Source organism: Rhinolophus ferrumequinum, chromosome 9, assembly GCF_004115265.2.
Source record: "Rhinolophus ferrumequinum isolate MPI-CBG mRhiFer1 chromosome 9, mRhiFer1_v1.p, whole genome shotgun sequence".
Classification (NCBI taxonomy): domain Eukaryota; kingdom Metazoa; phylum Chordata; class Mammalia; order Chiroptera; family Rhinolophidae; genus Rhinolophus; species Rhinolophus ferrumequinum.
This window is the reverse complement of record NC_046292.1, coordinates 42,305,885-42,377,973: the sequence shown is the minus strand read 5'-3', so window position 1 is coordinate 42,377,973 and position 72,089 is coordinate 42,305,885. Positions and strand designations below refer to the sequence as shown.

At 36.2% G+C, this 72,089-nt stretch overlaps 1 protein-coding gene across 3 annotated transcripts; it reads left to right on the top strand.

Moving 5' to 3' along the window:
* The first annotated feature begins 13,582 nt into the window (after positions 1 to 13,582).
* Positions 13,583 to 66,311, top strand: OMA1 (OMA1 zinc metallopeptidase). 3 transcript variants are annotated; one of them, XM_033115881.1, is made up of 9 exons: positions 13,583 to 13,645; positions 21,297 to 21,815; positions 24,284 to 24,512; positions 27,139 to 27,312; positions 27,412 to 27,519; positions 30,160 to 30,288; positions 33,411 to 33,485; positions 49,228 to 49,377; positions 65,859 to 66,311. In XM_033115881.1, exons 2-9 carry the CDS (start codon positions 21,316 to 21,318, stop codon positions 66,069 to 66,071), a joined length of 1,578 nt encoding a protein of 525 aa, XP_032971772.1. In that variant the 5' UTR covers positions 13,583 to 13,645; positions 21,297 to 21,315; the 3' UTR covers positions 66,072 to 66,311. The 3 variants fall into 3 exon arrangements, with proteins under 3 accessions (XP_032971772.1, XP_032971773.1, XP_032971774.1); XM_033115882.1 differs by having other exon boundaries at positions 13,610 to 13,686; XM_033115883.1 differs by lacking the exon at positions 13,583 to 13,645 and adding an exon at positions 14,704 to 14,723.
* Positions 66,312 to 72,089: the final 5,778 nt, after the last annotated feature.

The window sequence follows — 72,089 nt, the reverse complement described above, 5'->3', positions numbered from 1 at the left end:
GCTCTCTCCAGTGCAATGTGATTGCACTTCCACTCCACTTTCTTTCTCTAGTCCCCTAATAGCTATTAGGGGTACAAGAGCAACCTTGGAAGCTACCTATTTACAAAAGTGGAGCCACAGCCCTCCTGGTTTGTATAAAACAACTGCCAAGTAGGACACTTATCTTTAACTGTGATGTGAGAAAGAAATGTCTTTGTTTTCAAATTACATTATTATGGTGTCTCTATAATAGTCTTTTATTTTAGCATACTCTTTCACCCTAACTGGTATGAGTGGCTAAATTATTATTCCTGTAACAGATTAAAAAATGAAGACACAGAAAGTTAAATTACTTGCCTGTGGTCACGCATCTAATAAGTAACACATTTGGGATTAGAACCCAAACAAACTGGCCCTCAAATCCATGTTCTCAATCAATGTGCTGTACTGTCTCTAATAATTTGTAAATTTGCAAGCCAGAGCATATTAGTTTTTACTAATTTATTATATTAATGCACATTTATTATCTTACAGTTCCCTAGGTCAGAATTCCCACAGAAGTCTCACTGGGCTAAAATCAAGGTGCCTGCAGGGCTGCATTCTTTTCTGGGAGTGCTAGGGGAAATTGGCTCATTCAGTTGTTGGCAGAATTAAGTTCCTTTTCAGTTGTGGATCCAAGATCTCCACTTCCTTACGGGCTGTAAACTGAGGGCTTCCCCCAGGTTGTAGGGGTGGCTCACATCCCTCAAGCTCGTAGCTCCTTTCCTTCACCTTCAAAGCCAGCTTTGGCAAGTTGAGTCCTCACCTTGCATCTCTGTGACCGTTTTTTCATTGTCCCATCTCTTTCTGGCAACAGCTAGGAAAGGTTTCCCACTTGTAAGGACTCATATAATTAAATGAGACCCACATGATTGAGGATAAGATTATCCTGTCTCAAAGTCTCTCACCTTAATCACATCTGTAAAATCCCATTTGCCATGTAATGTAACATATTCACAAATTATGGGGATTAGGATGTGGGCACCTTTGGTGGGGAAGGGCATTATGGTGTCTGCCTCACAGAGAATGGCAGAATGGCGCCTCAATCCTTGCTCTTAACCAATATACTATCCTGCACCTGTAGAATTGTATGCCAGCATGAATTTTGTATTTAGTTTCCAAAGAGCTCTTTCTCCCGTGGCTCTCTCCTTTATCCCCCTCACACCCCATTTTTATAGGTTTCTTTTTATTTTTTAATTTATTTTATTTTTAAATTATTTTTTAAGGAGGGTGCAGCTCACAGTGGCCCATGCGGGGATCGAGCCGTCAACCTTCGTGTTATTAGCACCACGCTCTAACCAACTGAGCTAACCGGTCACCCCCTCCTTTATCTCTTTTTGAACAAAGGCTTTCCAAGGAGGAAAATAGACTCTTGGGAGAATTATTCTTGTATCCCACACAGGGTTGTACAGGGTGTCTGGCAACTAATAAGCTCCAAGAAAAGTGTGTTGAATTGAACTGATGATACCAATGGCTGTCATTTATTCCACATGTAGGATGTGGCAAAACAAACATAGTCCTACAAGCTTTATCCTGATTACCTCATTCATTTCACAACGGCATGAACATGAAGTATGTTCTGCTATTCCTGCTTTACTGATGAGGAAACCAAAGCCTAAATAAATGACTAGCCAGAAATCACATAGCTGGTCAGGAGTACAGTTAAAATTCAAATCTAGGACTGCCCTCCTCAGAGTCTGAGGTTTTTACACTCCACGACCCTGCAGGGCAAGGAGCCAGATTCCATGCCAAATCCTGATGGTGCCAGTGGGAAGGCTTATTCTCAGGGACCTACATGGAATCCCTCAAAGGACCATTTGAGAACTTAGCAGATGTCTTTTACAATCAATAGTGAATCCTGGTGGATGTCTTCTAGTTGTCATGTCCCTCCTGGAGCCATTCTCTGTCATTTCTAATCCAGAGGTTTCCTTATTGCTTTTTGTGACGAACTCTAGGAAGGAATTATTGGGAGTTTGGGGGTGAGTACTGAAAGGGGAAGGAACGAGCACCATGCCTCATAAGACTCCAGCCCTTCACTCCAGCCAGCAAGAGGAGAATGAGCTGGTCGAGGAAACCAAGAAGGGTCAAAACCAGGGATGGAGATGAAAGGACAAGCCTGGAACCAGGAGATAAGGCTAAGGCAGAGTCAGGGGCACTGATCAGATTAGGAAGGAGGATGTCAGTGGGAGCAAAGCCCCAGACCAAAGCGATCTGAGTCTCTGCCACTGAAGGTTAGTGTTCACCTGCTGCCTGCTGTTTGGGGTCTGGGCAAAAGGAGAAAGTTGGAGCCGACAGTTCAAATCCATGAGAGTGCTGTGGGAACGTAAATCCCTGAGACTGTCTAGGTGCAAATTCTGGCAAAGCTGCTTGTCAGTGTGTGATCTTGGATCAAGTTACTTAACCTCCCTGTGCCTCAGTTTCCTCATTTGTAAAATGGGGACAATATATGTACCTCTTCATAGGGTTGTTGAGAGAAATAAACACGCTGGTCAATGCAAAGCATTTAGATGAATACCGGGCACACAGTGAGCCAGGCACTAAAGTTAGCTGTTTGTAATAATAGTTATATTAAACTTGAAGATACAATGTCCAATGTAAGCTCCATGAAGGGAAGGGCTGTTTCTTTTTATTTGCTTCTGCATTCCCGAAGTCTAGCACAGTGCATGGAACATAGCAGGTGCTCAATAATTAATGCTGATTAAATGGTTAGCTAGATGAGGTGGGTGTAGATGTCCCCCAGGAGGGCTAGCTCTGCCTGTAGTTTAAATAGGGCTTAATATGTATCTTCGACATCTGGGAGTAAGTGTTCAAGGAGGTAGACTTCATACATTTCCACCCATATCTCAGTTCTCAAATTATTCAGAAGCAAAAGGAAGAAAAATTAAGCTACCTTTAACTCCAGAAAAGTTTCTTAAGAAAAAGCAATATGGAACACATGGAAAGGCGTGTTCATACATAGAAACACTTTACGAGTAGCACTAATATAAAACAATAAGCAAAGAAAAACAGTCAGTGCAATATAATATGCAAAAAGTTAATAGCTTTACTATATAAAGACCTGAGACAAATTGATTAGAAAAGCAATTATCTAATCAAGGCCTAAGCTAGGTACCTTTGGGCAAATTAGAAAGGGTACCCACTCTGGGCAGATAAATTAGAAAAAGACACCACATCCAGTTGGACCCAGCCTTAAAAGTCAATGCTTGGCAAGTACACAGGTAGGTAAGCAGCTTTGTAAGGAGAAAACTATGCACAGGTAAATGATTGGAGTCAGGCTTGATTTGGGCCACCGCCCCCCCTGGGCGTGGTGCATCACATATACCTAACAACCTTATGAGACAGCTCAGACTTCAGTATAAGATGGACAAAGCTCATGAATGGGCAACTCCAGAAGAGGAACTGGAAATGATAACAAACATCTTTAAAATATATATCTAACAATGGCAGTCATCAAGTCAGTTCAAAGCAAAATGGGATAAAATTTTCCTCTGTGAAAGCAATAAAATTGGTACCACTCAGGGCTGGTGAGGGAGGTGTTAATTAGTATTGTTATTAGTTATTAGTATTGTAATTAGTATTAGTAATAGTGCAAAGCCACTATTTCCAAATAAGTTCACATTTACTGGAAAACAAGTTGACAATATCTTCCAAGAACCTTACAAGTGTTTATTTTCTTTGACTTCTGAATTCCACGTTAAGGAATTTTCTTTTTTTTTTTATGTTAAGGAAATCGACAGTGATGCAGACAGAAGGTCAAATATAAGACGTGTTCGTTGCATCAATTTTATAATAGCAAAAAGCTGAGAATAATCTAAATATCCAACAACAGGTTCACAACTACTTGAGAAGCGGAACGACGTTTCAGAATTCAGAATGATCAGGTTTTAGAAGGATCATGCGGTGCGTTGTTCTTTTTGCCCTCTCAGTAGGGTCTGTCTGTGGCAATGTCAACACATCCAGATTTCTGTCATGAAACTTATTGTCACACTAATTGGTATGAATAGGCCATAAATAGCACTAGGCCACATTAGGTTAGCCTTGTAGTCAAATGCATTGGCAAAACAGTTTTCCGAACATTTTATATTTGTGGATAAGGGATTGTGGATCTGTAAAAATTATGGTATAATACTTGAGGACTTTTTAATAGGGAAAAATGCTCATAATATGCTGTTAAGTGAAGTGAGAGAAGTAACAAAATTACATAACGACCCACTCCGTTATAAAAATGGGAACAAATTTGTTATTTTAGAAGTAAACTGCTGTTTTAAATCCAAACTGACTATAACTGCTTGCGTTCCCCCTTTTTTTTTGCTTCTTTCTTTTTTTTAAATCTTCAGGTGGAATGGAATAATTTTTATCAGTGTAGGAACCAGTCCTTACTGCACTCAGTTTCTTATGCACAGCCTGCTAGGGCAGAAGAAAGGGAACCCCTTCAGGGTCACCCCGTTTGGTGCAGCAGAGAATGAGCCATGGATATGCAAAGTGGAGACCTCTCTGGTGAGGAGCTAAGGAACCTAAATTGCTTTGCATAAAGAAGTGGGAGGAAAAATATGACACTTTGGCATAAAGATTATTTTGAGTTGAAGGCAATTTTGAAAAAGCAGACACAGGAAGAACTCTTTGCCCTCTCCCTATCTACCTAAAAGCAGGGCATAAATTCTTCTTGTGAATGTACACCCCTCCAAATAGCACCCCTGCTCCGCTGCCCATATAAGAAAGAGGAGAACAACTGGAAATGGAAATGGTACCTAGATGAGTCTATATAAATAAACCTTACTAAAATAACCCTTATCTTATCTTCCATTAGTTTCCCCATACATTTACCTTCCCACAATTTACTCCCCCTAGAAGCCCAACCCCCCTTTCCTTTGCTCACTTCTCCACAATGTATCCCCCTTTGTTAAAATGGTATATAAGCTTCCAAGTCTAAGCACTTCTTTGTGTTTTCACTTCTTTTTGTATATCCCCTGGACACATAAAATTTAAAACATCATTCTGTATGCCTTTTTATCTTGTTTAGAAAAAAACAACAACAAAAAAAGAAGGAGTGGGAGGAAATTTTTTTAAGTTAGGTGGAAGCTGGTGGGGGAGGTGCGGTGGGGGGAGCCGGAAGGAAGGCTCATTAGCCAGGGCGTTGGACCCTGTATTAGTTTCCCGGGGCTACTATAGCAAAGTACCACGTGACTAGTGGCTTAAAATAACAAAAAACTAATTTCTCACAGTTCTGGAGGCTAGAAGTCCAAAATCAAGGTTTCTGCAAGGCCATGTTCCCTTTGAAAGCTCTAGGGAAGAATCCTTCCTTGCATCTTCTTACTTCTGGTAGTTGCAGGCAATCCTTGGCGTTTCGTGGCTTATGGCAGCATCACTCCAATCCATGCCTACTTCACATGGCTGTCTTCCCTCTGTGTATGTCTAAGTCCAAATTTCCATCTTATAAAGACACCATTCATTGTATTAGGAATCATTCTTAACTTGATTACACCTGCAAAGCCACTATTTCCAGTAAGGTCACATTTACAGGTTCCAAGTGGAAATGAGTTTTTTGGGGGAATACTTATTATTCAATGGGAAAGACCCCTAGTGTGTGACTTCACTAAGAAAAGGGAATTGTAATATTCCTTTTATTTTAAAGGCTGTATCTGCTGAATGAATGAATGAATGAAGAATATGAAAATGTGAAATAAATTTCCTCCTTGACTTTACCTTCAAATTTTCAGGATAAGTTGGCTATGCAAGTGTGTTGTATGGGTAGTGTTGTTTGTGTGCAAATCAAAAGGAACACCCATGAGAAGTGAAGTCGAGAAGCCCATTGGAGGGACCCTGAGAAGGTAAGGGCCCTAAATGCTGGGGTGCCCCTGGGGACAAGAAACAGGATCAGAGCTGACATTTGGTTATATATACACACAGAAATAAAAGACAAAGATCCACTGAAGGGATTGCTGGGGCTTTCTATAGTCTCCAACTATGCTTTTATGAGTTTTCCAAATTTCCCAAAATGACGATAATTTGCTTTCACAACAGGAAAAAAACAAAAGTTATTTAAAAGACGGACAGTTCAAGGTGATGTATTATTTATATTTTAAGATCTTCAGGAAATGCTTGAAGAACTAGCAAATTGGGTTCTCCCTTTCTTTAGTCTAATCAGACCCTAAACACCATCAAAGCAATAATTTTCTTCCTCCATGAGTATAATTATCCTCTTCAAATGATTTCATTTGATCAGCCTGGGAGTTTAAAAAGTATATTATAATTTCACTAAGAAATTCCTAAGTTAAAGCAATTTCTAGTTTTTATACTAAAAACTAATCAGGGCATATTACAATTGTCTAGTAGTTACACAAAAACACTTAAACTTCGTCATAATTTATTTTACTATGCTTTTGATAAACAAAGATACAGAACTGTGCAGGAATAGACATTAGCCACCTACTATGTTTTATCACTATGCTAGAAAAGGGATGGTAGCAATAAGCAGAATTTGTTCCTGCCCTCAAAGATCTCATATTTCAGCAAAGTGGTGGTGGTGGGACAGGGGAATAAATTAAACAGGTACTTATAATAAGTGTCACGATAAGGGAATGCAGGTCTACGAGAACATTCAGCACAGAGAACCGATGTGATCTGGGGTGGAAGTGGGGATCAGTTCAGGGAAGATCTGCTTGAGAAAGTTATCTTTGCACTGAGACCTTAGGATAAACAGGAAAGTGTCAGGTGTAAGAGGAGGAAGAGGAAATGGATCGAGGAGGAAAGCAGACATGCAATATTTGAGCGTATCAGTAAGGACTATTTCAGCAGCAACTCAACTCTACCTAGTTGAAGCAAGAGAAACTTGTTGACTGATGTAACTGGAAAATGAAAGGGAGGTGTTAGCTTCAGGCATGGCTGGAGCCAAGGATTTCAAATAATGCCAAGTTTCTCTTTCTCTCTTTATATGTTTATTGTGCTCTTGCCTTGGCCTCATTTTCTAGGCTTTCTCCTCATGAGCAAGACAGCCGCCAGCAGCTCCCGTCTCATATTCTCCCAATTTAAGAGCCACACAGAGGAATTTCATCTCCTTCAAATCCCCAAATATGGTATTGGTCTGTTGATTCCCTAGTTGAAGAGTGTCTCCCCACCCCAAATTCTTATCCACCTGAGATGGAACCTCAGAACGTGACTTTTGGGAACAGAGTCTTTGTAGGTGTTGATTCAGCTAAGGATCTTGAGAGGAGATCATCCTGGACTTAGGGTGGTGCCTTAAATCCAATGACTGATGTCTTTATAAGAAGAGAGGACGCACAGAAACACAGAGAAGATGGCCCTATGAAGACAGTGGCAGAGATGGGATGATGCATCTGTCAGCCAAGGGGCCCCATTTGTACGGGAGAGTGTTAGTGATCTGGTCCTGGGATTTGGAACCAGGCCAGCCTGGGTCTCAGGGTCAACACCTACAATCTCTCAGGAAGAATGACCTAAGCACAAAGTGGGCAACTTACCAGGCCTGGTGCAGATGTATGCAAGACTTGCCAGCGTGGGTGATTTCTGTCTTGTGTTTTAAAGAATGAATCAGCCAGGTGACAGTAGAAAAGGCATTTGTAGCAGATGCTACTCATGCTCACTCATAGCTCCCTGCATGCTGGTGTCTGGCCCACATTTCTGCACATGCTGGTCAAACTTGCAACTGCCAGCATTTGAAACTCTTTGCTTTTTCTGGGCCCGCAGAAGCACATGCAGGAGGCTGGAAGTGCCAGAGAATTAATCACCCCCAGGACAACCCTCAACCAATGACTAGCTGGAGCTGGTGGGTAAATGGCCCAGCAACTTCATCCCTCAGGTGGGAAAACTCTGAGGCGTGTGTTTCATAAGCTCCCCACATTTATCAAAGGGACTCCATTCCATTTGCCCCTATTTGTAACTTGTTTGTTAATGCATCATTTATTGGCTTCCTTCCCTTCCCTGACTCCCTTGTCTACTCTCCAACCAGTATTTCTTGGGATCGCCTCCCAAATAAATTACTTGCATTTGAATCCTTCCTTAGGGGATCCTTCTGAGGGAACCCCAAATTTGATAACATTCCACACAGAAAGAACAGCATGCGCAAGAGCATGAGAATAAATATAAGCACAAAACTCTCACAAAAAATTTAAGGGAGTGTCCAAATTATTTGAGGACCTGATGCCTGCCCTATTGGTCCAATGGGTGAAGAATTATCTGGGGCTTAGAAATAAATTGGTACTATCTTGTAATGACCCTTGTTTTATTTTGAGAATTGTTGGAGTTCAGGCAATAGCAGGGGATTACTAAATTTCCCCGGAGCCCTCGAACCTACCCACTGCCTGGCACAGAGTGTATGCTCCATAAGTATTTTTGAGTTAATGAACTTATTGATTGTATTGAAATTGTGTATTAAAAATGTCCAGTGTTTACTATATAATGCTTGTTCAATAAATGTTTATTGAACAGAACTGAAGGGCACTGTGGAAAGCCAAACAAAAGCCTTTATTTGAACAGCCATTCTGCCACCTGGTGGGGATATTGTGGAGGGGGACTTTGCAAGTGGTGGTTTTGTACTCTTGAATTTGGGGGACTTTGATTTTAGTTAGGGTTCAAGGTTGTAAGGTGAGTTATTTATAATAGCAAAACAATAGAAATAGCTAAAATGTCCATAAATAGGGGAACGATAAATTAAATGATGTAATATCCTTTCCATAGAACACCATGTAGTGATTAAAATGAATTAAGTTGATCAACGAGTATATCCACTGATAAAGAAATTTCTCCAAGACCTATTGTTCAAGTGATAAACGTGAAGTCACAGAAAATACATCCAGTGTGATGTTGTCATGCACCCCATATCTTTGGTTGTTTGAGAGGCAGACTCAGCAACGTATTGGGGTAGGATGAGATGATTTTTAAGTCCCTTCCAGTTCTTAGATTCTATAATCCTAAGAAATCAAAGTTTATATTTCCTTTAAAAAATATACTGCTATGAACCATATAAGAAAACTGTAAAACTTTATGGAGAGACATACAAGAAGACCTGGATAAATGGAGACACATGTCAGTGTCCTGGATTGATAGATTCAACATTGCAAAGATATAAAATTCCTCAGAATTAATCCGTTTAAAAACAACAGCAATAAAACAAATCAAAAGCCCAGTGTATTTTTAGTGGGGAGGACTTAAAAAATAATTCTAAAGTTCATCTTAAAGGTCAAATGTGTAAGAAGAGCCAGAAAATATTTGAAAATAAAATCTATATTGTAAAGTTAGAGTAATTCGAATCATGTACTAGTGCCAGAATAGACAGACAAAGGAACAAAAGAGAGTCCAGAAACAGATGTGGGCATTTATGAGAATTTAGTATATAACAAAAGTGACATTTCGAGTCAGTCAGGAAAGGGTGGGTTATTCAATAAATTGTTGGGACAGCAGTTACCTTGGTAGTGCTCCCCATGAGAAAAGCATATGCATGTGTCTTTTGTAAAAGTTCTCCTGGCCTAATCATTCACAAAATAGTTTAGTTTGTATTTTTCTGAACTACCTTACAATGAAATAAGTTCTTGATAGATTAAAGGTTTAAGTAAGAACACAATCATTAAATACTAGAAAAAAATTGGTAAATATATAATCTTGGGATTGAGACAGAATGTAAATACGACCTTAAAGGCAGAAATCGCAACGAAAGTTGTATAGATTTGTCTATATCAAAGTTTTAAAAATTATGTATATGTGTATACATAAATTAACAAAGTTGAAAGACAAACATCAAGCTACATAAATGACAGGCAATTATTAAAAATGTAAAACATTTTTACAAGTCAATAGAATAAAAATTAATATTTTATAGAAAAATCGGTTAAGGGCATGAACAGGCAATTTGCTAGGGAGAAGTCCAAATAATATATAAGCATAAAAAAGTGTTTATGTCATTACTAATAAAGTGAATGCATGTTTAAGTGACAGAAACATTTCATCCTATCAAAGTTTTAAATATTTATAGTAATTTAAATCTTTCATCTCAAGAGGGTTACATAGCAAAATGTCAACAGTGAAAATCTTTGGGTAGTGGAGTTAAAGGTACTTTTCTCTTTTTTGTGTTGCTTTTCTGTAGTATTAATATTTTACTTGTGTAATAAATAAATAATAGTTTGCAGTGACTCTTAGAAAAGTGCTCAACTGGAATCTCTGGAGAAATCATTTCTGAGGAGTGAGCAAGAATGCATCCAAGCTGTGGCCATCCCTGTGGGCCAGCCTGGGGCTCGCTGCACCATATTGAATCGTCTTGGCTCCCAACTTCAGGACCTGGGTCTGCGGTGGCTGCTGTGTAGACAAGGGGAATGAGACAGAGGCAGGGAGACCAGTCAGCAAGCTAGTGTCATAACAATCCAGGTGGGTATTTATAAAAATTATACAATGGAACTTGGTGTGACCACTCTCTTCAAGCACAAATAAAATAAAATAAAAAATAAAATGGCATGTCTGTTCATGTTATATGGGAAGAAAGGCTGGGATGACAGAAGAAGAAAGTAAAGAAAGTCAAACGTGAATGAAGAAAACACTGAGTGAATTTTTGTTGAAATAGAATATGTAAATGAAGATGCTGCAGTTATTTATGTTGGGGTGATTGCAGATTCAGACCTGTCAATTCCAACATTTGGAACGTCATGCCAGGCACATTTTTAAGAAAAATGAAAGGCCACTTCAGTCAAGGTACCACCATTGCAGCCTGCCAAATATGTGACCCTCAGGAAATCCTGCAGCCACCTCGCCTGGCTCTCAGCCTGAATCTAGATCAGCAGAGTCGTATTGTCTGTGGAGCTCCTGTCTGTAGTTGGTTCTAACACAGGTCATGCCTACTAATTCTTCAGAGTTAGTCTCTCCTTTAACTCAGTATTCAGCCTTTAGTACTTCCTCACAGAGATGCGAATGAAAGTCTTTCGGCACCAAAGCAGCTTCCACTCCTGGAGAAAACTGAGTTGCCTTAGGTTCGGTTCCCTGGAAACAGACTCTGAGGTAAGTCTTTGTGTGCAGGTTTGTTGGGGGGGGTGTGTGTGTGTGTGGGGGGGGATGGTCCTCAGGGACAACACCAAGATGGAGTGAGGGAAAGAGGACTGGGTGGAGGGAGAAGTGGGGCTTCTCAGTCAATCCCATGAAGACCTCTGGAGCTAGGATGGCCTGTAGCGTGTTCCTCAACTGAAGTGCTGGGGCCAGGTCTTTGTACGCCCAGATTAACTAGTCAGTGGTGCACGATGTCCTGGGGACAAGGCACATGTCTGGGTGAGGCTGCTGAATTGCCCTGGCCAACCGAAGAGAAAGGAAAGAAGGTCCTGAACGAAGTGGGCTTGCTGAAAGAATTTATTGTGTGGAGCCAGAAGACCAGACAGAGGGTTATATTCCATGGGAGGATTAAAGGACAGACCATAAACACAGGTAACAGGGACGCACTGGTGAGAGGAGAGCCAGCATCACTAAGAAGTGCAGAAGGGGCTGTCCTCTGCAGGCCACGGAGGATGGTAAGAGAAGCAATCACAGGACTGGGCTTGATAATATCCCGGGAGTAACAGAAGTAACAGAAGCCAGGTGGTAGCTATAACTACCAGAAGTCTGGAGACTGGAGGCTATGTAATTACTACAACTGCTGGCAAGGTCAGAGGGGCAGCCTCAGGGGCCTGATCTGCAGGGGGATGTGAAGGTATTTAATAGTACAAGGTGTCCCTAGGGGATACATAGATGGGTAGCCTACAGTGTGTTGCTTAACATCTACACCAGAAGAAGGCAAAAATGGAGAAGTAGGAGTCTGAGGGTTGTTGTCCCCCACAAAAGGCATGCTCCTTGCTGAATTCTCAGATGGGAGTCAATTTTGAGAACCAGACCAGAGAACCCATTGAGTAAAAGGGTGGCTGGGTCCCTAAGAAGAAGGACCCAATGACACCGAAACAAGTATTTGCTGTAATGATTATTCTATGATCTATGACCATTTTCTCAGCTAACTATATGTTGGGGAGAGAGCAATACCCAGACATTACATAGGCTCTGAAAGGATCTTATTACCCAGAAACCCAAAGTGTTATTATGGCCCCTCTGTACGAGTGGGGCTTATGAAGGTCAGGTAATAAGCAGAGTGCTAGACAATACCCAGCTTACAATGGGTCCATAGACCCATCCAGTGGTCATTCCCCCAATCCCTAGGTGCATAATAGGGAATATATATTGGGTAGCTGGAGCCACTCCACATTAGGTCCTTGGCTCTCAGTTCTCATGGTGAAGACCAAGTGAAAGCCTCTGAAACTTTCCCTTCCTTACGAACTTGGGATAATAAAACAATTCATCCAAGAGAATGAGGGTGGAGTGATGGCGAAAATTAACGTCACCCTTAAACACCTAAAGGATGCAGGAATGGTCATCCAGTCATATCTCCATTTAATTTGCTAGTCTGGCCCCTTCAGAAACCAGGAGAATGGTCTACGGACTGCTGCAGACCTAACCATCGTAGTAGCCCTGATCACAGCCATTGTGCCAGCTCTGTGATCTGTCGTGATATAGTCCAAAAGGATCTGGATCACCTGGACCTCCTACAGAACATGACACCCGTCTGTTACATTGATGACATCATGCTAATCAGACAGGACTAGCGCAAGGTGGCTGGCACATGGGAAGCCTTGGTGAGATGCACGCACTTCAGAGGGTGGCAGATAAATTGATGAAGATTCAGGGACCTGCTACTTCAGTTTTTAGGGAACCGGTGGTCAAGGATCTGCGAGGATAGTACCGTCAAAGTAAAAGGCAAATTATAAAACACAGGCACACAAGATAAAAGAAAAACATTACTTATAAATCCTTCAAAAGTGATACCTAAAGTTGTTCAATGTCATATCCTTTAAAATGTTTTTCATTGTGCATACAACATAAGTAAAAACACAATAAACCAATGTGGAATCACATCACTATCCAATATCTTGTTTATTTACTTGTTTACTTGCTTATTGTCAGTCTGTCCTCACTGTGAGGTAAGCGCCATGACAGTCAGGTCTTTGTCTTGCTTACCGCTGTACCTGGCACCAGGAATGCACTCGGTGCTCAATAAACATTTTTTGGTGGAATGAATGAAGTGTCCTATACACACCGTTTTGTAACCAGCTGTTTTCAACTAACTTCCAGATGCTTCAGCTTATACTTCAGCTTTCTTAAAATGTGCCTCTACAGAAGTTACGTGAAAGCAGAGTTCTCCTTATCAGAGCAACCTCAGAACCAAAAAACCTTAGTCTGTTGGCAGCCCTCAAGTATCTTTCCGTGCGGCTAGCGCTGCCTTGGAATCCACAGCGGGTACAACCTTGCGGAGATCATTCTTTAGGTCACCACGATCGGCTAACAAGTTCCACGGACACCATCGCTGAAGCTCTGTTCCAAGGCAAGCCGTCCCGCCCACAGCCACGTCCCTCTTCCGGCCACGCGTGGGCGCCAGAGCGCCACAGTCCACGCCGGGCCGGGGACTCGCCCGGGAGGGTGCGAAGTCGGCCCGGTGTGGGCGGAGCAAAAGGCGCCCTGGCCCGAGCAGAGGGCAGGAAGTGAGGAGGCGGGGCTTCTGACGTGGGGCGTGCGCTTGCGCGTAGGTCGGTCGGCGGAGTCTGCCCGAGTGCCACTGCTGGTGTGTGTCCCGGTGGAGACGCCTTTGACCTACTTTTCTGAGTTGGGTCGGGCTCAGGGGTGGGGCAGCGTAAGGCAGTCGGGTTGGGGAGAAGTTAGAAGGGCGCTGGGGTGAGGAGTGGGGACCCGTGAGGACCCGGCGGTGTTCGGTGGCGAGGACTGGGGTGGGGTGGGGGCAGGGCGGGACGAAGGGGCGCCGGCGCGGGAGCGGGGGGAGGAAGGAGGTGAAGAGAGGAGGACTGTGTGAGGAGAAAGCGCCGTTCTTCCCCCTCCTCTCGCTGTGAAATGAAGGGACCCCAGGGTGCTGCCCTGACAGCACGGGAGTTGCAAATTGGCAAGTGACTGATTTGTACAGGAAGAGACCCTCCTTCGCCCCCTCCGCCTTTCCGCCTCATTAGCAGCTCCTTTGTAAAAGGGGTGTTTCTGATCAGCGCAGTGTTGACAGACACCTTTCCCTGCGGAACACCACGTCTAGCGGCTTAAGGCAGCCTAAGCGCCAGGCCCTCTCTTTTACCTCCTTCCTCGCTCTTAAAGGAGAGACGTAAGTGGGCCTGCCTAAACCTGGCGGTGAAACAGAGAAGATTTCCTGCCTGACCAGTTCTAGGGAGTTTTAGTGATTTCTAACTAAGCTTGCCCACAACAATCACTTTTTATACTCTTCAGTGTAAATTGCCAGTGTAAAATGGAGCAACAGTTTTATGGTGCGATGCGATCCTCCGTGGGGTTTGAGTCCAGGGAGGTGAAAATACCTCATTGGGAATAAAGGCATTGATCAGCTGTAGTGACTCTGACCGGTGCCGTGTACCTTTCCCTAAACGGATTTAGGTGCATATCCGTTCTTTTCAGCCATGGTGAAGGGGTGCAGTCTGACATTTGGAAGCTTACGAGTCACGTCTCTTGCCATCCAATCTATTTTTTCTAAGCCTTCCGTCATGTGTGTACTTTGCTTGAATGATTATTTTAAAGCACATGTCCTATTTTTGCCAATCTGACAGCTGTTTCCATAGAAACCAGAGAAGAAATAGTCATTTTCAGCAGAGTTGTGAAAACTGTCTTCCGGGCTTCAGCTGTGAGTGCCAGTGAGTGCTGTACTTGCTCATTCTGCGATGGTACTTAAAGAATTAAGTATCTGAAATGTTGTTAGAGGCTAACAATCCGACTTGTTTAATTTTCTCACATCATTAATTTAGTACTCCTCGAAGTCTGCCAGCTATGTTTTGTTGACCTTCAATTCTTTGACGTGGTTGTGTCAGCCCTGATTCCTTTTATCTGTGTGTAGTCTAGTGATGGACTCTTTGGAAATGTATAAATAGGTTTCTTCTCCCATTCTTTACCCTTTCTTAAGGATAAACCAAGGATTACAAACTATCAGGCACTATTTCTGTGACACTTGATTGTCAGCGATGTAAATGATAATGTTTTTACTTATATGCATATGATACACCTTTGTGTCAGTAGGGTACTTTTTAAAAATTTCACATAAGTCATGAACGATGAGCAGGAGTTTGCCTGGCATATGAGCAGAGCTAAGCAGTGTAAATAGATGTGCATAGTTACAGAGATGAGAGCTTTTCTTTTCTGAGGAGTGTAAGTAAATCAGTGGGTCTGGAGCTTAGGGATGGATGAAGGAGAAGGTACCTGGGGAAATAATTGGAGGTCTGGTCTGGTCTACCATATGAAGGAATTTGTTGGATCCAATGGAAACCAATAGAAATTACAAAATAGTTGCCTCTACTGGGTTTGGAGCTTACAAAAGTAATACATTCTGCAGAAATTTAAACAGCATGGAAATATATAACATGGAAATATTAAGTTTCTTATAGCCACCATCCTGTTACCCAAAATAACCACTATGAACAGTTTGATACACACACACACACACACACACACACACACACACACACACACACGGTGCCAAAAAAAATGTATACACATTTCAAGGAAGGAAAACTATTAAAATTGTAATATACCCATAACAAAAACTCCTGGTACATGCTACATATTGTAGCGTTACTATTTTTACATATTGAGTAGAGATTTTTGTGTGTGTTTTGTTTTCTGTGGTATCCATAGCATCCAGTAAGTACCTGGTATGGCATATAGTAGGTGCTCATTAAATATTTAGTGAATGAATGAATAACATAATTCAGAGATCAAAAACTCAATGGGGTTTGGATATGTTTGTTTGGTCAAGGTGGTTAAATTTGTTTAAGTTGGTTGCCAACATCTTTACATTGATAACTTTCACATGAAGTCTGACTTTCTGACTTTCCTTGAAAACATTGAAACATTTGGCAACACTATGCCCAAATTCCATTACTATACTTGTTGCATCTCCTTTAGATGGGTATGAATCTGCATTTACATCAGTGTGGCTTTGTTGATAACTCACCCGCCGGCACCCTACAAACCTGCACTCATATAGTAGCTGCTAGTCACATATAGCCACTTAGTTTTAAATTAATTAATTAAAAATTCAGTTGTTTAGTTACACCAGCCACATTTGAAGTGCTCCATAGCCACGTGGAACAGCTACCACAAAAGACAGTACACTTACGGAACATTTCCATCACTGCTGAAAGTTCTGTTGTGCGATGCTGCTTTACACATTTGTTTGCCCTCCCTGATACACAGAATTTTTGCAAGTAGCATTTGTTGTTATTTTTTAAAATTGTGCATCTCTTAGTCATTACACAAATCTCCAGGTTTTAAATGGCTGCATGGTATTTAGGAATGTAGGACTTTGTCAGTTGTGGGAGTAGGATTTTGTTGTCTGATTTGCACTTTATATTGCTTTAGCTCTCCTGATTTAATGTTGAAAATTGGGAATTTGGCTGTGCAAAGTATAGAAGGAACCCTCAGTTCCAATAAACAACATGTATAATACTAAAATGTTAGCAGCTTGTGTATGAAACAATGAGTAATTGTTTTATACCCTGTAACCTCTAACGTCAGAGATCATTTATTTGCAAGATACAGAAACTCCTTGAAGAGACGGAATTTTGGAAGAAACTAAAAGCTCATGAAGCTCAATTAAATGTAGGAAGTACAAGGTCTCTTGGGAACCAGGAAGGTGTGATTCAATCTCCTTATCTCCTTCTTCCCCTCCTCTGGCCCCCATCCCCCATGAAGTCTGAGGCTTCATGGTTTCTCTCTTGCTACACATTAACTCCATTATGCTTTCTGTAGATCCACTTCTTTTGCATTTGCAGTTCTTTGTGTTGCCATAGCACCAACTGTATCCCCAATTTATACATGCCTTACATTCCTGTGCCTGCTAATGTCTTACCAAAAATCTTTTCAGTGTCAGATATCCACTCCTAGCTCTGGTCAGTGGCAGGGGTCACTTGGGACAAACATGGCAGTTTAGAGCTATCCCCTAAATTGAGGCTGTAGGATGCACTTATAAAACCAGAGTGTGGTTGGGCAAGTGTCTGAAGCTTACCTACTAGAGTAAAGGAAAGAAATTGGGTCTGTGTTGTTTTTGCAGTTTGATTTCTAGTAGAAGACATTTTATATTTAAACCTTAAGTACATCTTCCTATTTGAAACAATTCTTTAAAAATTTTTTTCTTTTGGCATGTGCCTAAATGGTATAGTTGCCTTTCTGAACTATTCTGCCACTCATGGGTATCCTTATTTATTTTTAAAATTCATACAATACATACCACTTAATGAGGAACTGTATTATTATTATTTTTTTTCTCAACTAGGTTATAACTTCCAAGAGGGCAGGGGCTGAATTTTATGCTGCATCTGTAACTCACATGCCACCTAGCCAATGAAGAACCTTACTAGCTATTCACATACTAATTTTGAAATGATTTCCAGGCTTAAATTATTTTACCACTTTTTAGTTTGGTTCCAAAAAGAAAAGAAAAGATCCCTGGAAAGTATGTTATTAATAATGTCAACCTTAAATATGAGCTCTACTGATTTAAAATTGGTAGCAATTCGAAAAACGTTAAGTTGGAGTTAATGTTTGCTTAGTGGACTCTTTATTCACATTAGATATTAATGATGCAAGAGTGGTACGTATAACCTACATACAAAAGTTGAGCGATTTTAAAAACGTTTGATATGTAGATAATACTATTTATCATAACTAGTGTTCTGAAGTATTTTTCTAGGTAATATATTAGCTTAGGTTGAGCTGGATATATATATTTTCCCTAACTTTTATTATGAAGATTTTGAAATATTTAGAAAAATTGAAAAAAAATTAATGAACATACATCTCCACTACTTAGATACAATGATTGTTCATATTTTACCATATCAGCTTTATGTCCTCGTGTGTGTGTGTGTGTGTGTGTGTATGTGTATGTGTGTATGTGTATACATTTGCTGTACAATTTAAGTTTTATTCATCATGAAGAGACTTCAGCAAGTACTTCAGGTATAAGATAATCACCTACATAATCACAGTATCATTGTCTCCTAAGAAAATAAGCAATATTTACCTAAAATAACCTAAAAGCAAATCCATATTCAAATTCTCCCAGTAGTCCCAGTTGTCTTCTAAAGCTTATTTTTTTTCTTTCAAACTAGGATCTAATCAAAGTCCACATAATACCTTTTTTGCTGTCTCTTTAGTGTCTTAAAATAATAGCTTAATTAGCGTATAATTGATATACAATAAATATATTGATATATAATAAATTGATATACATATTTATATTGTATAGTGTAAGTTTTGATTTAAGGTGCACACCTGTGAAACCAACACCACAGTCAGATACTGAACATACTTATTACTCCCCAAACTTTGTATTCTCTTCCCTTGGCCCTTTTTACCTCCTCGTCCTCAGGTAATCGCTTATCTCTCTGTAACTATAAATTAGTTTGCATTTTCTGCATTTTATATTATAGAGCTGGGATCACAGAGTATGTACTTTTTGGGAGGAGTAGGGTCTGACATGTATCACTTGACAATATATAGAAATAAAATTGTTTTTGTATAATGCTCTTGTATCCTGCCATCCTACTAAGCTCATTTTAAAAGAGTTGTTTTTTTGTTTGTTTTTTGTAGATTTCTTTGGATTTTCAATATAGATGATCATGTCATTATGTAGGCTTAAGAAAGACGATTTTACTTCTTTATTTCTCGTCCGGATGGCATTTGTTTATTTAGTTAGATATGTATTTATTTATTTAGTTCTGTTGCACTGAACTAGGATCTCCAGTACAATGTTGAATAGACCTGGTGAGAGTAGACATCTTGCGTTGGTCCTGCCTGCTCTTAGGAGGAGAAAGTACAGTCTTTCACTAATCAAGATGGTGTTGGCTAACGGTTTTCTGCAGGTGTCCTAGTTTACTGAGAGTTTTTATTAGGGAGGCATGTTGGATTTTATCAAATGCTGCTTCTGTGTCAATGGAGAAGATCATGTCGTGTTTCTTTTTCAGTCTTTGAACAGGGTGATTGATTTATTACACATTGATTTATGTGTAATCAGCTTTACATTCCTGGGACAAACCTCAGTTGGTCATGATGTATTGTCCTTTTTATATGTTATTGAATTAGATTTTTCTAAAATATTGTTAAGAATTTTGTATCTTTTCATGAAGGATATTACTCTGTAGTCTTCTAGTAATTTTTCTTCTGGCTTTCGTATGGTAGTGCTGGTCTTACGGAGTGCGTTGTGAACTATTGCTTTCTTTTCAATTTCCTGGAAGTGTTTGTATATAATTATTATTCTTTAAATGTTTTGTAGAATTCCCCAGTGAAGCTATTTGGGCCTGGAGCTTTCTTTGTGGGAATATTTTTAATTACAAATTCAATTTAAAAAATAGATACAGGGTTCTTCAGGTTATCTAATTCTTCTTGAGTGAGCTTTGGTAATTTGTATTTTACAAGGACTGTACCCCTTTCATCTAAGATATCAAAGTTAAGGTTTTCTCTTTCACTGGTTTTAATAAATTTGATTATGATAACCTTGGAGTTGTTTCCTTTGTGTTTCTTGTGTGTGTGGGTTATTACATTTCTTGGATTTTGTGACTTTATAGTTGTCATCAAATTTGGAAAATTTTGGCCATATTTTTTCAAGTATTTTTTTCTGTCTACTGGCCCTCTCTCTTTTTCTGGGATTCCAGTTACACATATATTAGGCCCCTTAAAGTTATTCCACACCTCATTGATGTTCTATACATTTTTTTATAGGTTATTTTTTTCTTTGCATTTCATTTGGGGTGGTTTCTATAGATATGTCAAGTTCATAAGTCTTCGTTTCTACAGTGTATAATCTGCTGTTAGTGTCGTCCATTATATTTTTCATCTAACATAGTTTTCTTGTCTAGAAGTTCAGTGTAGTTCTTTTCAAAAAAAAAAATTCCATGTCTCTATATAACATGCTGCAAATTTACTTTAACTTCTTAAACATATGGAATATACTGATAGTTATAATAACTGCTTTAATATCTTTGTCTAAATGCTCTCATTTGTGTTATTTAGGAGTTAGTTTCTATTGGTTGATGTTTCTCCTAATTATGGATAACATTTCCTGCTTCTCGCATGCTGCCTAGAAATTTTTAATTGTAAATTATACCTTGTTAAGTGCTGGGTATTTTTGTATTCTTATAACTGTTCCTGAGCTTTTTTCTGGTATGCTGTTAAGTGACTTAGAAACAGTTTGATCTTTTGGGGTGTTGCTTTTAATCTTCTTTAGGTAGGGCCAGGGCAGCCTTTTAGTTCAGGACCAATTTTTCGTAACATTGAGGCAAAACCCTTCTGAATACTCTACCCAGTGCCCCATGATTATAAGGTTTTCCACTTTGAAGGATGGGGACAGGCACTATATGTACTCTACCCACTGTGAGCCCTGCATATTACATTGTTCCGCTCATTCTTTCTGGTGGTTCTTTCTCAGCTCCAGGGAATTTTCTCATATGTACGCCGAGATCAGCACTCAGCTTGGTACATGAGGGGTTCTCTGCAGACCTCTGAATTTGTTTTCTGTGCAGCTGTCCTCTCTTATACTCTGCTCTGTGAGCTCTAGCTACTGTGGCCTACTTCAACTGCCAGCCTTATCTCTTCAGTTTAGGGGGACTGTTGGAATGTGCCTAGGTTTTTCCTCTCTGCGTATTTCCTTCTCTGCCTAACGTCTAGTGTGTTGGAACCCCACACCAACACATTCTTTTATTTATTCTGTTTGTTTCTTTAGTTGTTTTAGGTGGGAGGTTAAGTCTGGTCCCACTTAACTCTATCTTGACCCCAATCAAAAGTGCCAGGGTTGTATCTGAAAGGAATAAATTCATATTTTAAAAAAAGTGCATCTTATATGTTAGGTTTTATATTTTATTACATGTTTCTTTACCCCATTATGGCCAATTGATAAAATTTTACTGCTGTTTTTGTGTAATCCATTTCTTAGTCCCCACAAATTTAGCTTTTAAAGTAGACTTCCCCCAACTAAAAATAAAAAATGAAAAGAAGAAAGACAGGTTTTTAAAGTACATGTTGAAGAGAAAAGTAAAACCTCTTTGAGTTGTATTGCTCAAACGCGTTGCTGTAGGGATGGTGAATAGAGAAACTCAAGGGAATTTAGTGTGAGATGTGTTAAAGGAAGAACAACTAGCATACCCGTTTTGTAAGTGTTATATTCCCAGGATGGTAAATTTTCCAGAGACATTTATAGTTTAATTTTTGTGTTCCAGATAATCAAGCAAAAGAAAGATGAACTTCATCTATGGATTACAGTCTGCCACTAGAAACTGTATTTTCTTCCGATTTAATTTACTGAACAACTGGAGAAAATGTAACACACTAGCTGTAACCTCACTGGACTGTCATCAAGTACAAATCACCCGTATAGTAACTAAGTGTCAGGGCCTGGGAGTAAATCAGTGTGATAAGTTGACTTCTCTGCCTGGAATCTTTCATTTCTATAGGACTTTTAATAACAAAAGTACAGAATGCCTTTCGAATATCAAAACTAAGGAAATTTGGATGGTTGCCCAAAAATGTACTGCATGGAATGACTCTTTTTCAAGACAGCAGCTGACAAAAGAAATTGGAGTAGTTCCTGCTCTTTCAGTATTGCGTCCTCTAAACTATTTTCCCATAAGAGACACCAGGAATTTCCATACTTCTCCACGGTTTCAAGCTGCTCCTGTTCCTCTCTTGTTGGTAATTCTTAAACCAGTGCAGAAACTACTTGCAATTATTGTAGGCAGGTAAAATGCTTTTAAAAAACAAACTTTGTACTAAAGGATATTTGTAAAACTACACTTTGAAAGAAAATTTGTTAGATTTTCCTCCCATATTTAGCTCAAAATTAAGTTTCTAAACAGTTGGTTTACCTAGTTTTATGTGTGACTTAATAATCTTGAAATAATTTACTGCATATTAACTTACAGAAATATGATCTTTAAAAATATTCTTATAGTATAGAAACTTTGTAAAAGATAAACCTTGTATTATATATATGATTACAAAAAGAATCGGAACTGTGGATTATAACTCATGTATATGAACAATACAAGTATTCCTTTTTAGTTTATGGAATTTGAGGCAACAGATAATAAAAGTGAAGAACTTTGCTTATTTAAGAATGGACTCATTCCTAACCAAGTTAACTCTTAAACCATTAATATTTATTTTTCTATTCTGTTTTCAACAAATCTTCATTATTTGCTCCTGATAGTCCTTTATTATAAGTAATACTTTTACAGATAAATGGTACTTTATATTTGATTTAACTTCCTCCTTCTCCCCCCACTCCATAATTAATCCTGTTTTATATGCTCCGTGAAGATTGAAGAAAGGGAAAGTTAAGCATTGTCTACTCATAAAGTTTTCTTAAATTTGATAACGGGGAAGTCCCTTCTAGCCTTCTAACTTCCATACGAACCAACCTAATTTTCTTTTTATCAAAATTGAGAAGTTGTACTCTGTAATTCATTGTGTTCTTTATGATTTTGCATTGGCATGCAGAAAACATACAGCTATATTAGCTCTCAATTTAAGTAACACTGTCATAGAAAACCAGAGCTAGACAATAGTTAAAGTAGTAAAACCATTTTATTCAGGACTATTGTAGTAGGGGAAAAGAGACCCCAGTGTAGAACCAGAATCAATTCTGAATACAGCGTGGGCAAGTAGGAATTTATACCCAAGGAGTAGGGTAGGGATCGGTGGATGGAAGATTAGAGGAAGTATTCGGAGCAAGAGGGGGATTCTGCCTAAATAGACCTAACAGGATTCTTGCTGATTTCAGGCAGGTGAGAGCGATCAGCTATCACCTGGTGGCTGGTGAAGGATGAGGCACCTGGTTAGATATCAAGGGTGATCAGATATGAAGGATGGGGGATTCTGGCTCAAGAGACTTAGCAAGATTCTTGCTAAGATGAGACAATGCAGAGATGAACACGGAAGTCCAAAAGTCAAGGCCTAGTTACAAAATTCTTCAGGAGACCCTGAGTTTGGTGGAGGAGAGAATCTTTGTCACAAATCAGTCCATGTTCTCGGGCCAGTAACTCTTTTCATCCTTTTAAATTATTTTTATGTTTTTTATTGTTGTTGCTATTGTCAGTTACCTAAGATTTCCTTTTAGAATATGGTTTTATACATTTTTAAGGGACTTATAATGAGTCACATAAAGTTTTAAATAAGAAATAAGTGTACTTCACAGGTCAGTTTAATCTTTTTGGGTTGAAACACTTTGGAAGCAGTTTAGGTGTGACAAAAATAAGAAAAAAGTTGTTTTATAAAATAAGTTTTGTCAAGAGCATTATGTATGTATTTTAAATTTTTGTTGTGATTTCACAGAAAAATTCATGAGGAACATTTTTTTTATCCCAGTCTGGAAAACCTTGCTTGTTGTTACAGTGTCTCTGGACCTTGATAAGCAGAAGAGAGTATTATTGCCTGGTAGAAATTGGAACTGCTCAGATGTTATCTATAAAATCTCTCATTTAAAAATTTTGTTTGCTTATGCTCTTCTTATTACCTCTCCTTTGTTACGTTTTGGAGGAGATGGAGTTTCTGTTACTGAACAATATTTATTTCTAAAATCAATGGTGAGGTAGTTTCCCTTGTACCTTGCTAGAAGCACTGGCAGGTTGTGCAGGAAGTCTGATGAGCAGTGAGGACAAAGGTGGTTAAAGGTATAGATTTATTGGATCGTAACCCCTCGGATGTTTATTTGGGCAGTTCATCCCCTATTGAGTGGTTAAGTGCTCAGATGCTAGAATCACATTGCCCTCATTGCCTGGTTTTCCTTATTACTTTGGACACGTGGCTTAACTTCCCTATGTCTCATTCTCCTGTAACAGGGTTATTATGAAGATTCAATGAGATGACATATGTGTAATGATTAGAAGAATACCTTCCATGTGGTAAACAGTCAATAAATGTTAACTAGTAATAGTTGTTGTAAAATAGCTCCTCGCTTAATGTTTACCTTTGAAATAACTGGAGAAAGTTCAAATGAGATTAGACTTTTTAACTATACCTCTATAGAGTTGATTCCTTTTTCATCATTTAGCTGAGAATTTTATAAATTGAAAAACCCATCTCTGCTGAGAAATATGTCATAAAAAATTCAAGTATTTGATGACATAAAATTCTAGTGTAAGTGTTGAGTTTTGGTGATATGTACTGATACTGTTAGCAGAACTTTGAATTTTTCTTTTTGTTCTAGGGGCATAAGGAAATGGTGGAATGCACTTCCTCCTAACAAGAAGGAATTATTTAAAGAAAGTGTAAGGAAGAATAAATGGAAGTTATTCCTTGGTTTCAGTAGTTTTGGATTTCTCTTCCTAGTGTTTTATTTTACTCACCTGGAAGTGAGTCCGATCACAGGACGGAGGAAGCTACTATTATTGGGGAAAGAACATTTCAGTCTTTTATCAGAACTGGAATATGAAGCAGTAAGTAGTAAGAATTGTTTTGAATTAAATTACTTAATATAATTCTTAAAGATTCTTAAATATGAAAGATGTACCTCTTTTTTGTTTTAGTCTTTGATAGGAAATCAGTATTTTTTCCCCCAGAGTACCTCAGACTTCTCATACTTAGTATTCCTACTGCCTGCATTGCTTTCCTCCCATTCTCCCAGCGAACTCCTGCTCATTGCATGTCAGCTTAAATGTCACTTTTTCCTGAAAGCATTCCTTGATTATCAAAACTTGGGTTAGGCAGGGCGGTTACATTAGGCTCAAGGGATATCCTTCAGACTGAATTATGAATCAAATCAACTCCTTTGCCATTGTGCCCAGTGCTTGGCTATGTTGGGGTTCTACTTTAGTTTCTCTTTGCATATTGTACTTTTGCTTCCAAACGTTTATCACAGGGGTAACATAATAGTTATTCACATAAGTGTTTACTTGCTGATCTATCGTTTTTGTTAGACTAAGCTCTGTGGGGGCAGATACCCTGTTAATCATTTTATCTTTAGTGCACAAAGTTGTGCTTACTATATATTTTTTGAATTAATAAATCTGTAGTCTGAATTTTTGTACCTTGAAAAGAGAATAGAATAAGATAGTTTATTTCTTTTTTGTAGCATCAATTTTGCCAATTTATTATATTTTTTGAATGCAGAGTAAAGTCGAAATTCAGAAGCCTTAACTCCTTGGAGAGTGTAACTCAGGTAGTTAAACATTTGTACCACCAGTGAGCTCCTTGAGGACAGATCATCCTTCTATCTCCAGTGCCTAGCACATACATAGTATATGCTCAGTTGATACTTGTTGAAGTCTCGTAGCCTCACCTGACAACTTTGGCATGCTTACATCTTTGTATCTTTTTATTCCAGTTGAGCATCCATCCGAGTTTGTCAGTGGACAGTTACCATTAAAAAAGAAATAACAATGGTTTTTTACTAAAAAGCTTGTTCTTAAGATAAGACCAATCTTTTCTAGTAGAGTTTATACCGAGATTTGAGATTTTTCTTAGAATATAGTCTAGTCAGAGGCAAGTTTGAGGAAAGTGTTCTGGAAAGATTGAGACGAGCCTAGTGTTAAATTAATACATCTTCTATCATTCACATCACTAAGAAGCCTTAAAAAATTACATATTTTTACATACGTATATTCTCTTCATTTTGTCTTATTTTTTTTTAACCTACAAATGTAATACCTGCTTGATTTGAAAATTCAAACACATGTTCTTGTAGGGCTATTTTAAAGTACTATAACTACAGTAATTCCCCCTTATGTATGGTTTCACTTTCCATGGTTTTACCTGCGGTAAAACTGTGGTCCAAATATATTAAATGGAAAATTCCAAAAATAAACAATTCGTAAGTTTTAAATTGCATGCCATTCTGAGGACCTCACTTCATCTCATCACGTAGGCATTTTATCATCTCACATCATCATCGTAAGAAGGGTATGTACAGTAAAGTAAGATATTTTGAAAGGTCACATTCACATAACTTTTATTACTATCACAGTATGTTGTTATGCTTGTTTTATTATTAGTTATTATTAATCTCTTACTGTGCCTGATTTATAAATTAAACTTTATTATAGGTATGTCTGTACAGGAAAAAATAGTATACCTATGGTCTACAACAGTATACAAATATTTATTTGTTCATACTATCTGTGGTTTTAGGCATCCATTGAGGGTCTTGAAACGTATCCCCCATGGATAAGGGGGGACTACTGTACATATAATCTTGTTTGTTTTTATCTATTTCAGAAGGGCTAATATAGTAGCCGGGTTTTTTTTTCTGGTTTGTTTCAGATAGTTTACATTGGTGACTGTACTTACTAAAAATGTTAATTTATATAAAAACTTAGAAATTCCTATTCTACCAAATCACCTATTTTTAATGCATCTTAAGGAAGAAGCTTACAAACTTGTTGATTTATATGTGAAAGAAATTATGAATTTTATGGAAATGAAAGTAATATTTTGAGTACATTCTTATTCTCAGTATACTTGAAAGGGTCTTGTCATGAATATAACTTCAGAAAATATCTCTTTATGTGGTGGCTAGTCTTAATCGGTATATTATAGAGAAAACGATATGACTAGTGGTTCTAAAATGTCAGTAATTTCCTTTCAATCTGCGTGAATAAAACATTTAATGAAAAATTTTTTTTTTGTTTTTTTGGTGAAAGTTGAACTTTCTTAAGTATGGAGTATTTTTCTATTCAGGGGTTATGAAAGTAATTTTCTTTTGTATTTCAGTTTCTTATATGAAATCTGTATGTTTTCTAGATAGTGTTTTGTTTCTAAAATTTTTAGGAAAGTAGAAATGATATTTAGGCATTTTATTTGTTTATAGGCTAATAGAAGAGATGAATGAAATTTTTATTTGAACCAATATACATGAAAAAATCTTAGTTATTAGAATTTATTACATTTGTGAGAAACCCATTGCCTTTGCATGAATAATTCAAATTTGAGTGTTTAATAATATGCAAATTTTAATTAAAAATTAAAATGTTCAGTAATAGGTAGCCATATACCTTTCTATGAAGCAATATAAACATTTTGTAGAGCTAAAGCTCTTAAAGACTAATTTTCTTTTTAATCTTTCAGTGGATGGAAGAATTTAAAAATGATATGCTAACTGAGAAAGATGCTCGATACCTTACTGCTAAAGAAGTGTTTTATCATTTAATTGAATGCAATAAAGATATTCCAGAAATCTCTGAGATCAGTTGGACTATTCATGTGGTTGATTCCCCAGACATAAATGCCTTTGTGCTTCCAGTAAGGAAACATTCTTAAACCTAATTTTTAATGGTTAAATTTAATGTCCTTGTTTTTTATGGAGTTCTAATTGCTTACATTATTTTCTTTATGGTGCAGAATGGACAAGTGTTTATCTTCACTGGACTTTTAAATAGTGTGACTGATATTCATCAACTTTCCTTCCTTCTGGGCCATGAAATCGCACATGCAGTACTTGGGCATGCTGTAAGTACCTACAATGAATATTCAGTTGTTGAAATAATGCTTTGCAGTTAGCAAGTTAAATCTTTTAAAGAGCTGAATCTTTTCAGTATTTTTTTAATGATGGAATTTTAGTTTTTAGTAATTGTCTTATTCTGTTACTGAAAAAATATGATTGGCTAATTTTGGGGGTTTTTATGGTCTTTAGTATTTGATACTGAATAATTAGTGTTTCTCTTAAATACTGTTTTTATCACCTGTCTCTTTTGCTAAAAAGTAATTATTCTCAACCTCTAATTATTTCAAATTAGATTTTAAACTTTCCATAATTATTAACATGCTTGTAATCTAGTCATTAAATTAACTATAGGAAAGTGATATTACTATTTAAGTGGCTAAATCCGTTTTTTTGCTTTTTTATTCATTCTCCGAGGATAGCTTGGAGCATCTTTGAAAATGTCCAGAATGGTATGCCATAAATAATTAATGCAGAGTAATAATAACGATACTTTGCCATTTTACAGTTTATTGAGCTTTTAATACATACCTTCTCACTCATAATTTTAATACCATCCTCATGAGGTATGTATGAGTATTTAATATCCCTATATGATATATGAGGAAACTGATGTTTAAAAAGACTCTAAGTAACATCACTAATGTAACAAAGTGGCAGAATTGGGACTTTAACCCAAGTCTTCTGTTTGCAAGTCTGCTTTCTTTTACCACAGTTTCCTGGTTTTTGGCAACACTTTCTTATAGATCATACAATTCAGATTGATTTATGCTCCTGTGAATATACATCTTTTTGACTTGTTATGAGCCCATAAAAGTAATATATTTGTTTACTCATTTTTATTCATTAAAAATATAAGTGGTCTTTTTTTATCCATTCATCTATCGATGTACAGCACAGGGAATATAGTCAATAATATCATAATAATTGCACGGTGACAGGTGGTTATTACAAGACTAATTGTGATCACATTGTAAGGTATATAAATGTTGAATCACTGTGTTGTACACTTGAAACTAATATAATACTGTATGCTAACTTCCCATTAATAAAATAAAAAAATATGCATAGTTCTTTTATACAGATAATTAGGGAGAGGTATATTTTTCTTCTGAGTTACAGGAAAATTTTAAAAATGTTTTCTTTAAACAAATATATACTAGAATAAATCTGAGCAGTTGAAATAGATTTTATCTTTCAAGAAATAGCTTCATATCTGCAAAATCAAACAATTTTGGACATTTTTAGCATTTAAAAGGTGTTAATATTTAGTACATTTGTTTTTCTGGCATATCATTCAGTGCCTCGGCATCTTCTTGTCATCTCTTTCAGTGCAAGAACAACAATTAGATGAGATATAAAAAACAAACAGCAGTCTTAAAAATAGAAAGTCATTATTAATATTTCTTTGGCAGAGTTCTTATAATTATCTACACTATGTTTTTTTCTTTTAGGAGTATCCATTTTGATTTGATGTAGCCTTTTATGTTGTTTTCTTTATTCCACATATACACACAGATTTTGCTGTTTAATAGTAATTATATTCTTCAATAATTAATAACAAGGATGTTTCCTTCCATAATGACTTCATCTTTTGGAGTTTTTCTCTTTCATGCTTAAATCATTTCATAATTGTTTTTCATGACCCACAGTTCTTATAGTGAAGCAAAGAATACTTTGTGAGGGCAGATTATATTGTAAAAAGAAGTAGTCTAGATGGTTATTTTTAGTTGTCAGCCATGTTTCATATATTGAAGTAATGATTCCTACATTATCAGTATTAGCATTACATTGACATTTATAATTAACCTTAATGAACAATGAACAATCCAATACATTAGACTTATATTTAGCTATTACTACTCAAAACATAAACTTATATTTAGCTATTACTATATTTAGCTATTTTAAGCTAAACCTTTTTTGATTATTGCTCTAAGTAAATACAAAAATTCATAGAACCCAATTTCCTGGTGAGAAATGCTAGGCTTAATAAAATTGCAGACTCACATAAATAAATCATACTTCATCTATTAAGGTCATGAAGACAAAATTTTTATTTAAAAGAAACTTCTGATCTTTTTCTGAATTGTTCCTTGTTTTAACTGTTTCATGTGTTAAGTAGTATTTTGTTTTTTGTCCAAAAGTGTAAGTATAATAAACACATTTATTTGATTTTTAAAAAGATTTAGCAACTGTAGTAAGAACTAAAACTTCCTAGGTTGAACTCCTTGTCCTGTTAATAATAGCTGTGTGAATTTGGTCAACACTTTTAACCTGTCTCCTTCTTAGTTTCTTTATCTATAAAATAGGGATAATTGTACCTCTTTCACAAGATTATTATGCTTCTTAATATAAGAAACTCGAGATGAATGAACTTGTCATTGTATCTGAGTGATGGTAAGTGGCTCACTGAGTGTAAATTGAATGGATGAATGAATATATATAAATACGTAAGCATGGGATGGTATAAACAGACTGGGAAAGGATAAAGCACACAGAAGAAAAGAAACTTCCAGTCTTAGTTGGTGGAGTTTAGTTAAACACAAGTAATTATTTAATGTGATTACACATGATGAACTAGAAAATGTAAGCATGTACTGTCTCAATGTATTAAATGTAATTTTCATTATTTTGATTATTCTCAGGCAGAAAAGGCCAGCTTTGTTCATTTATTGGATTTCCTAGGTCTGATTTTTCTCACAATGATTTGGGCTGTTTGTCCTCGAGATAGTTTGGCACTTTTGGGCCAGTGGATACAATCTAAATTGCAGGAGGTAAGTCTGAGACAATAGCTTGAATTTGTAATGCCCTGTGGTGAGAATATTTTAATATTATTGTAAAGCGACAAATACCAGAGATGTTTTTACATATTATTATGAAATATGGGTACTAATTTTTAGTGTCTTACGTTTTCTCATTTTTAGGGGATATTCTTAATAATGAATATTCAAATTAGAAAATATTACATCTCTCAAATGATGGAGGTAGATGGGTTAGAAGGGCTTAGCAACTTTTGGCTAACATAATTTTTTTTTGACATAGTTATGGGTCCTAAAGAGATAACCCAGTCACAAAACCTTCCTTTCCTTCTGTTACTTTACCTTTTATTAATAACTCTCCACTTTTGTCTTCTATAGTGACTGTGGGGTACTCACTAGATGACTCTCCCTTCCCCTAAATATTTGCATTTTGATGGGGACTCTTAAGACCTATAAACTTATAGGCATAGGGTTGGCTGAAGCTGCTTTACCACCTTCTCCTCTCCATTCCTAGTTAAACTAACATTGCCTAGAAAATACTGAAAGGACAGTCTTACTAGGTGTTTGTTAACTTTTTAGTACTTGTGTATAATGATAATCATCTCATAAAATTTATTGAGTCTCATTTTGTTCAAAACACTGCACTACTGAAAGTAGGTCTTGCAATCCTGATAATTGCTTTGTTAACTATGATTAATTATTTTATTTTACATTTTTTTCAAATATTTCCTCTTGTCCTGGGAGGTTTGGTTATTTAGGAACAATCTGTTATTTGTTTATTTAATGATTTGTGGAGCACCCATCAGAGTGCCATCTGGGTGCTGTTTAAATCTAATGCCTAAAATTATTTTAGACAAATTGTTTTTGAAATTGGGTAACTAAGTCTTTTGTTCAGTGTTTCCATATCATTTGGCTTTATTTATATTGAAATAAAGATTCTTTAAAGGGAAGAGAAGAAATGATTATAGCTTAGGTTATAGGATCTCATATTTTGAATTTTATTTTTGTCATGTGCTGGGAAGTCGAGGGAGTTAATGTAGAAAAATCTCTTGCTTTTTCTGCAGTGGAATCAGAAGATTTGGTCATAAGAAAGATAACTTGTGGTTTCTTTCTTGAAATACATACTTGATGAATCCTTCTACTTCAGAATAATATTTAATTTAATAATTAAACTGAAAATAAATAGGGATTACTTCTGTTTGAACTCTTTTCCTAAACCAAGTCCTCTCTTCTCCCCCCAGTTTCAGTGACAGGGAAATATTTCTTTCTCTAGAAAGCCTTGCTTATTTTGATTAGAGACCAGAGGGAAATGGGGATAGTGAAGTCATTAAGGAAGGGAATTGTTGACATTTGTTTGCCAGAGAAAGGAAGAGAACAAGGAAGAAGTAGGGGCCTTCACTTAACCATTGGGGAGCCCTATTTATGTAATCTTAAAGGTTTGGGTATAATGTAGCAGCCTTCATAGAGTGCTATCAGGCAGGGTTTTGAGAGCTATTAGTAATAATTATAGTAGCTAACATTTATCGAGTGCTTACCATATGTTAGGCAGTAGGATAAACACTGCAGATTGATAGGCTTTGATCAGAGGGACCTGTGTTTGAATTTAGGCTGTTTTAAACCTAAATTCTATAGAACTTGGACAGGTTACTTCACCTGTATAGATCTCAGTTTCTTCATTTGCAAATACTGGCTAACTCAAAGCATTGTTGTGAAATGAATGATACATTTAAAGCAGGATTTTTCTCAATATAAGCAGTATTGACATTTTCGACTAGGTAATTATGGCGGGAAGTTATCCTGTGCATTACAGGATGTTTAGTAACCTCTAAACATCTAGCTGCATCTAAACATCTAGACTCTCCCCACTAGATGCCAGTAGTACTCTGCCTTCCCGCACCCCCACCTTGCTCCTCCAGACAATCAAGAGTGTCTCCAAATATTTCCAAATGTCCCGGGGCAACACAGTGACATCCCATCGAGAACCACTGGTTTATAGCATTTAGCACAGTACTTGGCACAAAGTGAGGGCTCAATAAATAGGAGCTATTATTGATATTATTGTTAGCTCATTTCATCCTCTCTGTAACTGTAGGAGATTGGTACTGTTATTGCTCCATTTTTCATGTGGTACTACTAGGCTTAGATGGGTTAAACAGTTAGCCCAGCTTAACAGTTAAAAAGTGTCAGCATTTGGACTTGAATATAAGTTTGTCTCCTTTTAAAGACAATGTTTTTAAGCAGTTAAACTATCAGAAAACTTTATGGAACACCTGTAGATGAGTCGTGGAGCGTGAAGACCCTGATATAGTTCAGCAACCTAAAACAGACATGGTCGAGGAGGAAGAAAGTCTTATCTAATGGTCACATACTGTGGATCAGATTGATATTATTTCTAGCCATCACTAGACATGTAGCTACCTCTGAAAAATTGCTTCCCCAATTAATAGCTCTTTTCTCAAAAGTCCTGCCTTTTGATCCATCTCCTACAAAGTTTTAGTACTTACTGAAAATTAGAATTTAACTGGAAAGCATTCACATAAATACAAGTAATTAGGAAAATTAAAGTTACAATATCTATTTGCATTTTTTATTGAAGTTGGAAGGAAATTTCATTTTCCTAACTAATCAATACTTAGAAAAAAAAGGAAATTAAGGTAATTTATCAAAGAAAGAACATTCTGCAGTATGGTTAATTTTCCAACTGAAATAAATCCTCTAGTAGTGTCACTGACTATTATATAGCTATGTTTTTTCAATTTTCTTTTAAAACCTCAAGATCAAAATGTTCCTTGGCCATAATAAAAGATTGCATCAATAAGCTTTCTTAGGGAATCTTCTACATAGTAGGTGGAGATTATAAGTGGAAAAATAAAAGTACTGTGGATGATACTATAGACTCTCTAGAAGATTGTAGGCATGATTTTATTTTATTTTTTTCTATTCTGTGCTTAAAAAAACATTAATCTCTGGTGGAGGAAATAAAGGCTGCGCTTTATGTTTTATACCATGGTGTTCTTTAAATGTAATAATGGAGAGTATAAAAACTTTATCCTAGATACTCCATGAATTTAATTTTAAAAATCTCATTTTGTTATGAAATAACCTTAATGGAATTTTTCTTTCTTATTTCTTCTTAGTATATGTTTGATAGACCATACAGTAGAACATTGGAGGCTGAAGCTGACAAAGTTGGACTACAGCTTGCTGCAAAGGTAAAATGTTTAGTTGCGAATACAGTGTCCACACAGTAAAAGATAAATGTGCATTGTCTCAATGAAGTTTGGCATGGGCAGTGAATGACAGTTCGACTGTGTATAACTTTTCATTAATACCATTTTAGATCTGTGCCCTTTGGAAGTTCATGCTCTATTTTATTCCTCTCTCTTGTTTCGCTTATCTAAGGAGGCTTTTTGAGAGAATAAGATGATATGTAGCTGTTTTTCCCGATTTGAAGAAAGGTTTATCTTATTGAAGCTATGAACCTGGCTGAGCAAACTGAATTTTTACCATTAAAATAAACGGTAGAAGAGCGGGCTTATTACTCTGTATCTTTCAGATTATTTTTGTTGCAGCAGCTGGCTTCTTTTTGCTAGCCATAGAGAACGGCTCTGGGTGTTTACCCTGATTTAAGTTAGCTTTGTTCATGTCTATTTAACACAGCACTTTATGCCTGGCTGCTGTTTTTAATCCCCGATGATAACTGAGTATTATTAATAGTAGGACTTAACATTAGAAGTAAAACTGGACTTTTTTTTTAAATACATTTTGTTCGGCAATATTGGGAACAGTGTGTTTCTCCAGGGCGCATCGGCTCCAAGTCGTTGTCCTTCATTCTAGTTGTGGAGGGCGCAGCTCAGCTCCAAGTCTAGTTGCTGTTGTCAATCTTTAGTTGCAGTGGGCGCAGCCCACCATCCCATGCAGGAATTGAACTGGCAACCTTGTTGTTGAGAGCTCGTGCTCTAACCAACTGAGCCATCTGGCCGCCCTGGATTTTTTAAAATGAGTGAAAACAATGCCACTTCACATATTAGATTCAAATTGTATTTGTTTCTTTGTTGTGTTTTCAGTAGTTATTAAAATCCTAACTATTAAAAATCACTATTATTTGAACTTCTCATTATGAGTTTTATGGATTTAATTTTACAAATCAAGATATTACTCATTCACAAAAGCAAAAGCAGTCTTGAGTGTTACATACGTAGAATTAAGTGAATTATCAGACTGCATAGATTGAGAGGGTCCCAAATAATGATCCACAGATTGGCTATATCAAGATTTTCCGAATTTTAATTACTATGGTTTATAAAATCTTCTTTTTAGGTAAGTGTATTCTGGTTAAGAAATGTTTGCCTATCTCAATAAATTGTTCCTATTCTATTTCCAAGAAGCTTTATTGTTTTGATATCTTTTTTATATATAATACCATGTTTTCCCGAAAATAAGACCTAGCTGGACAGTCAGCTCTAATAATGTCTTTTTGAGCAAAAATTAATATAAGAACCAGTTTATATTATATTAATTATATTTATATTATATTACGACCCAGTCTTATATTATAGTAAAATAAGACCAGGTCTTATATTAATTTTTGCCCCAAAAGACACATTAGAGCTAATTGTCTGGCTAGGTCTTATTTTCGGGGAAACACGGTATGAGGAAGAGGTCAAGATAGTTTTTTTCCAGATGGATATCTAATGAACTCAGCACTGTTTATTAAAGAGTCATTTTTTTCTCCACTGTGCTTCATTGTCTTTATCACAAATGTGGGAAGATTATATGGAAGTCTGTTTCTGGACTCTCTATTCTATTCCATTGGCCTGCTACTTATTTTTGAGTTAATACCACAGTATCACTGTAGTTTTGTAGTAAATCTTGATATCTGAGAGCTTCTGTCCTCCAGTGTGCATGACTGACTTGTTATTTTTGCTTTTTTGCTTTTTCACATAAATTTCATAGTCTATAAAATTACACACCTGTACAGAATTATGCCTGGGACTTTGGAGTTGGGTGCATTAAATATAGATCAATTTGGGGGCAATTGACTTGTTTCTGTTCCTTGGTAACTCATCCTTGATGGACCAGCTCACGTTTTTTTCAATTGAATTTGTTAGGGTGACATTGGTTAGTAAAATTACATAGGCTTCAAATGCACATTTCTACAATACATCACCATATATTTGATCCCCTTTTCCCTCTTCTGCCGTCCTTTGTCTCCCCTTACCCTCTGGTAAACACTAAACTGTTGTCTGTGTCTATGAGTTTTTGTTCGTTTGTTGCTTTCAGTTTTATAGCCCACGTATAAGTGAAATCATATTGTTCTTGACTTTTTCCATCTGTCTTATCTCGGTTAGCAAGATAATCTCAAGATCCATCCGAGTTGCGGCAACACTGTTATTCAACATAGTATTGGAAGTCCTAGCCAGAGCAATCAGGCAAGAGAAAGAAATAAAAGGCATCCAAATTGGGAATGAAGATGTCAAATTGTCACTTTTTTGCAGATGTCATAATTCTTTTTTTTCTTTTTTTTCTTTTTTTATTGTGCAAACAATTTTTAAAAAGCTGAAGTAGATATGTCAATATCAAAATAGGTATCTGAGCAAAAACATTTACCTGAAATAAGGTACATGACATAATGATAAAAGGGTCAATTCACCAAGAAGAAATACAGTCCTAATGAATCACAAACATTCTTAGGGCATCTAGATGAATCCTTTCCAGAAGGCTTTCAATTTTCTCAATGCAGGGTTGCCACAAGCCTTAAATTTGTAAAAATACCAAAAAACAAAATACCTGTGAAGTGTAATAAAGCTAAGCACAATAAAATGAAGTATGCCTGTAATGATCTGATATATATATACATATAGAAATAATTTCTATATGTATATAGAAATAATTACAATTAGTTTGGTAAACATCCATTACCACACATACCGTGTTTCCCCGGTACAGATGTCATAATTCTTAAATAGAAAATCCTAAAGACTCCACCAAAACACTATTAGAAACAATAAACAAATGCAATAAAGTTGCAGGATGCAAAAATCAATGTATATAAATCCATTGCGTTCCTATATACTAACAATGAAATTTCAGAAAGAAATGAAACAAAACAAAACAATTCCTTTTGCAATTGCAACAAAGAGAATAAAATACCTAGGAATAAACTTAACAGGATGGGAAATACCTATATACTGAAAAGTATAAGACATTATTAAAAGAAATTGAAGAAGACACAAAGAAATGGAAAGATATTCTGTGTTCATGAATTGGAAGAATCAGCATAGTTAAAATGGCCATATTACCCAAAGGAATATGCAGACTTAATGCAATCCCCATCAAAATCCCAATGGTATTTTTTTTTAAAAAGAAATAGAACAAAAATCATCAGATTTGTATGGAATCACAAAAGACCCCAAAGAGCCAAAGCAATCCTGAGAAAAAAGAGCAAAGCTGGAGGTATCATGCTCCTTGACTTCAATTTATACTACAAAGCAACAATAATCAAAACAGCATGGGATTGGCAGAAAAACAGACACAAAGACCAAGGGAATTGAATTGAGAACCCAGGAATAAACCCACATATGTATGCATGGGCAGATAATTTTCCACAAAGGAGTCAAAAACGTACAATGGAGAAAAGAAAGCCTTTTCCATAAATGGTGCTGGGAAAATTGGAAAGCTATGTGCAAAAGAATGAAACTAGACTACTGTCTGTCACCCTATATCAAAATTAACTTGAAATGGATCAAAGACATAAATATAAGACCTGAAATAATAAATTGCATAGAAGAAAGTAGAGGTACTAAACTTATGGACCTTGGGTTCAGAGAGGATTTTATGAATTTGACCTCAAATGCAAGAGAACTAAAAGCTAAAATAAATGAATTGGACTATATCAAAGTAAAGCTATATCACTCATCTGCACAGCAAAAGAAACTATCAGCAAAACAAAGAGGCAACCAGCTGAACGGGAGAAGATATTTGCAAACAACATCTCCAGTAAGGCGTTTATATCCAAAATATATAAAGAACTCATACAACTCAACAACAAAAAACCAAACAATCCAATTAAAACATGGGCAGAGGACCTGAACAGACACTTCTCTCAAAGAAACATGTAAATGGCCCACAGATGTATGAAAAAAATGTTCCACTTCACTAGCTGTTAGGGAATGCAAATCAAAACAACAATGAGATACCACCTCACACCTAATAGAATGGCTGTTACCAACAAGACAAGTAATCACAAGAGTTGGAGAGGCTGTGGAGAAAAAGGAACCCTCATACACTGCTGGTGGGAATGTAAACTGGTACAACCACTATGGAACAGTGTGGAGGTTCCTTAAAAAAGTTAAGAATAGAATTACTATACACCCAGCAATCCCTCTTCGGGTATCTCCCCCAAAACTCTGAAAACATTTATTAATAAAGATATATGTACCCCTGTGTTCACTGTAGCATTATTCACAGTGGCCAAGGCATGGAAACAACTGCAATGTCTTTTGATAGATTGTGATACTTATATACAATGGAATATTACGTGGCCATAAGAAAAAATGAAATACCGCCATTTGGATGGATGGATCTTGAGATTATCATGCTATGTGAAATAAGTCAGATGGAAAAAGCTGAGAACCATATGATTTCACTCATATGTGGGGTACTGTTCTCCGTCATTTTCTACAGTTTTGTCAGTAGAAGCTGGGCAAAACCCTCAGGCTAGAAAGCCAAGAACTCTTTTTTCAAAAATTTATTTTTCAATTACAGTTGACATACAATATTATATTAGTTGCAGATGTACAACATAGTGATTAGACATTTGCATATCTTTTGAAGTTATCACCTCGGTGAATCTAGTACCCATCTAATACCATATAGTTATTACAATATTATTGACTATATTCCCTGTGCTGTACTTTATATTCCCATGACTGTTTCTACTCATAGATACAGAGAACACAAAGATGGTTGCCAGAAGGGCTGGGGGTAGGGAGATGGGTGGAAAAGATGCAGGGCCTTAAGAAATACAAATTATTTGTCTTTGCTTCTCTATAGTTTGACTATAGTGTCTGGCTTGATATTTTTCATTAGTTTGGAAATACTCAGCTTTTATTTTTTGACATATTGCTTTTACAACATTTTTTCCCTTCTCCCCTCTGGCATTGGGATTACATATATGTTAGATTTTCATATGTCTCTTCTGTTTTTATTTGTTTTTGGTATTTTCTATCCTTGTGTCTTCATTTTTCAGCATGTGTGTTTTCCACTACTATCTTGTAGTTTACTAATCTTATTTCAGCTGTGTCCATTTTGCTATTAAACTCATCTTTGAATTTTAAATTCCAGTTATTGTATTTTTCCATTCTAGAATTTCCATTTGATATACACACACACACACACACACACATATGTATATACATATACATATACATATATGTGTGTGTGTATATATATATACACATATATGTGTGTGTGTGTATATATATATATATATTTATAAACTTCAGTTTTCTGGTGAAATTTTCCATTTTGTCCTAACTTTCTTGAATACGTTAATCAAATTTTTTAAAAAAAATGTTCATATTTGTTAACCACAATATTTTTATTATCTCTGGGTCTGTTTCTATTGTCTCTTTTTGCCTTTGGTCTTTTTTCTTGGTATGCTTGCTTATTTTAGATTGAATGTTGTACATTTCATATAAACAGTACAATAGGCTCTGAGTGATAATTTCTTCCATAACAAGGGGTTCTCCCTGTAGTTTGGTGGACAGCTAGAATGTAGAGGATCCCTTCAGTGTGTCACAGCCTGAGCTGAGTCTTCATAAGTTTCAATTTACCTTTAGTTCATCTTCATTCATAAGGGTATTGCTGTCTAGGGAAGCCTACTGAAGGCTTGTAGTGTCTACTGCGTGTGCCCAAAAAGGGGTACCAAAAAATATGTACACATTTAAGAAAGGTGTCACTTTGGTCAACTTTGCTCAAGCAGTAGTTTGCTGTCATCAGAAGTGTCTGGACGCCGATGGTAACCACTTGGAGCACCTCTTGTAATTGCAGAAGTCAAACATGACTTGTGTTCATCTTTTGTTATCAGTATATATTGAGTATTACAATTTTAATACAGTTTTTCCCTTTCTTAAAATGTGTATACTTTTTTTGGCACCCTCTGTATATATTCAGTTCCTCTTCTGTAGTGATTCCTGAACTTAATTTTTTGTTCTCATCTCACCATGAGACTGTAGAAATCTCTACTCTGTTTTTTCAGCCACTTTTTGTTTTAAAAAGTGCTCTGTGCAGCTTAAGAATTGATAGATACCATGGTGAACTGGCATCAAGAGTTGTCTCTGTTTCCCTTGTCTTTCAGATCTTGACTTCTTAACTTTGGCTGTCTTTCATGACTTCTAAGTTTGGCTCTCTAGCCCTGATAGATATCCAGAAATCTCTGTAGTCATCTCTTTCTGTTTGGATTTCTTTTGAGTTCTGCTCGCATTCTCAGTCTCTTGCTCTTCACTGCTTAAAATTGAACAGATTCGCTGAGGGGAAGTGTGACACACAGAAGATCAGACTCACCTCTGTGAGCTTTCCTACTTTCTGAAATTTTGGCTTCTCTAGTTTTGGCTAATTTAGTAACTCTAATACCTTTGAACAAACATTACTTATATTTTATCCAGATTTTCTGACTGTTTTTTTATAGGAACATTGTTCTGTTGCAAGTTACTCCATCACTGCTAGAAGAGGAAGTTCTAACTTAATCTTTTTAATAGCTACCTAATCTTCTATAATATGGATAATTCATTTAATTATGTACATACTGATGAACAATTTGGGTTATTTCCAGTTTTTTAAATTATAAATAATTTTGAAATAGGGATCCTGGTACCCATATTCTTATGTTTCTTGGGCTTTCATAGCTGTAGGGTAGGATTGCTGACATTTACTTATATATTTTTAAAAGATAACTCTCAACTATTCCAAAATATTGACAGCAAATATTTATAGTGGCATATCAGAATGTCCCTTTTTTATATCCACATCAGCACTGTTTGTAATCTCTTTAATTTTTGTTAATTTGGACAAAAAATGGAATCTCATTGCTTTTAAACATTTGCATTTTCTTGCCTAGTCGTAAAGTTGAGCATATTGTTTCATTTTTAGTGGCTATTTTATTCTTCTTTTGCAGATTGCCTTTCATTATGTTTTTGCTGGGCAGATTTTAAAAAATGCATATTCTAGGCTCCATGCTTTGAAATTCTAAATCAGTAGCTAGATGATGAAGCTCTGAATCTGAATATGTTTAGGAGCTTCCAAGTGATTCTGATACCCAGGCAAATTTGGGAATTACTACTTTGAGTAATTACTTCATGAGTAATCAAATGTCAGTTTTGTGTTTTTGGGTGACTTGGTAAGTTAAATTTTCTGTTTAAAAAAGAATGAAATTAGAGAATTTAGTAAAAAAAAAGTATTGATATCACTTTGATTATTTATAACATGCACGCTGTATTTTTTCAAAAGTATATCTGGATAGATAAAACTATGATTTCATTTCTAAAGCAAACTAAATATTGTGTTGTGAACTAGCTGACCTTTTTTATTTATTTATTTATGTGTTTATGTATTTATTTATTTATTTATTTATTGCCAGTTGTGATATTATCATTTATTTCAAAGGAGAAAACAATATTGCCACCAGTGTTAAGTCATGAATACATAGTGATCCAGGTCACTATGTTACAATGTCTTTGTAATGGAGCACTTAGGATATAAAAATGCCATCTCTGAATACAAGTATTTATTTCCTGACAAAATGGAAAAACAGTATAAAAACCTCAAACATTATATTTATACTACCATTTATTTTAGGTAATAACATTATCTGCCATTTAATATTTATTTTGTGCTAGTAGTGTGCTTATTATTTTATATAAATTGCCTAATCTGATTCTTGTAACTCCATGAAGTAGTTACTATTTTGAGCATTATTTCCATTTTATAGATAATGGACCTGAAGCCCAGATAGGTTCAGTTACTTTCTTGTTCACAGGTACAAAATGGTAAAGCCATGATTCACACCCCGGTGTGTATGATTTCAAGGCCCATGCTGCAGTTTGGTTTCTGCCCCCACCTCTCTACCATAATTTCATTTCTCAAGTTCAACTTGTCTACCTTCATGTTGTCATTTTCCACACTGACTTTCCTACCTTTATCTTATTCTTTCTATTAGCAGCATTTCATACTACTAACCATACTCCCCTTTAAAAAATGTGTATGTATTTGTGTGTGTAGCCACACATTTCATTATAGTATAGAAGGTCATTTAGTATTATAATGGGAAACAAAGCCTGCACTGACCCCTCCCTTACATCCAGAGGTGAAAATCCCCTTAAATTCTTTTAACTATTTACCTCTGTATTTCTATGTAATATGTTTATTCTGTAATTTCTTGACTCATTAGGTTTTGACATTATTGGTTTCTTGTTATGGAAGATTAAATCTTTTATAACCTGACTGATGATTTTATGTGCTTATTTGCCAACTGTATTCCTCTTTGGTTAAGAATCTGTTCAAGTCTTTTGCCATATTATAGTTGAATTGTTTGTTTTCTTACTATTGACTTTAGAATGCTATTTACACATTCTGGATACAGACATTTGTTGGATATGTGATGTGAAAGTAGTTGTTTCTCATCTGTGGGTTGTCTTCTCTTTAACAGGGTTTCTTTTTTGCAGAGCAAACCTTTTTAATTTTAATGAAATCCAGTTTCAGGAACCTCCTAGGAACCTCTACACCAATATCTGGGGCGAGCTTCTTTCTGGTATCTTACTTCACAAATTCCAGGCCTTTCTGCCACCCTGAACTCCTGTCTCCTAACTCTTTAGCTTACCTAGGCTCACCATACTCTGCTTGAGTTCTGCCTTCCTTCGTTATGGTCAGGAACCTGTCTAGGTAGGAGAAGGAACAAATCTGGGGATCACCTTAGGTGTTTCTCTTGAGGATTATATTCTTGACCTTCTTGTTGTCCAGTACCTGAAAATGTTTGCCTTGTCTAGTTTTATAGTTATTTATGGTGGGAGGACAAGTCCAGTACCAGTTATTCTCATGGATGGAACTGAAAATCCCCAAATTTGTCATTCGTGATTGTCCATATTTTACAAGAAGGCACTAAGAAACTTTACACAAGCTCTATATGCATAGGTTGAGATAGTGGACTTAAGTGTAGGATTATAGGGCAGTGAGGTAGCTCTTTCTTTGGGGAACCTCCACATGGAATATGTCTAGGCCTTTCCTTTATGGCTCTTCACGTGCCTCTGTGGAAGAAGCTTGTAAAACTGGCTGTCACTGTTTAGGGGTTGAGAGGGGAGGGAGGTGAGGGTTTTCCCATTCATTGTAGAGATATTTACTTAATTCTCTGTCCGAACCATATACCTCACCCTTTTTCCCTACGTACCAAATACTGAACCTTTCTGGAGTTCCCACAGTGCAGGGTATCAGTCGGCTGCCAAAGAAACAATACAGTGTATTGATAATGGATGAGCTCTGGAACTAGTCTGAGAGAGACTCTGCTTTGCCAGAGAGTACTAGCCGTGTGATCTTGGGCAAGTTATTTATCCTTTTCATACCTTGATTTATCTCATCTGTAGCATAGGAACAATGATAGGACCTGTATCACAGAGTTGATACAATTAAAGTTCAAAGATCACTAATCTATTTATGTTCCAAAGTCAGTCTGTTATTTCCTCTATATTTCACAAGTATCTCAAACCTAATATATTCAATGTTAAATCCTTGATTTCTTTTCACACCTGTTTCTCTTCTAGTTTTCCTTTTCCCAATAAGTATACCACCTTATGTTCAGTTGCTTTTGGAAAAAACCTGGAGTCTAACTTACTACTTCTGTCTTCTTTATCATTTACATGTAATCATTTATCAAGTCTCAGTAGTTCTATCTATAAAGTATATCTCAATATTTTTCCATCTCCACTATTAGCATCTTTTACCTGTACTTCTGCACCAGCCTCATTATCGCTTTCTTTGACTCCCTTATATTCCCTTCCATTCCATTCTCCACCCTGCCACATAAGAATCGAGTCTCGTAAGCTAGTATATTCATTTTCTCAAGGCAAGACATTGGCCAGCATTGGCCACCAGAGTTTTCAGTTTCTAGGCTGACTAACCCTCTAATTCTCATTGACACATTCTTTTTAATATTTATTAATATAATCAGTTAGAAGACAGATCTTTTAGGCCCAGGTGCCACTCTCTTTAAATTTACATAGCTCTTCTCTGATCTGTTACATTGATTTTCATTTATTAATTCACCATCTATTCATTTATTTAAATGGGAAGTATACCAGTTTCACTTTATTATTACCTAATTGAGGAGAATGAGGTTGAGGTGAGGTATAAAGGAAGAGGTTAGAACTTGTGATGGTAAAGATCCCTTCAAAATTCTGGTGCAGTCCTCCTCCATCACTGCGGTCTAAATGTCAGTCAACAGAGTTGAAATCGAGAATACAGAAAAGAGACTCTTGCTCTCCATTTCTGTCCAGTGATTCTTCAGTTCCAGTGTGATGAGGTCTACTAGATGCCTTGAGGAGGAGTCGTGCTGTCAGGATCACTGTATACTTGTTGTGTGGCTATCATCTTCCAGAACGTAGAGATACACAATACCTTTATGGAGGTCAGAATTTGAGTAAGAAGCAGAGACATTCAATAAATAATTTTTATAGTTTGAAGTATTAGAATAGAGATATACAGGCTCCCAATTGAAGAATATCGCAGGGAGATGTAACTTTATCTAGGGATCAGGAAATTTTAGTCTAGGGGTTATACTGAGAAAGAAATTATTTGAAGTGGCGCTATGAAAGCTAAGTAGTAATTATTCTGGGGAAGATGTAGATTGGGTGTTTTGGCATGGCGCATAGCATGTTCAAAGGTAAGAGAAGTGACAGATCGCCTAGTCTAGGAGTTGAAAATTCGGTATGACTAAAATGTAAATAGAGTTCAAGAGCACCAATGTCAAGAGGTCAATCTGAAAGGTAGGTAGAGACTTCTTTGTTAGTAAGTTTAAGGATTTTATACTGTATCTAGCGTAGTGGTTAGTACCTTGGACCCGAGAGTCTGATTGATCTGTCTGAACTCGTCTCCTCCACATGACTGTAGTCAAATTACTTAACCTCTTCAAGTCTGTTTTCTAGTCTGAAAAATGGGAGTGATAGTACCTACCTCAAAGGGTTATTTTTAATATTCTAGACTTGATTCTTATTTGTGGCTGTATCCTGTTTTTGGACTTGGATGCATCAGACTCCCTTGACTTCTTGCTATTTAATATTCAAATCACATAACATAATTCTCTTCCTAATTCTATCCTTATTAGACAACCTTCTGATTGTAGCCTGGCTTCCTTTATATCATGCCTCAAAAGGCAAGAACATGCTTACTTGAGGATACAAATGCCCTGTGCCATTGGATAGTTTTGGTAGTTATAGCCATAAATTAATAAGTTGGCCTTCTGATTTTTATGTCAGTCTTGTGAGCTTGGTTAATAGGAATTGTTCTTAAGAGATGAATCTATTGGTCATGTACTGTCCCATTAGATTTATGCGCTTTTAAGGCCAAGGGCTAAAAAGAATATGGAAAATTCATTAAAATTAAGTTACTCATGAGGCCTTTCTCAAAATAGGCAGCTTGCCTTCCCTAGCGTGCTCTCTACTTCAACTTTAGTATTGGTTGTGAGTTTATTTTGTGTGTTTACATTTTTAGAGTTTTAATTTTTCATTTATAAGATATTTATCATTATATAAATTATCAGAATGACTCATACATCGAGTTAGTAAAAACTGGTAGGACTGAAGTGTGACTTAAGCACAGAATAATTAGCTGTCCAGTTATCAGCTGACCAAAAAAGATGTCCTGTGAAGTATTTGATTTGTTGTGTTTTTGTATTCATTTGCACTGTAAAGAGAATTTGACAGTTTACAGTTATTTATAGAAATGACTTGCTTATTTGATTTCACAAACAACTAAATCCTCCATTTTTATTTTTGAGTATGTTTCTTAACTATGAAAAGGAAAACTTATTTTCTTTTAGTGGTTCTGAACTGGGGTGGGGGGGCAGCCTCTTAGGATTATTTCATAAGATCATTTTTGATTGTCACAGTGATTGGGGAGGTGGGGATTACTGATGTTTAATGGGCCTGGGGGGTGGGAGGCAGGGATGTCATACATCCTATAGTCACCTGGAGAGCCCTCCAGAGGGAGGGATTGTCCAGCCCCAGAAGTTTGTTAAGTGGCCCTGGTGAGAGAGACACTGCCTCTCGGTTTCTTCAAGTGGCCTGAATAACTGTGCAGTTAGCACCATCTAGTGAGGGAAGTAGGTAATACGCAAAATTTACTTGCATCACAGAAGAGAAAATTCAAAATTTTAAACTTTCTTTAAAATAATAGGTTATAGAATCATAGACTTTTGGATCATGATGGAAAATTGGAGATAATCTAATCCACCTTCTCCTCTTACATATGAGGAAATTAGGGTCCAGAGAGGTGAAGTGATTTGTCTAATACCATATACCTAGTTAGTAGCAAGAGATGAGCTAGAATCCAGGTCTCAAAGAGTTTTCCAGATTGGTGATACGAGCCTTTCTCATAGCAAATGGACTATCTTTGTGTTCTATTTGAGTTAATATCTTAGGTTCTTTGTTTAGTGATTCATTTAAGAAAGAAAAAATCCGGAAATGAGAACATGTCATTAATAGGTTTGCTATAAGATAAACTTTCGTAATGCATACATCATGCATTATATCTTGTTATAAACCTAGTGTATTACCTAGAGAAATGAGACAGGCTTTTGTGTATTTATTTAATTTTTTAGTTGGTATGATTTCAACTCTTAAGTGTTGAGTCTTATGATAAAACCTCACTGAGAATAGAGAAAAATATATACATGGAAATTTATTACAAATTAATTTATTGTATTGATTGATGAACTGACATGCTAGCAATAAAAAGATATAAAACACTTAAAATGAAATGAAGTACAAAATAATGGAAGTCTTCCCATTTCTCTTCTTTGTTAGGGCATATTAAGTAGTTTTGATAAGTCAGGTTTTTTTCTTTTTTTTTTTTGATGAGAGAGATTAGCAAATATTGAGAATGTTTTAACTGAAACTGTCTCGAGACTATGTCACATTCAGTTGGAAAAGAGAAAATTTTAATTATTGACTGGGAAATGAGTTACAAAGTAAAGTGAGCTTTAACAAGTGATGCCATCAGCATACTGGGAAAAGTCCCTATCAAAATGCTAATGGTGTTTTTCTTGCAGATATAGAAAAACCTATCCTAAAATTCATATGGAATCTTTAGGAACCTGAATAGCCAAAACAGTTTTGGAAAATGAGGAATGAAACTGGAGGACTCACACTTCCAATTTCAAAACTTTCTACAAAGCTACAGTAATCAGAACATTGTAGTATTGGCATAAAAGACATTTAGACCAATGGAATAAAATAGGGATCCCAAAAATAAACCCTCATGTATGGTCAAATGATTTTTGACAAGGGTGGTAATTTCTATAAACAGTACTGGGATAACTGGTTATCCACATGCAAAAGAATGACGCTGGACCCTTACCTAACACCATATTAAAAATTAACTCAAAATGGATCAAGGACCTAAGTGTAAGACCTAAAACAATAAGACTCTTAGAAAAATGCTTAGGATAAAAGCTTCATGACATTGGATTTGGTAATGATTTGTTGGATGTAACACCAAAGGCACAGGTAACAAAAGAAAAAATTGACAAATTGGACTTCTTGAAAAGTAAAAAAAGAAAAATTGGATCAAAAGACATTATCCACAGAGTAAATAGACAACCAACAGAATGGGTGAAAATATTTGCAAATTCTATGTCTAATAAAGGGATTAATATCCAAAATAGAGAACTTTTAAAGTACAAGAACAGTAACCAAACCAATTTCAAAATGCACAACGGACTTGAATAGACACTTCTCCAAAGAAGATATATGAGTGGTCGATAAGCACATGAAAAGATGATCAACATCACTAATCATTAGGGAAATGCAAATCAAAACTGCAATGAGATATCACCTCAGACCCATTAGGATGGCTACTAACAAAATAACAGAAAATAACAAGGATATGAAGAAACTGAAACTCTTTCTTGTGCATTGTTGGTGAAAATGCAAAATGGTACAGCCACTATGGAAAACAGTATGACTATTCCTTAAAAAAATTAGAATTACCATATGACCTAGCAATTCTTCTGGGTATATACCCAAAGGAATTAAAAACAGGGTCTCAGGATATATCTGTATATCCATGTTCACAGCAGCATTATTTACAATAGCTAAAATGTGGAAGCAACCCAAGTGTCCATTGATCAATGAATGGATAAGCAAAATGTTGCATATACATACAATGGAATATCATTTACCTTAGAAAGGAAGGAAATTCTGCAAAATGCTATAACATGGATGTATCTTGAGGACATTGTGCTAAGTGAAATAAGCCAGTCTCAGAAAGACAAATGTTATATAATTCCACTTACATGAGGTACTTAGAATAGTCAAAATTATAAGGATAGAAATTGCAATGGTGGTTGCCATGGGGTGAGGGGAGGGGAGAACGGGAAGTTATTGTTTAATAGGTACAGAGTTTCAGTTTTCTAAGATGAAAAGCCTTACGGGGATGGGTGGTGGTAGTTATGGTTGTGTAACAATGTAAATATGTTCAGTATCACTGAACTGTACACTTAAAATTGGTTAAGATGGTAAATTTTTGTATTATGTGTATTTTGCCACTATAAAGAATTGTATTGCTTTAAGTATTAAATAAAATTTACTTGAATTTCAAATTATTTTTTATTTTTATTTTCCCCACGTTCAAATATATTTTAATGGTATTTGTTAAAAATGATGTGGCATGGATGCTGACAACTATATCAGCATGTGAGGTTATATTTGTCTTTTTGTGTATCATAGTTCTACTATTTTAAGGCTGATAGCACATTCAGGCTTTTTGATAGCACATTTTAGTCAATATAGTGTAATTTTTTGTTAATAGTTTTAATCAAAAGTAAACTAGTTGAGAAACAAAATATCACTTTTTTTCCAGTTACTCCTGATAGACAAAATAAGTTAAGAAATGTGAATAAATTGAACAGGCTTATAATAATATTTGCTAAACCACTTTATGTAGGATTCAGAAATAATTTTTATTGTAAAAATAGTGTAATATAGTTCAGAAGTAACAGTCCTGCTCTTTCTTTATGATCAAGCACCCCAGTTATATCCGTAGGGCAGCTACTAATAACATTTTTTTAAATAGCTTTCTAGAAATGTTCTGTGCCTGTAAAAGTATATGTGCATGATGGAATTGTACACACATGTACTCAAGATCTATATATCCTATTTTTTTAAAAAGACTAATACTTTTATAAGGTATTTTGAATGACTAAATATGTTTTTCAGGACATACATTGAGGAAAAGTAGGCAAATTGATCAGCATATTAAAAATATAACTCTTCATATTTATTTGAAGTTTTCTAATCTAGTGGTATAGATTACGAATAAAATTTCTTTAGTACAGTTTACTAACAGATTTTAAAATCTTATTTTTATGAAAACAGTAAATTTTAATTTGGAAGATTTTTGCCCTTAATGCATGTTTTTAATATTCATCATACTAAAAACAGTGGGTTTTCGGGAGTGGTATTAATATAAATATTGTATAGGGGTAGAGGCAAGGGAAAAGGATGTGCATTCTCTTTTTGAGTTCTATAATACCATATTGTTTGAGTTTTTTTAAAGCAATGAGCATATTCTACTTTTATTAAAATGATGTTGGAAAGTATTTTTGAAGCATGTAACGACATAAAGATAAAGTTTTAAAAAGTCCTCATAACTAAGCTCATTTTGTGCTTTTATTAATTTTGGTTTTAGGCTTGTGTGGACGTCAGAGCCAGTTCAGTGTTTTGGCAGCAGATGGAATTTACAGATGGCCTCTATGGTCATCCCAAGTTGCCAGAATGGTTATCCACACATCCCTCTCATGGAAATCGAGCGGAGCACTTGGATAGACTCATACCTCAGGTGAGCTGACACAGTATAAAGCAAGATGTTATTTGTACTGGATTATTTATTTTTAATGCTGTTACTTCCTGTGCTTAGAAAAAGAGAATTCTATCTTGTGCACTATTTTGATTACTGTAATTATGGATTATCAGTTTTCACAGAATTTAACTGATAAGTAAAATCCTGCCTGTCTATGAGTGTTGGGGAACAAATTGCTGTGAGTTGACTTTTTTTGATGGTGAGGGTTTAACATTTTTAGTATCATACCTTTTAATTTTAACTGATAAGGTGGAAGGCTAAAACTCATGGCATATTTCTTAACATATTGGCCATAATTAAAAAAAAAAACAACAGTTAATGAGTTGTGTAAAATTTTGGGTGAAATGGGTATTAATTCCCATAGTGATGCTGGAATTTTTCTTAGAAAAAATCCCTTGGTGTTAATTTGCTTTCTGGTCATTTATTTATTTACAAAGATAGAGTAAAACATGTACTATGTGGCACTTTTTTTGTAGAACTCATTAATGAATTAAGCTAACGCAGCTTTCTCCCAAGTAGTTTTCACTATCATTTAAAAATCTTTTTATCTTTTACCATCATTTAAAATGTTTTCTGTGGTATCCACATCAGTACAAACTGGATGTCAGATATATCCAAGCCAAGGTACATGCTCTCTTCTGTTTGCATTAGATTTGCTGATTGGTTACAAAAGCAAAACGTTCTTTAGTAAAGAATTGATATTGGGCTATTTGCTAAAGGATAACAATAGGTCCAGGGTATTATAAAAGTTTTCAGTATGACTTCAAATTTAACTTATTAAATATTGAGTACCTATTATAAGAAAGAACTAATGGTAGATAACGGGATACAAAGAGAAATAAGACATCGTTCTTGATATTTCCAGGATGCTAAGATAAGTACAAAATGATTCTAATACAACAAGGAATGATTTATCATAAGAAAAGTGGAAATGTAGTGGCATGCAATTTGAAGGCATAACCTGCATCTAGTTTGGGATAAGAAACTACCATGAGATTCATTCCTTCATTCATGTGATTAATATTGATATTCACTGACCGTCTACCATTCTGTAGTCTTGCTGGGGAAAGAGCAAGGAAGGAACAAAACAGTCTCTGCTTTCCTGGAGCTAACATTCTAGTTAGGTAATGCAAATAATAAACAAATAAACAAATATACATAGAGTAGTATGTCAAGCAATGATAAAAACAGTGGGGAAAACTAAAGCTGGTTAAAGGCAGTAGAGGGTTGGGCATCACAGAAGGCATACTCGTGTATGTTCATTTGTCAAAGAAGGCTTCCCTGAACAGAATCTGGAAAGAAGCAGGGGAGCAAGTCTGGGGGATAACTGGAGGGAGAGTCTTTCAGGCTGAGGAGGCAGCAAGTGCATAGGACCTGAAGTGAGAGTATGTTTGGTGTGTTCAAGGAATACCAAGGAAGACATTGGGGCTGCATGAGTAAAGGAGGGCGAGATGGTTGAGCAGTAGAAGGACCAGACTGTGAAGGGTCTTCTAAACCATCGTAAAGACTTGACTTTTGTTTCAGCTGTTACGGGAAGCTGGCAGGTGATTCTGAACAGGGGAATGATTTGATCTAACTCGTGAGGACTCATGTTCTATAGTGATTGTGGGGTCTCCTTGTACAGTGGACTACAGGGGGACAAAGGGGGGATCAGGGAGACTATTTAGGAGGCTTTTGCAGTAATCCTGTTAAGAGATGATAGGTAATTTTACTAACCAGTATCTCCCCAACAAATTTAATACAAATTCAAAAAGAGATTACAGAGGCAGAATAGAGAGAAAGAAAGGGTCAGGTTTTGGATATATTTTTAATGGAATGATGATAGAATTTGTTAATAGTTTGGACATACTTTGTGCCTTTCATGAGGATTGGGGACACGTAGACATGGGTTCTTAAGAACTGTCCTAAATAGATTTTACTTATACTCTTAATTTGAAGAAAAAATATTTGAGAAGAAAAAACAGTAGTGAAGTTTACTTGATGTAATGTGTAGTAATGATCTTAAAAGCTGCAACACAGGACCGGGACAACATGTGTTTCATCGGTAATTGATTTGTACTGAAGACCACTGCCTCTAAGAGCCCTCTTAGTGCTACCCAAGACCCAGGGAACTTATACCACTCCAGGACGCTTACTCTATCTCTAAAGCCATAATAACCACATGGTTTTTCTCTCGGAATTCCCTTTTTATTTTTGCTTAGTGAAATTCTAAAAATACGTGGTTTGCTTAAATTGGATAATGAATTGTAGCCAACTTTTATCTGAAGCCTGTGCTAAATTCTGAGTTGTCATTTCATCATCGAAGATAATTAACGATCTTTAGAGAAGTAAAAAATGTGCTTTAGAGAAGTCTTTAAAATAATAATGAATTGATTAGTGCGTATGAAGAAAAATGGAGAAACAAATATGTTATTTGGGAGCTAATGATGAAGAAAAACATTGGGAGATATTTTTCTTCTAAAAATAATCTATCCTAGTTCAGAAACTTAAATTGAAAACCTTATATAATTTCTTATATTTTCCCCCCAAGTGATTAAATTCAATTTGAAAGTAATAAAACTCTACTACAATATTGGGAATAATTCAGTGGTTGAAGTGAAACTGATAGTGTAAGAGTATATTGTTAATTAGAATACATACTCATAATTCAGAGAATGGAATTCCCAGCTGTTACAGTTCTAATTTCTATAATGAAAGAAAGTGAATCCTCAGGCAGTATATAAAATTATGTGAGTCTATATACTACTAAAGACTACATTTTTTGTTTGATTTTATTTAAGATTTTTTTTTTCTACTTTAGTGAGTATAGTGTTATATTCTACCTAATGCTCCTATTCTTTGACATTTCTGACAATATGCCTGAAGTGATGTAAACATCTCAAAGGTAGTAGTTGAGAATATAGGACCAGAGTGCAGAGAAATCTAGGCCTGAGATGAGGATTGCAGTCACCCCCAAAAAGGTGATAGTTGAAGCAGTGAGAATGGATGAGTTCACTTAGGAAGTAAGCAGAGAAAAAGAGCCTGGGTAAAGTTAACAGCATTAGGTGGTTTCCACATTTAATTAGTAGGAAGAAGACAGAGCCTGCAGTAGATCAGATCCATAGGGGGAGAAAAGATCGAGAAAATCAGGAAAGTAAAATTATTTGATTCTGTGAGAACACAAATCTTGGTAATTTTGATTTTTTAAAAAATGTAACTTACTGAAGGTTGTATATTTTTATTTCTTATTGGATTCCTTGAAGATTATCACAGAAATATATTATTTTTTACCATAGCATATCAACATTTACGATATTATAAAACTATGTACATTTAACAAATATTTATTGATTACCAATTAATGTGCCAGGTTGTAGGTATTATAGGTGCTGTAAACAAAATAGACAAAAAACCCTGCCCTTACGAAACCTATTCTGCAGTAAAAAGAGACAGACAGTACATTAGTAATGTACAGAATAAGTCGCCAATTTATTACATAGTATTAGTAATAAGTGTTAGGGATGAAAATAAAGGAGGAAGAACAGTGTATTAGCTTGGGCTGCCGTAACAAAATACCATAGACTGGGTGGCTTAAGCAACAATTAATTTCTTCACAGTTTGGAAGGCTAGAAGTCTAAGATCAAGTTTTCAGTTTACGCAACAGAAATGAATTTGTTCACAGTTCTGAAGGCTAGAAAGTCCAATTTTAAGGTTCTGGCCGATTTGATTTCCGGTGAGGTCTCTTTTCCTGGCTTGCAGATGACTGCCTTCTGGCTGTGTCCTCACATGATGGAGAGAGTGGGCACACTGGTGTCTCTTCCTCTTCTTATGAGGGCAGTGATCCCATCATGAGGGCCCCACCTTCGTGACCTCATCTAAACCTGATAATCTCCCAAAGGCCCCAATTCCAAATACAGTGGGGGTTAGGTTTTAACATATGAATCTGTGGGGGACACAATTCAGTCCATAGTAAATATGTAATATGTGGGCAAAGATGGTAGAAGTGCTGGAATAGTTGGTTTGAAAAGGGGTTGATCAGAGAAAGTTTCAATGAGAAGATGGTATTTGAACAAAGACTTGAAATAAGTGAAAGAGCTACGTGGCTACCTGCGGGGGTAGAACCTTCTAGGCAGAGGGAATAGTAAGTACAAGGCTCTGAGGAAGGAGTGAGCCTCATGTATTTGAGGAACAGCAAGGAAACCAGCATGGCTAGAATGGAGTGACCAAGGGCAAGTGGACTCTGTGGGCCTTGTCACCCTGTAAGGACTTTGGCTCTTGCTTAGAAGGGGACACCAGTGGGGCGTTTTCAGCAGAGTGCTAGAGGTGTAACAGGGTCTGAGTTACCAACGAGGTGATCTGCAGCTCCTACAAATTAGTACATTCATATAATTTTGGAGCATTTTAGTGTAGTATGTTGTTTAGAAAATAGACTAATTCCTTTTTTGTTTTGTTTTTATATCAAGAAAATGCCCCCAAAGTAGGAAAAAATATATCCTTGCTGTATTTTTTTTTAATGTGAATTCTAACATAAAGCATGTGTAAATGCCTAGTTAAATATAATCCTGTGTTCCACTAACAATTTAAAAGGATAAATATAGGGTTGTAGTAATAATATTTATAGTTAATAAGATGATATGTTATAATTTTATTTACTTGAAATAGTCAGTTAAATTTGGGAAACACATATTCCCACATATTTTGGTTACCATAACAACTGGGGTGAAAAATTGAAAAACAGATGTTATATCAACCTGTTGACGTTCAGTATGGCAGTTTTACAATTATATTTATACTGTTTGGACTTTAATTTTGTGTATACTATAAGCTGTCCTTGAAAAGAGATAACCTTATTTAACCTTCTTTCTGTGAAGATTGTTAAAAAATATGAATAGATGTGAATAAGGGAAATTGTATGATAACCCACATGAAAGATTTATTTTACAACTGAAGGCATTTAGATTGAATTTTTTATTTTCTATTTCTCTCATCAACTCTCTCTGTGCCGTCTTTTCGTGGAGGCCGTGGGGAAGAGGAGTAGATAGAGAATATTAGAATATATAGGAAGAGCATTTCATTTGGATTTAGGTGTTTGGGGTTATGTTATTATAATCATAATTTTGAAAAGGATTTATTTTTTAATGTTCTTAGAACTTGCAGTGTCAGCTTTATTTGTAAACTGTTTTTTTAAATCTTGATGTTCAAATTTACTACACTTAGCTTTTAAATATCAGAATCACTCAGTGGCAGGCTGTAAATGCCATTTTATTCTCACTTATTTTGAATTCTTTAAACTTTCAGTAAGCTGGGGGGTTTGAACTCATGTGTAAATCATTCTTATGCATTTATAATTGGGTAAAATAGAGACATAAATCATTAATATTGTACATCTCATGAGCTTAACATTGAAATGTAATGTCGTTGTTGGCCAATGTACACAAACATACACTGTTCACCTTACAGAATTTCATTTTGTCTGACATGGAGAGGGTTGAGGAAAAAGCAAATATCGTAGCAGCTACTGTAATTGAATTGGTCTCTGAATCATATAAAGCCAGGAAGCCTGACAGTAGTAACATTGTCTAAAACCTTAAAAAAATATTGTGGTGCATGTGATGTGTATCTACTTGAGGCTGAAATGAATGGGCTATTAGAAAAAATTGCTTTTGGGGGAAAAGGGAGAAAAGCAATGATAGTTTTGGGAAAAAGTTGTTTAAAAAATGGAAGTGATTTTTTTGTTTTTTCCCTTGAAATGTCTTGGTTTCTATTTTCAAAGGAAGCTTTTAATCTAATCATGAAGCTTCTCTGGCAATAATTTTATTTTCCTGTTTTTTTTTTCTTTTTCTTTTTTAAACTCATTACAGTTTAATTTTTATGAGTAAATAATTGCAGATTTACTTGATATGTAATGCCTACAAGAATTCTGATGTGTATCAGCAGTTGTTTCAGAAATACTTTAGTTGTTACTGAGAATAAGTATAGCCATTTCTTAATATATCATTCTCATATGTTAGGAGTGGTTGATTATACAATTTTATTTAAAAACTTTTCCTTATTATTTTATCATTTTAATGGACAATTGACCTGTGTCAAGGTGGCCTTACTTTTTAATTTTTTATTTTTGTGTATTTAAAAATTTCAGTTATTTATACTTAGTTATTTTAGACTACTTCAAAAACTAGTCAGACTTCAATTTCCATTGCAGTTTATGAAAGGAAATGAAATAAATTAGAGGGGAAAAATTTAAAAGGTAAAAATTATGACACGTACAAATATAAAATGAACCATGTCTGAGATTTTATTTAACTTATTATTAACAAGGGAGCCAGTAATAGTTACAACTAGCCCAAAGGAGAATTTAAGAACCATAGGTATGTAATAAATAAGGAGAGCTGAAATGAGTTTACAAATAGGTGCAAAACTGATCCATCCATGAGGCAATAATCAGTTGCATTCCACCAGACACATGTCCATTTCCAAAGACAAGTATTGTTTGCATTCTTGATCAATGCAAAGTTGTAAAATAGCTCTAAGGCCAAGAAAGGCCGAGATAATACCGAAGGACACACTTGACAGGACATCCAGTGATCTTTTTTGTCCATATCGAAGTCTTTCACCATTTTCTCTGTTTTTATTTTCTATTGTCATCCATTTGCCTTTCAAGTAAGGATATCATATTAAATCATCCTGTCAGACTAATAATATAAACAGAAGTTGTTGTTTTGTTAGACTTCTCCTTACTGTATTTCTCTTTTTTCTCTTAAAGTAGTAACCTACGATTCTCGTTAATTTCCTCCATTAAATCTGTTTCTAGTGAGTTTTAAGATTGAGGTTATTACTCCTAAAATCGTAGGCTTTTGAAAAGTATATATTTGCCTTCAGAAATTAAAGGAAAGAGCTGAAAATAGATGGGAGTGTAAAGGGACTGGTTTTATTTTTCAGGAGAAACATTTAAGCCTCTCATGAGCCATTTAGAACTAAAGACATAGATGTAAAATTAAGGATGAAGTCACAGAAATGCAAAAATGACAGAGAAGAGAAGTCAGAGAGGAAAAAGGTGTTTTTTTAAGAAAAAATGTTTTAGTTTTACTTTTTATTATAAAAATTTAAAAGCGCATCTAAAGGTAGAGAACAATATGAATAATCTAGTGAACCCCATTTTTCACTCACGGTCAGTAATATCAGTGTTTCTGTACACTTGCTGCTTCTGTCCCTTCTCTTATTTTTTTTCCCAGAAGTATGTTAATGCAAATTTTATTTTTTTCCCAGAAGTATTTTAAAACATGAGGGCTTTCCCTCCTAATTACTTAAATATGCATTTTATATAATTAGTTGTCACAGATGTTATATTTAGAATTAGAGTAAATAATACATGTAACCTTTCATTGCATTTAGCCTTTCTTAAACTTTTTTTTTATTAAACTTTCTAACATGTAAAAAAAGTTGTATCATTTTCTTCCGTTGTCATCTAAGAAAAATTAATAATTCCTTAATAAACTTAAATATCCTATCTATATTCAAATTTGTCTGTCTCAGAATATAGTTTTATAATTGGTTTGTTTAAATCGCGGTCCATACATTGCGTTTGGTTGCTGTGTCCTTTAAGCCTCTTTGACTTTAGAACAGTGCCCCCCACCCGTTTTGTTTGTTTTTATGCATGTCATTGACTTGTTGAGTACATTTAGTCCCCCATCCTAGATGTATCTGCTTGTTTCTTTGTGGTATTCTCTAACTTGTTTCTCTATATGCCTATCAATGGAAGTTAAATTTTGGCAAGAATGTTTTGTAAGTAGTGCATCTATGCTTCGTATTGCTTCACATCAGGATTCTCTTAATCTGGCTCCTTCAAAGTTAGTGATTCCACATTCGATCTGTGGGTTTGGATGGTGGTGGCCTCACCTCCCTTTTGGAAATGTGATTTTCCCTCTTCTGGCCGGCAAGTGATGATTGAGCACTCTGCAAATATCCAGTTCTTTAGCAGCCTGAGAAGTTCTTTTATTTGAAGAACCATCATCCTCTGTCTCAAAAGGCTAACATGAATGTGTGTCTTGAGGAGTACATATATATATATATAGATAGATAGATAGATAGATAGATAGATAGATATAGATATATATGTACATACATATATGTATGTATATGTATATACACATACATATATATATATGAAAAAGGAACTCAGACCAGCCAAATCAACTCTAATGTAATAAAAGACGGTGCAGTTACATTTCCCTCCTATTTAAGAGTAGATTTAAGAGGTAGGTAAGAGATTTTTAAAAAAATCAGAATAATGATGAATGCATAAGAGTTGAAAAGAAAGGAAAGATGATCATTGGTAATTGTGTTTAAAAGACTTATTTAGTGTTTTGAGTGTCCTTAACTAATAATACCACAAGGGCCCTCATCTAAACTATATACAACAATAATAACAAAAAAGCAAAGCCTCTGAAATGCCCATTTCCCCCCAGTGTGATAAGATTCAAAGACTAGAAAATCTAAAAAACAAAACCGAATCTCAAATCTCCTGTCTAATTTAAAAGTTTTACTCCATTGGAGAGGACAGCCTAAGTGATGAGAAGTACAGTGGTATCGCCTCCTGAAGCTGGCATAAGGCTGATTTAATTACGTTGAAAGTGACAGAAGAAAGAATGACTTTATATATATATATATGTAAGATAAATTCATTTCAGAAAATTGCAAAACTTGTGAATACAGCAGAGAAGCTGTAAAACTTTCAGTGGAGGCCGTGAAAAGCAGAATTGGTGCCACAGAGCAAAGACTCATTGATACTGGAGGAACATAGCACAACCAAATTAAAACACCCAAAGCTAAAAACAGAAATGTCTAAAACACGGAAGAATCTTGAAAAGACACAAGGAAATCTAAGCTGCATATAACAGTGGTAAAGACCAGAACATTCATTCATGTCTTCGTTTCTTTGACTATGGCTTCTATACCACATTTTTGATATAGGTAATATTTCTCAAGATGGGTTTTTACAAGAATCCCAATGCATCATGCATGAGAAGCCCTGAAATAATGATGCCTGGATATTTAAATTTATCAAATGTTTGATATTCATTGCAAAGATAGGCTCTTAGGAGATGCCAAGGTATAAAGAGAAAATTTAAAGACAGGTAAGAGTGAGAATGACTTTGGATTTTACTTTCAGACTTTGGAGAAGTGTAAGCGTTTAGGGAGAAAGAAACAAAACAAACAAAAATCAGTGGAATTGATACACTTTGGTATGGTATGTAAGCAAACCAACTTTTCTTTCTTGTAAGATGGAAGATCCCTTAACAAGTGAAACATGTAAAACGGTATGTCAGCGAAGTACTCAGTAGCAGCAGTGCTCTTTCCACAATCCACTGGCAATTGAGAATTAGATAAAATACATAGTTTGTTGATGTATAATTGTGATTATAGCTCGCACCTTATTATTCTTAGAAAACCACAGTTCAAGTAAGGAATTAACAAAAAATTGAATGACTAGTACAAAAATATTTAACTGACATAACAAACTAACTGCTATGAAAAAGATGTTTATTTTCTTTACAAATGCACATACATCTTTCATAAAGATACTGGTCATATAACTTAGACAAAAACATGTATACTTAATATAAAGTGTTACAGTTCAAATTGTCAGGACACAGTACATTAAATCAGATCAAAAATTAAAAGATGTGAGCTCCATGAAAATTAAAATAAAATTATGTGCATAAGGCAAAAGATAAATCCATAAACAATAGAGCATGCCTTAAAATCAAGAAATTTTGTAATGATGTAGCCATATTTTCATGGGTTACTGTCAAACCTATATGTAAAGAAAATTAAATTATTAGTAACAAAGAAAAAGAGATGTGTAATGTGCACAGACAGGAAAAATACAATTAATAAAACTAAGCAGAAAAAAGCAAAATTACAATAGTTGATCCTTTGGGAAATTTTATCAAAGTGAAAATCATTGGATCAGTTAGAGAATAAAACGTAAATAGGACCAGGAGAAGAGCTACAACAATTAACATACAGGAAACCCAAAATATTTGGGTGAATGTTATTTTTAGTTTGATGATGATGTTAGTAGCCCAGGTCAAAATCAGAAGTAATTAAAGTGTGTGCGTGCAAGTGTGTGTGTGTGTGTGTGTGTGTGTGTGTGTGTGTGTGAGAGAGAGAGAGAGAGAGAGAGAGAGAGAGAGAGAGAGAGAGAGAGAGAGAAACTGCCTAAGTGGATTCAGCTAGAAGTAGAAATTATAACTAGAATGAACCTTCTCAGATTAAGGTAAAGTGTAATTAAATCAAATAAATAAAAACACTGTATTTAGAAACACAAAGAATTATAACAAATTAGCAAAGAAAAGGGCACCTAGCACTGATGGGGATTTACTTTGGAGAATTTTTTCAAAAGTTCAAAGAACAGTTATTTAGTGAATAATTTTAATTCTAGCTTCAAAATATAGAAAGGGACATTGTTAATTACCTGATTCATTTTATAAGCATAAATTATTTTATTCTGACAATTTGGTAAGAGCGCCACCTTTAAAAGAATTTATGGATTGAGGTCATTAAGCAGCAAACAATACAGTACTATAACAATAACTATTGACTATAAGCAAGTAAATTATCCTCAGATGCATGGGTAGCATAATCATTTTTTTAAAAAGCACCTTGTGTTTTAATAAACGCAGAGGAGGAAATTTATGACTTACCTTTGATTCTTTTCTTTGCCTCTATATCCTACGCACGAGAAATCCTTGCCAATTGCCTCCATCAGGCATTAGGCGCCCGCTCCCTTCTCCATCTGTGACATCAGCACTTGTGCTACCTGCTGAAAGTCACCATCATCTCTCCCCTAGATTCCTATAGTCATCTCCTGTTTTAATCTTCCTGTTCCATCTTTCACTTTAACGCCTAACTATTTTCAATACAGTAGTCAGACAACCTTTTTAATGTCATTTGCTGGTTTAAAACCTTTCACTGGCTTCTCATCTAATATAGAATAAAAACCCAAACTCTTATTTGATCTTTAAATCCCATAATTTGGTCACTGCCTACTTCTCCAACTTTTTCACATGTCATTCCCCCCAGGTTTTTTTGATTCCAGCTATTTCACCTCAAGTTTATTTCTTCCTTACAACTTCTCTACTTTCTGATTTCTCAGCTGGGATCATTCTTTCCTCAGCTCTTTACACAGATATCTCCTCCCTTGGGGGGAGGCTGTCCCTGATCCCCCAATCTCAAATAGCGTCTCTTCCATATAATTATTATCTAACACAGTTCATTGTTTAATGTCTTCATTGTTTTATTAAAATTATTTTGTTTACTTATTTGTTGTCTGTCTCCTTCCCTAGAATGTAAGACCCATATTCGCTGTTGTATTTTTAGTGCGTGTGACAGTTTCTGAAACGCGCAGTGAATATTTGTTAAGTGATTGTGTGATGTATAACAATAGGAAAGATAAGTAATATAATTTTGAGTTAAAAATAGAAAAATTGGGTAATGCAATTGAATAGCAGTTCCACTCCATTGTAGAAATTTAGCCTGTAGCAAATTAATAGTTGGTAAAGGGAAAGGATATTGTTAGAAGTAGTGTAAAAATAGTAGTGGTCTTAGGATTCTTGGGTTTTAATTCTGACCCTGCCCAGCCACTCAACTTTGAGAAAGTTACCTAGCCTTCAGTTTTCTTCATTTGTTAAGACCGAGATAGCAATTTCCCCTGGGTGTTTTATGTACATACTTGTGTATTTGTGTTGGGAAGGTCCTGCCTCATTCCCTCTTTCCTTCCCTCCCTCCCTTATCAGAAAGACACTTTAATGATAAGTAGTATTCTGCTCCGAAGACCAGCATTTCAAAAGTGGTTCATGTGATAACAATACAGTTTAGATAACATTTGTAAAATACCTGGCATAAGTGCAAGGCACATAGAAAGCGAACAGTAAATGTTAATTCCTTTCACTCTAGTTGGAATCTTTAGGCTGGCTAATTCCATATTTCACTTCCGTGGGATTCTTCCTTGGGATTCTTAGAACTGTATATTCTTGTTATTGGAGTACATCCCTGCTTTCTCTTAGGCTATAAACTCTTAAGAGTGTTTTCCCTGTGATATTTGTCATAATGATTTATTCATAGCTTGTGTTCTATAAATGTTTGTTTAAAATTGAGCGTGCATTTAAGTACCTATTATGTGTAGTGCATGAAGTTAAACACAGAAAGCAAAGGAAATGGAAAGGCATATTCTAGCTGTACACTGGGAAAATGTGGCTCACTTTAAAAGAGATGAAAGTATATTTAATAAGGTAGATTTGAATTTATAATAAAAGATGTTGGCAACATGAAATGTAATAAAATAAATATGGGAAGGAAAGTAAAGAAACAGAAAAAATATTTTACAACACATATGATAAAATATTACTATGCAAAAATAGATGAAGATTTGATAGAAATATATTTAATCTGTAATAGGATTCTGCTTTACAGATAGTTGGAGGTGAGAAACAGTTCACACATGAAGAAATATTAATAGAAAACCTTTATGAAGAATACATAGTTTTTCTAGCAATTAATGTAGCTCAGACCTCTCCAAAGTACATTTATCCAGTAAAAGATTTACTCAAGAAATATATAATGTGGTGCAAAAAAACATTAAGTATGAAAGCATGTAGTGCAAAAGTATTAAAAACAAAAACAATAACAAAAGCAGGTGCTAATCTCCTTTTTTCTAAGCCTTTTTATTTCCATGACAGCTTTTTTTTTTTTAAAATAGACTTTATTTAAGAGCAATTTTAGTGTCACAGCAAAATTGAACGTAAGCTACAGAGATTGGCCATAGATCCTTCCCCCCGACCCCCACCCCGCAGTCTCCCCCACTATGAAAATGCTGCACCAGAACGGCGCGTCTGTTATAGGAGGTGACCCTGCATTGACCCATCATCATCATCACTGTCCGTAATTTATATTAGGGTGCACTCTCAGTGCTGTCCATTCTGGGGGTTTTGACAGGTATATAATATTCACCATTAAATTACCATGTAGAGGAGTTTCATTGCCTTCTAAAAATACTTGATGCTCTGCCTTTTTATCTTTCCCGTAAATCCTGGCAACCACTCATCTTTTTACTGTCTCCATAGTTTTGTTTTTTCCAGAATGCCTTGTAGTTGGCATCATACACTATGTAACCTCTTGAGATTTGCTTTTTTTTTTTTTTTTTAACCACTTACGTTTCCTCCCTGCCTTTTTGTGGCTTGATAGCTCATTTCTTATTAGCACTGAATGATATTCCATTGTTTGGCTGTAACACAGATTATCCATCACCTACTGAAGGACATCTTGGTTACTTCCAAGTTTGGGCAGCTATGAATAAAGCTGCTGTAAACATTCGCTGAGCAGCTTTTGTTCCCTGCCAGTCACTTAATCTCTCTGGGGCCCAATTTCCTCATCTCTAAAATTTAGCTGATGAGTTCTGAGGATTCTGAGGTTTGAAATTGTGTGGTTATATAGATAAAAATCATGAAATACTATGTTTTACTAATTATGAATAACTCAGGTATTTCTGTGTGCTGATGACATTGGAAGTTGGTAAAGCCTTTCTGACAGAAAGCAGTTTGGTCCTATATAACAGAAATTACAATTTCTTCTTACTCTGAATAGCTCATTCTATTTTGGGGGTGTACTTCAAGTACACCCAAATGAGGGTTAAAAAATAACATATTTTGTTTAAATAAAGATATTCGTAGGGTAACTTACAAAAGCCAATCAAAACTATAAAAACAATTCAGATACCCAGTAATGGGGAAATACATAGTAACTTGCAGGAGGGCAGGGATCGTGACTGTTTATTCTGCCTGATGTGTCCCCTGGCACCTTACTCAGTGTGGTGTTCTAAATATTTGTTGACTAAAAAGATCGAGTAAGAGAACTTAAGGGAAAGAGAAAGAGCTTTTACCGAATGTAAGAGATGATAGGAGATGGCATTCTGTCCTTCCCTTTGTTCTCTGCTTTGCATCTCTCATTGCTGATCTCAGCTGTGCCTGCTGTTACCTGCTGGACGGCACACTTGCCCTCCTTACTGATACCAGGGAAGGCCTTCGGCATGTGACCTGGCAGCCATGGTAGATCAGCTTCACACTTGGAAAAGAACGTCAGTGTGGTTGTAAAGGGGTAGACTGTCCCGGCTTTGCCAGGACAGTCTCAGTTTGTGCCAGATTACTCAGTAAATCTTAATAGCATCTCCTTTTACTCTCAAAGGTATGTGGTTCAGACATTAGGTCACCATTTAGCTGAGGGTCTGATTTTCTTTTTACTTCAGTGCTGTAGTTGGGAAACATTTTCTTGTTTTTTCAGTTCAGTTTACTTTAAGGAACATTTATTGAACACGCTCAATAGATATAAAATGTGAAATACAAAGAAAATTCAGACAAGGCCCCTATTTAATACTTTTTCCTCTTTAATTTATTTTGGTAAGTCATAGCCTTACGCAGAGTCAGTAGTGCTCCTAGATGCAAGCTCCTGCTGGCTTCACCCATTTAGAAGACCCTTTTCTGACTTGCCTCTGGCTACATGCCCCCCTCTCCTGTGGAACGTAAGGGAATATACTCATCTAAGAACCTGTGCCCCCACCACGATACTCTGGGTGTTTGGGACAATGGAATTCCTTGCCCAAACATTTTTGATCCTGCTTCCAGGGCCTGTGTGGACCTCTTCCCTTGGACACACTCACAAGGCCCCTCACATGCCAGGTGAGCCAGGGATGGGCGGAGAAGGGAGTGGACAGCGGGCTAGTGCCCGGAGCTAGGGTAGGCTACTCCCATTCTTAGAAGTTCCAGATTTCAAGAATTCTAATTCTGTACCTGGCCTTCAGAGTCATTTGGAATGTGTATTCCTCAAAGTGGGGGAATAGAACATATTTTATGTAGTAGTTCATTAGCTTGACTTACAGCTTTTAGATATTTAAACACATGGTATCTGAGTCTTCATTTGCATTCTTGCCAGGGACCCCACAATTATCTGGCTCAGGCCTACTCAGAGTAAAGCCTAAAATCCTTACATGCCCTAAGAAATCCTACATAATTTGCCCCTGCCCCCTGTACCATGCTCTGCTCCGGCTGTCCTAGCTTCCTCACTGTTCCAGAACACTCCAGGCCTACCCCCATCTCAGGTCGTCGCATTGCAGCTGCTTCGTATTGGAATGCTCTTCTGGGTACCCACATGACCTCTTTCGTCATGTCCTCAGGTCTGCTCTCCCTATTCCCCAGAGTCATTCTTTTGTCAGTGAATGACTTGCCTGGTCAGTCTTTCTAAAATTTTACCACTCCCCCAAACACTGACTGTCCCCTTCCCTGCTTTATTTACTTCCATTAATACACATCACTATCAAAAAGTTAGAGGTAGTAGTAAAAAACTAAACTACGGTAGTTTTCCCCCCCCTAAATATCTTTCTTTTAAAACCCTTTAGATTCTAAGACTTTTTTCCTAAAAAACAAGTATTTTAGTTTTTATGTCTTAAAGTCATCCATGTACCCACGTTAAAGAATCTCATGGTTCTCTAAGGCTAGTTACGTAAAACAGTAGTCACCCTACCCTGCCCTCAACTTCAAGAGCACCATTTCTGACTTTCTTAAATTCTTTTTCTATTTCCCATCAGATCTACATAACACGCTTACAGTGCTAGCTCCTAACTTTTCCGTTTTAGGCATTGTCTAGTTTTACTTTTCCCCGTAGAGGATGAGAATTAAACTCTCCCTTATCACTGCCACACCCTGTGCACGCGCACACATGTATCCAGCTCTCCCCCTTTGCAGTATGGTAAAACTGTGATTTGCATTAGCTCAAGATTTTAAAACTGTAAACACTAGCCACAGCTGAGCCAGGTAGCGTACTGTGAAAGTGTACTTTTCCTTTTTTCGCAGTATTTTATTTTCCTTGGAGTTAAAAATTGGTCATGATTTTGATTTGCTTACTTTTCTAGATTATTAGCATCAATTCTACTACAGATGGCCCCATTTATATATATCTTTTTTCAGTATGTTTAGGCATCCGTATTCTATTGTTTTCTTTTTCTTGAGAAAAAACTGTCATAGTCTTCAGATCTTTTGTAATCTGAACAGTTGTTCTCAGGGTCGGCTCGAGTTTGACTGAAACAAAAGAGATACCTCTAAGAGGGCTTGTTTATCCCCCAAGGGACATTGCGCTGTTGTTGCAGACACAGTTGTTTTTTTGAAATGTATTATGTGAATAAATCATTAAAATGTAACTATTTACCATGAATTTCTCTATGGTTCTCTTTCATGTGTTGTAATTAAAACTTTTATTAAAATAATACAGAATGTATTCTTATATTTTATTGTTTTGCATAAAGCATATTAGGAATTACTGGAATAATCTTAATAAATTTATATATATACATATATATGTATGTGTGTATATATATATACATATATATTTGTTGTGTATTCTTTTTTGTATTTTATTGTACTCTTTCTTTATAGGCTCTTACAATTAGAGAGATCTGTAACTGCCCACCGCTTGCTGGACCAGACCCCCGAGTACTGTTCAAACTCAGTATGAAGCATTTTCTTGAAGAATCAGAAAAAGAAGACCTAAATATCATTGTCAAGAAACAGAAAGTGGATACTCTTCCCACTCAAAACCAGAAGCAAATACCATTAACATATATAGTTGAGAAAAGAACTGACAGTTGAATTAAAATTTACGAGTCACAGGATATATAAAGAATGCAGCAATACTTATCATTTTTGTTACTTTTTCAAAAAATGAAGTTCAAAATGAAAAATAGATATTCATGGTTAAATCATGTATATTACAGGTATCACTAAATTATTCTGGGTATTTCTTTTTCATGAAATATTGATGTATTTTAATCTATTTTAAAATATCTTCAAATGGAAATGTCATAGAATAAATTTATATTACACATTTTACTTTGTCTCTTACTTGCTTTTGATTTGGAAGGCAGACCTCTAGTGGGTGAGAAATCAGAATGGGTAGTACTTGTTATTGTAGAAAGGATTCCATCTGAGTCTAAACTGGGTTTCAGAGTCTGGGTGATTATGATAAACTGGGAGATTGATAGCCTTTAACCTTACTGTTTACAGAAATTGGTCTGCATTGGATGGATCATGCGGCATAGGGGACCTTGGGATAGAGAATTTCCTGGTCTTTCCTATGGACAGTGAAGGGAAACGACTATATAGTCAGAAGCTGAAGAAGCTGTTTTCACAGGGAAGCACAAGTAATGGTGTTAACAATGGTGTTAAACAAAATGGGAGAGAGGGTCATTTCCTTGTAGACACAGTATGTTTCTGGCCTTGCAGTCTTAACAGAAAGTCATGTCATTTTGGCTCCTTGATGATATTACAATTTGGGTATCTTGGGTTCTCAGAGAAGGCAGCTACCCTGTTGATGGTTGCACCAGGAGAGGCAGGAGAAGGTTCTGCCCCTAAGTTGCTCTCCTGGGTAGCAGACTTCAGCAAGGGGCTGGAAGACATAAGACACATCCCTACTGATACCCAGAAATTATTGTAGTATATAAATGCGGAAATAAATTTTAAAAATATGTTGTTATTTATATAATATTATTTCTACTCCCAAACTGGTGAAGTCTGGTGATGTTTAGGCTATATTCCTAAGAGGAATATTTTTCTTGAGACACATTATATTAAATAAATAGTTTCTTAGAGAATTAAAGGAGAAAGAAACTTAACCTTTTATTGAGTATCTACTATGAGCTGAGCCCATTTATTCCACAACCCTATAAAATAGGCTTTATTAGTCTCATTTTACAACGAGAAATAGGCTTGGAGAGGTTAAACAATATACCCAATGTCTCTCAGCTAGAAAGAGCAAAGTTAGATCTCTGACTACAAATCCGTCCATTTCCACAATTCTCAGATATCTAAAAACTAAGCTATCAAAAGACAAGAAACAAACTCTATTGTCAGTTGTTTGTTAGTTTCCTCATCTATGGCTTCAATACAGGTAAAAATCTCATAAAATCAGAGGTCCCTTATACCTCTGATTTTATATATTTGCAGGATAATTTTCCATATCCTCCTCTCAGACTCTATCAAAATTTACACAAAAAGCCTGGGGATGAGGCAGGAAAGGAGAGTAGAACCTCACCTCCTGCCTGTGAAAGCCGGTGACTTCTCATTTGGGATGTGCCCTGACAGTTTTACATTTTCTTAGACAAAATATTTACCTAGTTGTTAAGAAGACAAGTTAAGAGCCTATTTATGTTTTTCAGGACTTACTATGGATTGATTGTAAGGAATTTCTTGATCTGCACACAGGACAACACTTGTAAGAAGCAGGTTCAGATTAACTGTTCTCCAAATAGTTGTTCTTTACACTCCTAGTGATTGGAGTTCTGTCAGAGGCACTCCATAACGTGTACACACATTTGGAGAATGTCACCTAGAGGTAAACAGTAAAACACACCATTAAATTTCCCTGTAGATTTCCAAGAAAACAGTTCAGCAGAGACTTTAGTCTATTGTTCTTCCATTGTATTATCACATCTAATTGTATTGTTCAGACTCCTAGAAAACATACACGAGTTGACATCATGTCAGAAAGAGCAGAGAAAATATAGTGATAATACCTTTATATGAAAAAGATTTTTTTCAAACCCATGAAATCAATAAATACAAAAGAAATGTAACATTTTAGCTCAGGGTTTTAGAACAAATTAAATAGCAATTGGAATGTAATATCTATACATATGCTTTAAGCTGTGTATGAAAATGATCTCTATATGTTCTACATTTAGTTGCATAACTTAGTGCTTTTCATGTGTCCGTAGGATTTAGAAGACATTGGTAGGTTAACTTAGTTGTTAGGAGCATGACGCCAGAAAATCCAAGGCACAGATTCAGTCTGATCTCTGGTAATGCAGATAGTTGTAATACTGTATCCCTAAAACTAAACTCAAAAGAGAATATGTGTATTTACTGCTATGTCCTGGCTACCTAACAGTTTTTGTCTATAATAGACATTCAATTAATATTTTATTGATGCGGTCATCTGGTCAAAAGATTTAAAAAAACAAAAAGGGAAAACACTCGTACTCTGAAATTTCTGCCTCTTGGTAGCCATGGGCCCCTGGGTTAGTCACTTAAACTCTCTACCCCTCATTTGTTCATTTGTGAAATGGGGATAATAAATCCTACCTCATAGGATTGTCCATATGTGATGATAAAGGGGAATGATGTACTTAAAACATTTAGCGCAATGTCGAGAGCGCCAAACAATAAAAAGAGTCACAATTTGTTGAATGCTTACTTTGTACCGAGCACTGTGCAAGGCATTTTTCCATCACTATTGAACCTCACTGCAACCCTGTATATGGTAGGTGTTTTATTGTCCCCCATTATAGATCAGGAAACTGAAGTTTAGACGGTTAATGAGACTTGCTCAAGGTTACCTGGTCTATTTCTTAAGATTATTTTACTTGCAAGAACAAAAAAAACCCTGAAACCCAATCAAGAAAATTCATTGGCTCATCTAACAGAAAAGGCTGGAAGTATACTAGCTTCGGACACAGTTTAGTCTAGAGGATCATGCTATCATCAGAGCAATGGCTCTTCTCTATGATTTTTCTCAACTCTGGCTTCACTCTTCCCAGATCATGTAAAGATGGCTGCCGGCAGCTCCCAGGGTTATATGGTTCATTCGCGTCCAGGGGAAAGTGACTCATCTCACAACTGTTGAAACAAAGCCTTCAACACTAACAACACCCTCTAAAGAGCATACCAGAAGCAATCATCCTGGCAGGAGATGGCATTATCCTGACTGGCTGGAGCTGAGAAATGGGTATAGTCAACACCACCCAAACATAGCTGCTATGGCAGGTGGGAGACATGCAAACACAGAGTCTACTAACCGGAGTAAAAACCCATTAGCATTTATCCTCTTTCATCAGGCAAACACCACAATTCCTTGAAGATTTGGTCTGAAATGGTACTTAATCTGAGCAAATGCAATTGATACGATGGTAAATTTGCATTAGCATATTTGCTTTACCAGTTCCAACATACTTTTTTCTGACCTGAATTTATCTTGTTCCTCAAAGTTAACCTATGAGATTGGAAGGACAAGTGGCGTTATTTCCTCATAGGGAAAGAAACTAAAACTTGGAGAAATTAGGCAAGTTGTCCTAGTGTGCACTTCACGTCAATGTCAGAAGTGGGATTGGGAGGAAAGGATTCATTGATTTGTAATCCAGTGCTCGTACAGCGATACCACAGTCTTTCGAGAGGAAAGTATTGCCTTTACTTTTTTAGCTGGAAACCAAAGTCAAAGATATTAAGCCACCGTGTGCCCAGCACTGCTCAGCACATAATGGCAGATCTGAGATTCAAGCCCTCATCTTCTAACTCGGAAGTCTGCGCTCCTCAGCAATTTACTGCCACTTCGGTTGGCAAATCTTATCAAGGAAGTGGGAATGAAAAGTGTGCATTTTCCTTCACCCCTCACTTGTAAAGAGCAGGGCCAGCACCTTCTGTTCCCTTATTTAAAAGCACTCATTTTAATACTCTCCCAGGTGGTAAAGATATCCAATTTAAGTATATTCATTCATGTGAAGGACAAAATTCCTGTTTAGTGTCTCCTAATGTGTTTCGATTAGGGCCTAGAGAGTTCTTTAATCATTCATAAGAAATATCTCTTCATTACTGGTAAGAAAACCCTATCAATGTTCTACCTTTATACCCGGCCTCCTAATTTCCATCAGAAAACCAATAGCCCTCAAAGGTAGGCCAATGGCTCCTAGCCTTTTCACCGCTAAGGACTCTACATTACCTGGCTCTGTGTGTGTGGACTTTCATCCTGTAAAGTTTTCTCTGTCTTAAGGTTTGGACTGTCTAGACTCGTGACAGGTACTCGTACTGTGGTCTCTTGCTGCTGTGCTGGGGTTAGGAGGTGAGCTAGCGGGCATGAGGCATAAAATCACAGTATGAGCCTGCTGTCAGGTCTCAGAATTTCTGTGATATCATCAAAGACCAATCAGGACTTCTGATCATCGCGTGATCTCGAGTGTTACCAAAATTCCAGCCAAAAGGAAAATTTGTGATTTTAATTAGTCTGGGTAGCCTAGTTATGTGAGAGAAAATATAAAATTTTTAGTTAGGCTCTTTGAAGTATAAAGCACATGTAGCAGATTTCCAATACCATCTTTACAGACCAGAAGGGGCCTGGAACCTCATCCTGGGCAACATCGGTCTAAAATCAGATTGGCTTTTTCCCCCCCTTCTTCAGAATATAAAAGAAAATAAAATTAATGTATTTATTTTGACCAGTATGTCCAGATATAACCATATTTTTGTAGGTCAGGGATGATGGATGGTCTACTTAAGCGTTCTGTTATTCTATATTTAAGGACATATTTTTTAAAATAACTACTGTTTTGGCACAGAAACAAATAAATTGAATGTAATTTTTCTCACAGCTCTTCCCCTTATATTCTAGTAGCCTTGGGAGAATCAAGGGCAGCCTGATGAGTCTTACTCTTTTCTTTGGGAACATGGGACAGTAACATTTGCCCTGCCTACTTCCCAGGGTTATTACAGGTTTTGAATAATGTGTATGTGTTTTGTACAACACCCACGATGCTGTATCCATGGTATTTCTTCTAGTCTAGCATTGTCTTAGTCTGGGCTGCAAGACTATTAGTTAGGAGAGGTCCTTTCCACAGGATGACTATTTGTCTGATCTGATACAACCCAGAATTGGTGATGGTCTGCTCTTACTCAAGTGTGAGGAAAAGGGAAGCTTGTTTGTAGTACATTTTATTTTAGTCTGATTTATGTGTGTGTGTGTGTATGTGTGTGTGTGTGTGTGTGTGTAACCTAGTTATTCTATTACTGCTATTATGGCCCTGGTCTAGAGAGTGTTCCTAATTTCCATCTATTTCTTCATTCTGATGCTTAAATCTAGAGAGAGAAGGTCAAACCTTTCCTGGAGTGGACAGCCCATTCTCCAGATGATGGACTGGGAGAATGGGAACGTTTGTTGAGCCCTACTACGTGAGGACAAGATACCAAACCTTCCTCTCCATTTAGTCCTCACAGCAGCCCCTCGAGGCATGGATTATTCTCCTAATTTATAGATAAGGAAATGGAGATTCGTAGGACTGTGTAATTTAGCTAAGGTTCATACAGAAAGTCCAGAAATTCAAGTAGGTTTGTGAGACTCAGAAGCTGTCACTGACTTTCACATGCTTTCTCTCACACGAAAGGAGAGTAATTGTCAGGGCAACATGAGAAACACTTATAAGTGGTCCTTTCTTTGTTCTACAGCCCAAGGTTTTTCTCGTGCTCCATAATCCCTGAAATTGACCATAATCTCATCTCTAAACAACATCTCTCAACATTCATCTCTTGCAATGAGCCAATCAGTTAACAGAAAGGTGTTCATGATAAAGGTCCAGCAGCCCTCAGGAACACAGATTGGCACATAGTAAGTGCTCAATGAACTCAAGTCCAATGAGTGAGTAAATGTATATATGGGTGGATACAAACAAGCAAGCAATAGGAGTTATTTGAATGCTTGAGACAGTTTTTGGGTGAACTTTATAATATAGTGAGGGGGAAGAACGTCTTACCCTTGCACCCTGGGGTATTTCTATATCACCTCCTCCCAATATCCAGGTATCTATAAGCCCCAGCTCTACCCACAAACACTTCATGGTAAGGTATAGA

What these genes read in the sequence shown, in the direction of transcription:
- OMA1 (XM_033115881.1), top strand. Translation starts at nt 21,316, where the DNA reads ATGAACTTCATCTATGGATTACAGTCTGCCACTAGAAACTGTATTTTC. An exon ending in CAGAACTGGAATATGAAGCA is followed by an intron (nt 24,513 to 27,138) that starts GTAAGTAGTAAG and finishes TTAATCTTTCAG; the next exon opens with TGGATGGAAGAATTTAAAAA. An exon ending in TAAATGCCTTTGTGCTTCCA is followed by an intron (nt 27,313 to 27,411) that starts GTAAGGAAACAT and finishes TTTATGGTGCAG; the next exon opens with AATGGACAAGTGTTTATCTT.